Source organism: Lissotriton helveticus, chromosome 6, assembly GCF_964261635.1.
Source record: "Lissotriton helveticus chromosome 6, aLisHel1.1, whole genome shotgun sequence".
In the NCBI taxonomy this organism is placed as follows: domain Eukaryota; kingdom Metazoa; phylum Chordata; class Amphibia; order Caudata; family Salamandridae; genus Lissotriton; species Lissotriton helveticus.
Window position 1 is genome coordinate 711,857,236 of NC_136067.1, and position 72,089 is coordinate 711,929,324.

The 72,089-nt window shown below is 43.7% G+C and overlaps 1 protein-coding gene across 1 annotated transcript; it reads right to left on the reverse strand.

Annotated features, from left to right (window-relative positions):
- Positions 1-325: 325 nt before the first annotated feature.
- Positions 326-29,806, reverse strand: LOC144762903 (trypsin-like). Its single transcript, XM_078648200.1, has 5 exons — positions 29,652-29,806; positions 27,237-27,423; positions 21,946-22,205; positions 7,959-8,095; positions 326-1,264 (listed from the first exon to the last, which is right to left on the reverse strand). The coding sequence occupies exons 1-5, from the start codon at positions 29,695-29,697 to the stop codon at positions 1,115-1,117; spliced, it is 780 nt and encodes a 259-aa protein (XP_078504326.1). The 5' UTR covers positions 29,698-29,806; the 3' UTR covers positions 326-1,114.
- Positions 29,807-72,089: the final 42,283 nt, after the last annotated feature.

Consider the following 72,089-nt stretch of genomic DNA (forward strand, 5'->3'; position numbering starts at 1 on the left):
ACCACTCATATATAACAGAGTGAAGGCATGAGCTGAGCTGAACTCTGACATCACAAGACACCAGTCAATAAAGAAGTGTATCTTCTGGCTTTCCTTTGTTTACTTCTCTCTTTTCCTCTGGGACCTGCCCCAGTGAGCCCTAGAGAGCTCTAGGGGAAGACTTCGTCAGAAGGGTGTGGTCTTCCTGACCCAATACTCACCAGTGTTAGCTAGTTATGACAGATCTTTCAGACACTCATAACTGCAGTTCCAGCCACACTCTCGCAGACAGCACCTTCAACACACTCAAACATGCATGCCTGCATCAGAAGTGAATACACTGGGGTGCTTGCAGAAATACCTTTAACGGGGAAGTACAAAGGCACATTTAATTTGCACACAATATGTAATTTACTGCTTAACTGTAGAGATAGGGTTACATATTCTGTACGATGTGCATGACCGGAAATGTCACATATGTTTTAGTGATATCATAAATGTGCACGCAGACAGTATGTTATGTGCATAAAGGCTGTGTTTCTCTTTCATATTTGGTTTGAAGTGCAGTACCCACCACCATGATGACCTGAGACAAATGGTGCCATCTTGACAGCCATAAAGCACGTATCAACATCTAATTTCTGATAGTGCCCCCTGAGGTATAAAATGTTGAATTATACATTGATATTATTCAGTGCTTAATTTGAGCCAATGGTTTCCGGTGCTTGGCACCTGCACTAAATTGTCAACAAGGGCACTTATTACACTCTGCAACATGGTGGCACTGTGTATCTAATTTAGAGATGAGCAGAACAACAGCTGTTTATAATTTAAACACACTTTAAAACAACTAAAACTGCCTCCCATGCCATTCTTATAGCTTTTGGGGCCTGAAATAGTTTGATTTGTCCCACTGGAAGGATTGTGATGGTTAGTGTTTGCGTAGGTACTGTCATTGGCAGCTCTAGCAGGGGCAAACCTGCAGTGGACTCCAGACGAGGGCCCGGCACTTCCGAATTTTCAAATTAGGCACAGGTTTTATGGAGGGTATTGGGCGTTTGTTAATAAGTGTGTACTTCCTCATAACATTTTTACATGGAACCGCCTTCAATATTGCCTGTACACTTTCCATGTATTAGTTTTCAGACATGACCTGATAGATCCATGAATTATAGTTGCAGACTTTGGTGAATACGGTTGGGTGGCCTGTCTGGGCACAATTATAGGCCCAAGAGACAATTCCCTGAAGCTCGCCGTTGCACACCAGTGGTCCTCCAGAATCTCCCTGCAATGGAATCAGAGAGATTGTGCATTAGTAAATGTAATATATTTATCTTGAACATAAACTGGGCTGCTGGGTAGACCGATTGATCTAGAATTATCGAAATATTTACATTTTCAGTGATTTCATGTAAAAAATGCGAGATACCATATTTATCGGTTAGTTAATTTATTAGCTACTCGATGTAGACTTCAGTCAGGCTCTTTCTAGCTTGTTACCAACAGTTCATACCAGGTAAAGTCGAATTGTGACCGCACTAGTCACCTGTAAAAAGGAAACCACATCACTTCTCGAATGTAATAAACTACACTGTGTCAAAGACATGTCACGTAGAAGAATTATAACTGCTATTTAACCAGTGAAAATGATGGCCAGCGTTTCAGACCCCTCTCAACTATTCTTCTCTAGAAAATTAACAACCATTAGTGTAGCAGGAAACATTTATGGCAATATTTTAAGCAGGAATCTTTCTCCTGTTCCCACACTTTCTGAACTACAGGCATTTTTGTAAGAAGCATATTAAACTGCTAAAATTGTGTTTTGTAAGAAATTATAGGTTGTATTCAAGCATGTGTATTATTCCTCATTTATCATCCAGTTCTCCAACCATACTAATTATTTCACATGATGAGAAAGAGACCAAGTAGTGGTTCGGGGAAAGAAGTATGGTATGACCATGAATTGCAAGGAATAAAATTACATTTGTCGTACATTAAAATATTTTGCAAGTCACTGCTGCACGACACTTCTATATATATGGCCCAGAACATCTCTGGCACTGTGGCATCCTTATAATATATGGCTGGGACATAACAGAGGGGGCCCCTTTACCCTCTAAGCCCTGGCATTGAATGCCTGTCAGAATGCGTGCAATGGCATGGAATAAGAAATAGTTAAACGCTCTGCTTTATAGAGCAGGCTCCTACAGTTTAGGAGGCGCCCAAACATTCAGGGTGCCCCCATTGAGCACATTCTGCAGGGAGGTCCCACCATTTTGCATTAGGCCACTGTGTATACTTTATGCGTTAGCACTGAATCAGTGATCATATTTTTAGCGTCGACCAAAAGAAAAAATGAAATGTATCATATTGTAAATACACAGCTTACAATTGTAGCACAAAACCAAACCCATATTCTCTATTGTGTCGTGTATGCAGTGTTTGCAGATGTTGAAGGCCTGCATTAACACTCTGACCTGACAAGTTGGGATGGGACAAGCGTCACTCCTCCCTCTGATCCTGTTTCAGAATGACCCATCAACATGCAGATGGCAACTCAGTCACATCTACCTTTCCTTTGCATGTGGCTGTCTAGTGGGAATGCAGGATGCCAGCTTTCACCCACTCCAGGCGTGTATTCCAGAGACAGGCAGAAGGCACCAAATGGTTTAAGTAAGAAAATGCTAACTTTCTAAAAGTGTCATTTTCAGAACTTCAATTTAAAAACCAACTTCACAATAAGTTGTGATTTTGAATTGTGAGTCAAGAGACACCAAATGTTGTTTTCCTATCTTTTACCAATTGTAAACTACAATGTAATAAGGCAGTCCCAGTGTTATCTTATGGGTGAGATAGGCCTTGCAGTAGTGAAAAACAAATTTAAGAGTATTTCACTACCTGGACATGTAACACTTAAAAGTACATGCCCTACTTTTAAAATACATTGCACTTTTTCCATGGGTCTACCTTAGGGATGACCTACATGTGATAAAAATGATGGTTTGGGACTGCCAAGTAGGTTAACTTGCCAGGTCAACAGAGCAGTTTGCACACACAGACTTTGCGGTGGCAGGTATGAGGCAAGTCTAAAGGACTACTTAAGCGGGTGGCACAATCAGTGCTGCAGGCCCACTAGTAGCATTTGATTTCTAGGCCTTGGGCACATGAAGTGCACTTTACTAGGGACTTCTAAGTAAATCAGATATGCCAAATATGCATAAGCCAAGGCTACCATGTTTTAGTTAAAGAGCACAATCACTTCATCACTGGCTAGCCGTGAAATAGTGCACAGATTCATACAGCCAGCAAAAAGAAGTCAGCAAAAACAGTAAAAAACAGGAGGTCAGAAGGCAAAGAGTTAGGGGAAACTATGCCAAGGATGCCAGGTCTAACAGACCCCTTGAAAGGGAGCTCACACTGATGGGGCCCGGGTAGACATGACCCCACACCACCGGGGCACGGCTTAAAGGGACCTCATACTGACCGTCCATTTGTGCCAGGCCTTTTCAAGAAATGTATGTGCATTGTCAGCATTGTCCTCAGACAATTTCTTTGATCTCTGTTACTCATGCTGCAGCCTTAGTTGTAGGTGCTCTCGGCCTGTGTATTTATAATTCTGTTCTGATCATTCAACATCAGTTTGGCAGGCAGAAGTCTGTTATGTCACACAGGATTATTGATGGAAGGGTGCCAGTTTCTGATTGAGTGTAATAGCTGGAAGGTGAATGGGGAATCAGAAAGATGTATAGGGCTCTTGCGTCCCTCTCAAGTATATTGAAGTGCAGCCCCAACCTGCGGAAGTTCATGGGGTAATGTTTGCTTAAACCCAACTGACCGCTTTACACCACTCATGAGAGAAAACCCACTGTCCTATATTCAAGGGCTAAGGTGGCAGAGCCCGTGTATCTCAGTTAGGAAGTACTGGACTAGAAATGCACCCCAGGATTATAGAATCCTGGATGAACTGATCTAATAAATAAACCCTGGATGACCTTTTGAGAGTCCCATTGGTAAAAAGAAAAGTAAGGTTGTTGTAATGGGAAGATACGACCATGAAATGCCTGCTCCCAATTTGAAGTGGGTGTTTGCCAAAGGCACCAACTGTTAGACAAGGTGGTGGCTCTTGGTGTGGGTATTTAACTCATCAGAGATATGCTGGTTTCGAAAGATAGTGCCGTGCCCAATCGTTAAAGTCTGTTTCTGTTTCCCTGTACCTGACACAAGAAAAAGTGTAAAATGTCATCAGCATGAACTGTTATTTGAAGAACGAAATCTGATTTCACAGCCTTAGGGTTACATTAAATGAAAGACACAAGCAATTTTGTGAATGTTGGCAACTCCCCAAAGACATGAAGTCTTATGTTTTGCTCTGGGTTCCAACCAGAAGGATTGTGAAGTACATTTTATGTATTGAACTGAAAAGCCAGCACAACAGAACAATGCTTCAAGCCATCGGTTCTTAACCTGGTGTCCAAGGACCCCGAAGGGACCTTTAGGCCTTCTCAGGGGGTCTGCAAATCTTTAGAACATTAAATAGTATTAGAAGAATAATAAAATATGTAAACATAAAAAAGCAACATTGAAAACTGAACATTCTAAAACACTCTGTAAACGTGAAGGAATGTGAAACGAAAGGCTAAACAATAAGGGGTTGATTTAGAGCTTGGCAGACAAGGTACTCCTTCCCTTATGAGACAGAGGACCCTCTCTGCCGAACTGACTATCCATCCCATTTAGAGATAGGTGAACTGTCAGCTTCCCATTGGCGGTGCCCACATTGGCTCTGTTGACGGAAAGCTACCTCCAAAGGACTTGACGTAGTAGGGCAATCAGAAGAAAGCAATCACACCACCATTTAGAGTGGGTGGCCTAATGGTGTTTTTTAGTGTCTGTCGCCCTAGGAGAAACCTGGCAGTGCGGGTCAGAACCCAGGGAGAAAACTCTTTAATTGTGAAGTTTAACATGTTACTGCTGTGGAAGTGATGTGAGCTTTCTTGTGCAGTCTTCTCTCTTTACGATGGGACACCTGCAGTGAGAACTTGTAAAAAGAGTTGCGTTTTGGAAAGACTTTCACATTCAGCAAAATAGTGAAATTGCAGTGAAAATCAAATAGAATCTTATTGTTACTTTCATGTTATTGTATTTACACCAAACAGTTAGTTTTCACTTATCTTATTCAGTGAACTGGCAACAGTGCACATCGTTTTTAAACCTAGCTCCTTTCCGTTCATTGGAAGAGTATACGAGGAGCAGCGTCCCACAGGAGTTCCTGCCGGTCTACAAAGGCAGATAACTTGTTTTGAAAATCCTACCTATGTTGCACTCTTTTTTGTAGAGGTTGTGTGCATTGAAGTCAGTGCACTGGACTCTGGTCCTTGTCTTTTGGGAACCGGTTGAGTGGGATCTATTGTTCCTGGACTCTTTGGTCAAAAATGTCTCTTTCACATTCTGCCATTTAAGGTTGCTTCATGCCTTTTCTGCATTTTTAGTGTGTGGTACCCCAGTCCCCTTCCACCTTTGTGCAGTCCCTATCAGTCCTTGTTCTGTTGTATCTCATGTGATTTGTGAGGGTCTCCTTCGATTTGTTTCAACTCAGCTCTCTGCTTGCTCCTTGTTTGCTGAAAAAATCTGTTTCTTCATTTGAAGTTGTTTTCTCTGTTTAGTAAGTGAAAATGTTGCATTTGTGGATAATGTTCCTAGGGTCCATTTTGGAACTGGACATTCTTTTTGTGGCTTTGGTATCTTGTACTCCTGTCTTTCTCTGTCTCTTCTATGCCACAGGGACCTCACTTTCTTGTTCTTTCATCCTTCATTGCTGGTTTCAGAGTATTCCTTGTTCCCCGGTGTCCTGCCATCCTCTCCAGTGCTGACTGGCCATGGTCGCCATTTTGTGAGGTGTGGGACTGTTACCGCTGTGCTGCTGGTTGTTCTGGGGATGGGATCTATGTCAACATAGACTCTACAATGGGACTCAATTCCTCTAGGTATTCTGTCTGAGGCTGCCTTGCTTGTTGAGTTGTCTCTTCTTCCAGCTTCTATTGGTGCCCGCTTTGTATATTGAGACTGTCTTCACATGTTATTGGGGTTTAATCCTTCCGTGTTGTTTCCCAGGTCCATCAGTTGTTTTAATGGTGTGGCTTTGTATTGGTTTTGGGAGTGCATTCCTAGTAGCTGTGGTCTTTGCTTTCAATCCCTTGGGTTGCATTTGGTAGTCCCAGTGGGTTATCACCTTTCGCTGGTCCCTCTTTGTTGACTGGTCCTTTTGGTGAAGACCGTCGGTTGGTTCTTTTGGCCAGCATAATGATTGGTCAACTGGACTACATTTGGAACTTCTGTGGCTCAGTTGCTATATTGTCCTGGCTTTTTCTGCTTGGGTTCTCCCTTGCAAACCCTCTAGGATTGATTATTGCAATGTTTTGTATTTAGGTACAAGGAAAGGCTCATTAGCTAAATTTCAATCATTGCAAAATGCTGCAGTTCGACTGCTCTTGAAAGTGCCAAAATTGTGTTCCAATACTAAGGAAATACGGGACGTTCAGTGGTTACCGGTAATGGACAGGGTTAGATTCAAATGCTCTGCATTATTCACAACGCTCTGTATGAAAAGGGTCCTCACTATCTTTGAAAAACCTTCTTTTGGTACAGTCCCCAACAAGCCTTACGGTCTTCGTCAGCCTATCTGATAAAATTCCCTAAGATAAAGAAATCTAGATGATAGGGCACAAGTTTGCACTACCTTAGCTGTAAACTTTGCAATTCTCCTCCATTTTCCTAGCGATCTCAATCCAGTCGGCCCTGTTTTAGGAAATTGCTCAAAACTTGGCTTTTTGTAAAGCACTTAAAGTAAGATGAGCACATGATACTAGCTGGTCCTGAGGTACGGGGTAAGCGGTAAGACACCTGGTATTTCCACGCTTAATAAACGTTTTACTTACTTACTTGCGCTCCTTCTGGAAGCTTTCTCTTGAACCACTACTTTACATGGTTAGTTCTGATTGGCCTCTTCCGGGTTCTTTTGTCTTATGTGGTCCCTCTTGTTGTGTGATGAGTTTTGTTTTGCATTGGCTATTTTGAGTAGTGTATCTCTGACTGCTCAGACATATGCTCTTTCTTTTCAGTCTTTTGTTGTGCAGGATAGCATGCAGGCTCTTCTGGAAGGGGTTTTTACTGCCTTTGTTTTCCAATGAGTGCTTCATTGTTGGTTGGCTGCCTCTTGTGTTTTTGGTCCTTGGGACTAAACTTAGTTGGCTTAGTTTTCTTTGTTGTTTCTGCAGTGTAATACACATCTGACTCCTTGCTATGTCCAGATAGATAAGGAGTTCAATGAGAAAGAGGGAGTATATGGCAATGCTCAGTCACTTGTGGTGTTCTTCAATAACTGGATCTACTGTACATCATCCCAGTCCTGCTTCCTCTCCAACTGTGACTGTGGTTGCATTCATCTGTTGATTTCTGTGTATTATCTTACAAACTTCTTGTAAGAGTTTGACCCTTTTCTTTTCCCATAGAGGTAGGTTTAGCTCATTTAAAAAATGCATTGAAACATTATGGTTACAAGCTGGCTATCTCAGGGGTTGAGTTACCATCACGGATAGGACTAACGTGAGGAAGAGTAGGAGCGAGTGTATAGAAGATTATCAGTAAGTGATTGGGGCATTATTTTTCCTTCATGTCCGCTCTATGATGCCTCTTGATGGTTTAACATGGTGGAGCATAAATACCCATCACGAATGGCTCTCAGCAAGTGGTTATGGGCTCAACTTCATATGCAAAAGCTAGAAATGATTTTTCTGCATATGCGAAAAATTGAAAAATGAGGGATATTTTCCAATAATGTGGTAAAATGACATTGATTCTGCAGCGGCACTCATGAAATATTCCAGTACAGTCGAGGTGTCCCAAGCATGTTCCAGGCACCGTGGTCTGTAACGTGGAACATGACCTAATGTATTGTAACCACAAGCAGCCGCCCCTCTTACCTGGCAAGTGCTCCATCCGCCCTGCATGTAGCCAGAGCACATCATGTTGTTTGTGTATTCCTTTGGATAGGCCTGCTGGCACTGCGCACTGGAGATGGTCGGCTGATTCAGGCACTGAAGAGCGTTTGGAATATTAACTGGAAGAAGGAAAAGACACAACTGTTAATGTATCATTTATTTGGGACAGGAGCATTTCTCACAGAAACACTGGACAAACTGAAACAGTGGGATCTAAGGATGGAAGCTGAGAAATGGCAGCATAGGCAGATGACTATAAATGAATAATAATAACGTATTTTACATTGTGCTCCATACCTCAGTTTGTTCCTGTTTCCAAGCAGTGGAAATAATAGACTATTACAGGATATAACAGACCTCAATTTTTCATCCTCCAAATCACTAAAGGCCGAGTTGTCCCTGTTACTCATAACCTACAGAACACACCGGATTACAGCACTAAGTACTACACTAACTGGGCCTGATTCACCAAGGTAAACTTACACTTTTGTGCAAGTTTACTATTTTTGGCATTCACAAACTACAAGATTTTAATTTTACTAATAGTAATGTTATGACTGCGGAGATTCCTCAGTCAGGGTGGAGAACTCCACACAAACAAAGATAAGACAGCCCTATCTTTGTATGTGTGGAATCTCCACCACAAGTGCTTCCGCACTAGTAAAATAACTATTAGTTAAACTAAACAAGTAGTTTGTGAATAGAAAAAAAATAGTAATTGCACACAAAAGTGTAAGTTTACCTTTGTGAACCATGAATGCTAAGCCATTCATACATCACTTTTATGAGGTGGATCACATATTTACACTATATACACTATTACACATTGCAATTTTAAGGATTGTACTACTGAATATTGACCCCAAATATCGTGGTACAAGAATATCCAGGTAAGAATATTGAAGAACCAAACATCGAGAGGTAAGTGCATATAGGAAAGTCTAGGTTTAATATTCTTAGCTCTACATCTACATACCTTGAAGATATAAGTGGAGTTACGTAAAGAAACTCTAGATTACTAACTTGACCATATTGTTTCTTGATGTTTTGTCCGATCGGTATTCTGGGGTCGATACTCGGGGTACACACCTATTTTAGGGGAGTCAACAGGTTCATAGAATGGACAGGGCTCAGCAGTGGGGCTGCTGTTAGAAGTAGGATCTGAGGGCAGACTTGGGTCAAAAGAGAGCGTTGGGATGAACGTTTCTGGGGAGGGAGGGAGGCCCACTGGAGGACCCAAGAATCTGAAAGGACCAGGTCTTCCCTGAGGCTCTGCATGGCCTGGGGACACACACGTGACTGAAGGTATCGAATCACAGTGAGACGTGTTTGAAGTTTAGAGAGTATTAGAGACGATTGGAAGAGTATGTTCAACCCACTGCCTGTGGATATTATAAATAAATTAAAACATGGGCGGGTTCTGTATTGCACACACGAGTAGTCTCGTTTGTAAAACTGTGGTCTTGAGATGTGTTTATAATAGTTTATGGTTTTTGGTGGGGCGATGCTCGAAATAGAAATGTAATGTCTTCCTAAACAACTCATTTTCTCCTTTGATACTCCACGTCCGTCTCCTGCCAATCTCATCATCCCTGAGAAATTGTCAGTGGGTAAGGGCTGTTTTTGCCACCATCCTCTTTAAGGAGTAAAAATCTGTTCCTGGGGTTTTGAACTTTGAAGATGCTCCAGTACTCATTGGCAGTGGACTGGTGATCACCTGCTGAAAACCAGACATAGGAGATGGAGCCCTCTTCCAGCAACGAGAAGACCTACATTTACAAAGAAGTGCGAGCACCGTTTAAAGTGCTTCATAGATATGGAGCTACATGCTGCCTGTTTCTTCAAGGCTAGAACTGAGCTCCCCAAGGCTCGGACTAAGCTTGATGCCCTGATACAATTACGCCGACCCGCCTTGTATTGCTCATCATACCTGCATTTTTTTGTTTAGAGTTTTATACAGATCGAACTTGACCCGAAGGTATCAGTATCAAAGCGCTTTACATGAGCATCAATTGCGTTACACAAGGACATATTCATCTTTGTTATGCAGGAGGAGATTAAGTTATCTGCCCAGAATCACAGGATGTTGCGCTCCATTTTAGAGACCCGAACCCGGTTCCCCAGATTTGAGGTCGACCACCCTAGCCATTAGGCCACATCCTCTCCACATTAAAGTCCGATGCAAAGCCTTCAGAAAAGGAAGGCTATTGCGGCTACTTGCCATGGGCCCCTCAGTTTTTTGGGCCCTGTACTCTTGTTACAATATGTGTTTTAACTAAAAGAAATGCAGGCCTGACTTGTTTCTTCATAATGCAGCTAACAGCCGCGGCCCGTGGAGGGAGTTCCGTGGGGCAGGCATGCAGGGCGGGGGAGGGGCAGGGTGGGAGTGGTAAACACCGGAATATGGATGCTTGCAGGTAAGTAAACAATTAAATTAATACAACAAATTTCATTCCTGTTGTGTCTTGAGCTGAGCCACGCGTACTCCTCGTGAACAGCTCGAGTACAAGACTAGGTTGGTATGTTTTGAATGTATGTTAGGTTCTAGAGTTTTCTGCTGAACTTTCGTGTAGTAAGATTCCTGCGGTGAATGGTGATTTGGGTGCGTGTTCTGATTCTGCTGTTTTGCCATTTAATGGTGCACACAATGGTGAAACCACTATTTCTAAACACATTAGTGTCAGACCTAAGAAGTTTGAAGATTATGTAACGCACATTTGTGACTCTTAGTTTACTTGTTGTATTTTCATTACATCTTTATACTTTGTTTCTTTTTGTTGTGAGTATTGTAGGGAAGGGAAAGTGTTGTGTCTCGAGCTGAGCCACGCGTACTCCTCGTGGACAGCTCGAGTACAAGACTAGGTTGGTATGTTTTGAATGTATGTTAGGTTCTAGAGTTATGTCGTGGTGGTTGTGAGGTGGAGTGTTGTGAGAGAAGACTGACCGGCGGCTGCGTCCGCAACTCCTGGATGCTGTGAGGTTTCAAGCTAATAAATGGATCTTATCTTTTAAATGATTGCGAGTAATTCTTCACAACAGTTCCGTGCCCTGCATCGCAAAATGCGAGACAGGGCACGCTACGAAATTCGTTTTATTAATTTAATTGTTTACTTACCTGCAATCATCCATATTCCGGTGTTTTTCACCCTCCACGTTGCCCCTCTCCCGCCCTGCCTGCCTGCCCCACGGAACTCCCTCCATGGGCCCCGGCTGGCAGCTAACATGGCCACACCACTTGGTGGTGCCAAATACTGTGTTGACTCTTTCCCCTGAAATTTTTTTCCTACGTCTGAGGTGTTCCTTAGATTTCAAACCCGGGCAGGGCTCGTCAATGTTTTTGCCCAGGGCCCTACAAAAGCTTCTGACGGCAGTCCAGAGATGGAGGCAAAGAGGACCACAAAACCCTCCTCATAGGTCTTCAAAGTGGGGGGCGCGGCCCCTTGAGGGGAGGGGGGCGCAGCTTCACCTCAGGGGGGGCGCGCACTCCACTTCACCATTTAACCTTCTATTGCTGCTTCCCACGTTGGTAGTACGTTTCCTGTCTGTGTTGCAGGCCCCCCATCTCGAGTTAGGGCTCTCTCTGATTGGAGCATTCAGAACAGCCAATCAGCATGTAGTTCCTGCAACACTGACGTCAACACTTACGTTTCTCCATAGAAATGGACAGCAGTGCAGATGCCAGGGAGTGCCGCGTATTTTGCATACAAAAGCTGCAAAATACTTCAGCTTTGCTGATAAAGCAGCGCTTCACCACTGCTGCCTTTTGCCTCCCGAGTGCTTAACTTCATATCGGGTTGCTGACCTGCTCCTCGCTTTTGAGGCCTTCCCCCGCGAGGTTATCATGGTTTGTAATCTCGCTGCTACTGCCTTTCGCTCCAAGGATTTGAAAACGGGTGAATTTTTCCTGAGGATTCTTCCTGAGGATTACATTCACCAGCACATAAGTCTGAAGAGTTTTTTAATTTTTTAAAGTCTACTTCATTTCTGTCTCAACCTCACATCCCTTTCACTCTGTCATCTTTACCTCCCTTCTCCAGCTACTTCAGTTCTCTCGCTTTACCAATTTTACCAATAACTTAACCAGACTCCTGTCTTCACCCTCCTCTCGTTTCTTCCACACAACACAGTCAGAAGTCATTGTCTAGCTAGAAAAGTGTATACATAGAAAGAGGGGCTGAGGGAAAAGGCAGAAAGCATCAGAATTCATCCGATGGCATGGTAAAAATCTTGGGAGCAGTGCTTTGATTTCCATTGTTGCAGAGTTGTGTATTGTTGCTAATTGTGAAAGGGGATCTATTTGTGATTTTGAATGTCCACCAATCAAAGCTACAATTTCAAGGAATATGTGCATATGTCTTATTTTTATGTTATGCACTAAACCCCTAAACATCCACTGGAACTACATCACCTTCCTGGATTTCTTACAGAGGAAATAAGAGGTTGATTAGACACTGAAATCCAGAATAATATTGTTATTCCAAGACAAAAAATATCTATATCAAGAAATAAACTAAAATGGCTTGATCAATGCCCGCTCAACTTTTACTTTGGTGCAGAGTGGCTAGCAGACACAAGTAGCTGGAGGTTTCTGCTGGTTTTGCCTGCCCCCATTTCTGAAAGTGTAGCATTTAATTCAATATTATTTGACCTCAGAGGGGCTTGAATTAGCTGACAATGGGTACTAAATTCAAAGGTGTTGCGGACAGTGGACCTTAAAATACATTTTGCCCAGGGTCCCAAAAATCCTCAACGTGGCACCACTGACTAAACCTGCTATTAAAATTCTCTGCTGTTGCACTTACCTCCAAGTTGGAGAATTTATGTCTAATCTTTCCAAATTTGTTTGTAAGGACCACAAGAATGTTGTGTGTTGAACAGATCCTGTGTTCACTTTTAATCATTTACCCTGTGATCATGCAGTTAGTAGTTGCACCTTAACTTTTAGAAGTGAAGTTATACTGAGAGCCTCGGAATAGATAACATCTGACTGGTAGTTGACTAGCAAGAAGTATCTCCTCTAACATGGAATTTTAAGGCATCACATCTTTTACACATTGTGGCAGTAGTAGACACTGGAGAAGTTTAATCAATTTGATTGCCCACACTTTCCTCGGGAAGCAGTGGTCAATTGAAGGGTGTGCTTATCTCTGAGACAAGAAATTCAGCCCACAAGGAGTGAAATGGGATTCATGGGACTTGCAAACTCAAGTTAGTTGAAAATATCAGTATTTTTCAGACCTGGTATGCTACACAACATTACATTATTTTCAACATTTCAGTTATAGAACAAGTAATTTGGAATACAAACTTTTTTTTTTATTTGCACGTCTTCCTGAAAGGCTATTGTGACTTTATTGTGTGGTACATGCCTAATGTTTGTTTTACCTAACCTGGTGGAAATCATTTATCCTGCTGACATTCAAAACTCTGATGTACAAGTGTTGGAAATTGCCCTTTATGCAGGGTTATCCCCAAACTTTTTGCTTCTTCTTCCCTTATTTTTGCTGATCTGTGGTTGTTGGCAATAGGACTCTGGGCACTTTACCACTGCTGACCAGTGCTAAGGTGCATATGCTCTCTGTATAAATTGTTATTGTGATTGGTTATCCATGATTGGCATATTTGTTTTACCAGTAGGTCCCTAGTTAAGTGCACTGAGTGTGCCAGGGCTGGTGATTCAAATGCTACTAGTGGCCTGCAGCACTGATTGTGCAACCCACATGAGTAGCCCTAAAATGATGTCTCAGGCTTGCCACCGCAGTGCCTGTGTGCAGTTGCTAACTGCCATGCTGACCTGACCAGTGTCCACACTGGCTAGGACTAACCCGTCCCTTTCTGTACACATTGGACACCCCTATAGAAGGCCCAAGGTACCTCCCTGGGTAGGGTGCAGTGTATGTGAAAGGTAGAGCATGTACTAGTGTGGGTGACCTGCTCTGGTAGTGAATTACAGACATTTTCGTTTTTCACTATTGAAAGGCTATCTTGCCCATAGGCTACATTGGGCTACATTGGGGAATGCTGTGTATAATGTTTACCTGCTTATCTTCCCATAGGAGCAAGATGGAAAATTGAAGACTGGTATCCCTGAACTCAGAATTTAATAACACATCTTTTAGGAAGGATGTTTTTTAAATCCTGTGTTTTAAAGCAGCGCTTTTAGAAAGTGGCTGCTTTCTTGTCTGAACTTTCTGTGTGCCTTTGCCTGTTTGTGAATTGACTCTCTGGTTTGTGAGTGACAGGAGCTGGGGTGGCTCCAAGAGGCTGGATGAGTCAGCACAGGGCTGAATAGCTCCATCTACATCTTGAGTGGTGGGAGGGGATAGCACTTGGGCCTGAGTAGGGATGTGCCTGCCTTCCACAATGCTGGCTCCACCTCCTGCTGGGCGGCTGATGACCCTGATGAGACAAGTAAACAGAGTGCTCCAGCACTGGCCAGAACTGGTTTGGACTAGGCAAAGGCCTCTCTGCCTTCAGAGAACAAAGGAAACATTGGTATAAAAAGGGATACCCAAACCCCAGAACTTTAGATCATCCTGGAATCAAGAAGGAACCTCTGCCAAGGAGAAAGCTGGAAGACTGAAGAAGAAGGACTGACCTGCTGAAAGGCTGACCTGCAGTTGCTTTGCTGCCAAGGAGAGGGGAAGGACTTTGCTGTTGATGTGTCCCCTTGCTTGAAGAGATCTCCATGGGCCTGAGGAGAGCTGGCCTCCTGTTAAGAAGTCCCAGGAACAAAAGGACTTCACCCCCAGCTTCCCCCCTGAACTGTGCTGTGTGAGTTCTGACCTGCCTAGAGTGCTTGATCCCTTTGTTGGGCCTTTGGAGGTTGTTCCTGCTGTTTGGGGAGCTGGACAAGAAGAAAAGAAGAAGATCTACAATTTTGCATGCTTCGCTCGCTTCCGGAGCGCATCGTCGACAGTGCGAGAGAATTCCCGCCGCCGCGAAGATCATCGCAGTACAAAAGGGGGTGGTGATGGGCGGAGCATCTGAACCAATCAAACACTTACACCCAGTCAACAGATCTGGTTTTAATCCATCACCGTTCTTTAGCCCACTCTGCCACCCCAGTTCAGACATGGCCATATGCAAATCAGTCTGACCCTGTGCCTCATGGGAACAGTCCAGCCTGAACTGCCAAGGCATGCCTTCCCAGGACCGGAAACAAGCTTCCTAGGACCGGTTTCTGGCATTTTAGCCGTCTTCAGCCAGGCTTGCTTGAATCCAGTGGCAAAGTGAGCAAGGGACTCACGTCTGAGCATACCCTGCCAAAGAAAATCATCGCAGCGCCTGTTGCTGCTGCAAGAACCGACGTATCATTCGCTTGCGGAGCATTGCCCCAGTGCGGGAAGACACCTGTTGCTGCAAATATCGTCGCAGAGCCTGTCGCCGCTGTGAGAATCGTCGTACCGCTTGCTTGCGGACCGCATACCGTCGCTGCGAACATCGTCGCAGAGTCCAACGCAATCGCATTGTGGGGCCGCGACAGAAGAGGATCAATGCTGAGCCGCGCATCGCCGCCGCACCGAATATCTTCGGCGTCCCGAAGATCGTCTTATCGTGCCTTTGCGAGATGCTTCTGACCAGAGAACTTGCACCCCGGAATCCCTACAAAGTATCGCATCGCTCCCCATACAGACTGAATTCGTCGCAACACGCCCGCTGCGTACAGTGGGGTTGTCGCATCGCCTCCCCAGGGTCTCAGGAGTGATGCATTGCTTGTTTTCTGACGCTGCAGCTGCCGCTTGGAACTTTTGTCACATCTAAAGGTACTTTGGGCTAAAAGTGACGTAACTGTGGATTATTTTGACGCAAACCCTTGAACTCTTTTTAAAATCATATTCTTGAACTGTGTATGTTGGATTTTTGCGTTATGGTCTTGTGTAGTTTAGATTAAATACTTTATTTTTCTAAACTGGTGTAGAATCCATTTGTGGTGTTTTCACTGTGTTACTGTGAGTGTTGGTACAAATACTTTACACATTGCTTTTGATAAGCCTGTCTGCTCGTGCCAAGCTACCAAGGGGGTGAGGAAGGGTTATTTAAAGAGTGTACCCCCTTGCCCTGACTAGAAGCAAGGGTCCCTATTTGGACATTGCTACCTACCTCTGCCAACTAGAGACCCAGAGATCTAACAACAAGTCACACAGATATCTCAGTAGCAGGGATACTAACCCAATGAGTTATTTTAGCAGCTTAGAAAGTAAGGGATTACTTGTTCCATTACAAGTACTGTAGGGATACCACACACGTACTACAGTAAAGTATGATATTAGAGCACCGGTGTCATTTTTATATCTCATGTGGGTAGTGAAATCACACTTAGACTGCTATTAGAAATGCAATAAATATTTTTATATGAGAATTGCAGACGTGTGGGGCGTACAGCTGTATGTGAGACAGATCAGCTTGGTGACAATCAGGGTTGGATCCTCTTGGGATGGGGAACAGCGTTTACAACGCAACTTTTACAACGCAGTACCTTTACCATGCAACTTTTACAATGCAAGTCGTTACAACGACTTGCGCTGGGGGGGCGCTCTAGGATAGGGAATAGTTAATTTACTATCCAAAACCTTCCCTACTATCCACGGGGACTGGAGTTGGAATAGTAAATTAAACTATTCACTATCCGGCACCCCCCAACGCAAGTCGTTGTAACAACTTGCGTTGTGAAAGTTGCGTAGTAAAGGCATGCGTTGTAAAAGCATGCGTGGTAATGACATACATCCTCTTGGGATATCAGAGGTTAAATATAGCCCAAGCTGGTACCCATGCTCACATATCAAGGTAAGACCAGCAAAGATGGCCGACATTTATGTGATGGAACAATGGGGACATTACCAGAATATAGCTATTTTGTAGCTCATTAGAAACATTGGTTACATCTCTTGTGAAGGCATTCGCACAAAACATGGTTTTGAGTATGTAACTAACAAAAACAGTTTACTAGGAAATGAAGATGCCTTGACCCTAGCTTCAGCTTGGCATGGAATAAAACTTTCAAATTCCCTCAAAGAGCCAAATGCTTTCCTTTGATGACTGTCAGGACCCTCAGATCATAGGTTGGAATGTCAGAAAAGGCAGCTCACCTTTCCATGCTTTTCAGGTTGGTAAATGGATTACCTTTGAATTGGGTACTAGTAATCAGTGGGCGGGATCGGAAGGGCAAGGCGTGCCCCTACTTTTATAAATGCTTCCAGTCCGATCCCCTACTTCTTTGTATAAATAAACCGTACCGGGACTGCAGGAAAAGCCCTACTTTAAAATTACAACTTTATCTTTCAGCCTCTGCAGTGCCCCCGACCTCCTCCCCTTCCCCCTGTATCTAGGGACCTGCAAAGCAACACTGAAAGTGCCATCAGTCTTAGGATAGCTCGAAAACAGCTAACTCTGATGGCCCTGCTGATGGCCCTGCTGTTGCCCTGAGCCCGTGATTCACACCTCATTTAGTTAGGAGGCTACTTCAGAAATGGAGTAACACTGCTGCTGGCTTTATCGACTTTCATTAGAATTCTTGCGAATTATTCAAATGCTTTAATGATGTAAGAGAAAGCAATCCAACTGGCTTCCGTCCTATTACATTCTAAGATGCAGTCATTATTATGCTGAAAGGTATGTGCCAGTTACTGATATCGCTGAAATATAAACTCAGAAAGCATGACAGTAATATATGGCCTCTTTTAAACTTGGCCTGTCATCCAAGACAGAGGAGCATGAAAGCGCTATTGGAAAATTCTGCTAGTCAGTCATGTGTTTGTCGCAGCACCCGTGTAATGCTGGAGCGGTTTCAGTTGATAAAAGTCTTATTCCTATTTAAACATGTCACAAAAAAGCAGATAAAGGGAGAAAGATGGTAGGGAGTGCCTAAAAGATATATTATCACTTATTGGTAGTCCGGTAAGGAAAGATTAGTGGTTTCTCGGATCCACTTTAAAGTGAAGGATCGATAAAGAATTGCAACCAATTTTCTTAATCTGAGTGCTATGCCAATGGAACAGTACAATGTATAAACTATTTAACTGTGTAGGTTTTACACAATACCCTTTCTCAACGTGGCCGGTGATGCTTGAGAGTAGTGTAGTGTAACGCTAGAGCTGAACTAGAGCATACAAAGCGAGTAGGCGTGTCTTTTTTAGGAGGATTTGCAGCCTGGGTGCTGCAACTCCTAAGAACATTTTGAAAAAACCTATAGGGTCAAATACTGCATTTTATTTTTAACACCTCATTTTTACACAAATTCTCTCAAAAGCCATTATTGTGCCAAGCCAACATAGCCTGATGCTCCCCAGGAGTTGACCACATTTATTTTCAAGAGGCACAATATGTTCCTTCCATAAGTAAATATTTACCTTCACTTTGCCAAGTACAGTATTTTGTCATGCTTCCTCACACGTTCTCACTCAGGTTCACTACCCCCATTATTAATTCTTATTCATTTCCCTTTTACTTAAAATTGCTCACTTGCACTCACTCTTAAACATTCGGTTTCACATTCTCACTCTTGCTCAGTCTCACTTTCTCCTACACTGATTACCAAATTCTAACTTACAGTTTCACTTACTCTATGTGGCTCATTCTCACTCACTTTCTTCCACATACACTCGTTCACTCATGCTATGTTACATTCAGGCACTTCAATTATTTACTTACTTGCACTCATTCTTCTTTGCAAGACACTTGAATACATATGTACTATACTATGTTTGAGTAGCTGGCTGACATGAATATGAAGGAGCACTTGTGGGTTACCATGAGTCATATCAGATTCTCTTGAAGAGTCCCTTTCTCTTCTGAGCCCTACTTAACCCATGTGTACAGGAGGAGCCATGTATTCATGTCCTTAATGTTTGAGACAAAAAATACTCCTTGATTTCTGAACAATGAGAGTAAAAGCTTTAAGGTAAAATGTTGTTCCTGCTTATATTTCGCATGCTTTACATAATCCTGCATTCCCTATGAGTGTTTGCTTTTTCCAAAATGCTGTTACTTTTTTTCAGGCAGTACATATTTTGAATTGAGTCACATCCAGATGTTTATAATGAGGAAGAATTGGTTTGTAGCTGCGCTGCAGGCAGTGCGAGTTTCACTCAAAGGGGCAGAAGGGTGTTCGTAGGGGATAGGATATGGTACTATGGCCAGAGCTACCAATTTGGAACTGGGTAACCTGGTTCAGGCTCTATGACATGTCCATCAGACCACTATCCAGAGGGAGCACATTCCTCTACTAGACCTTAGAAGGCCCTACCAGACCCTAGAAGCCCTGGTCTCTTAACACCAGCAGGTGAACCCTGCCGGTGGCTAGTGTTGGTTAACCTTGAAGCCCAGTCCACCACAATCCATACTCAAGTTTACCTCCAGTCGTGCGGGCAGGCCCACAAAGCAGCACACCCTAGAGCAGCAGTGACTTTGTCACTGAGGTCACAGGACCCTAGAGGCCAGTCCTCCTCACCCATTGGTGCCTCCATTGGCCTTGTTCCAATAGTACCAATGCAACTCACCAGGGATTGGCAGTGCCGGATTTGCATGCACACCAGACTAAGGGGCATGTTTACAAGGGCCTTGTGTCATGCTTGCACCTTGCAACGTGGTACATGTGCAACGCAAAGCTCCAAGTCATATTTTAAAAGCCAAAGTAAAGCCACTTTGCATGTCTTCGAATTGCTTCATAGATATGGAATAATGCAACACAGCACAAACTGCTGCATTGCCTTACTGTGTGCAAGGAAGGTGTTGCGGTAGGTGTTGCATGGGAGACTGGTTTTATAACTGGGGACTGTTTTTGCAGCAATGCTTCAAAATCGCCCCCCAGTAAAAAAAACAGCAGAACTGTGCAGCATAATGACTCGCTCTTAAAAATGCATATATCACTGCAGAGTTCCTTGTAAACCCAGTAGTTTTCCTGCAACAATAAAAGTCTCCCATGCAACTCCCACAGTTTTTGATGCGTTCACAGATTTACAAGGACTTGTAATCCTGAGAATGCGCCAAAATCTTGCGCCTCCCTAGGGGAGGCATAACTAGGAGAAATATCTTTATCTTTTTTTTACCTCTTTCAAAGTGTGCTTTATTCTTCAGCAGACATAGAAAGAGGAAAAAGCCTCTCAAGATTGTTTTTGTACAGGAATGGACCCCTTCCTGCACAAAAACAATCCTGCCTGCAACGGAGGCACCCTTGCACCATGGGGCAAGTGTGCCTGCATTGGCGCTAGGCTGTCGAAATGGCGCCTGCGCAAGGGGAAAAGACAGGAATACACCATTTTGGATAAATCCCGTGCATTTCTGCCCTTTCCCTGTGATACAGGGCATTGCAGCAAAGCAACTTGCTGCGCTGCCCTGTGCCACCATTTCCATAAATATGCCCCTAAGCTCACAAACTTCATTGTCTCTCTGCTTCATACACAAGCACTTTCAGCATGTGCTGCCTGCTTTGGGGCGCCTGCAAGTATGCAGCAATGGAGGACAAAATTATTTTGCAGTGTTGATTAAATTATCCAGCAATAAAGTCAGCAGTGTTATACAGTACATTTTCTGATACTTTATTATTTTGACATTTTTACACATACTAACAGTCTCTGCAAAGGGTTTGCCTCATTAATGCCAGTGTAACATGCAAATGCAGTGGTGGGAAAGGTGACCAGTCAACCTCTGCACACAGCCTTCCACTTCACAGCAACATAAGTCACATTATTTAGTAACTTTTGATCTGTTGGAGCTACACACAATTTTTGTGTTAAAACCTTCAGATTATAAAGGCAGCTGTATCACGTGGAGAATACGGCAGATCAATAATTATGTGGAAAACATCTGCAAACTAGGATATTTTACCATTCATGTTTGAACTTATCTCATGCAGTCTCTGTTGGGTGGTATTTCTGGACACCCTGTGTGCTCGCGGTGAGACAAAGGATGAATGTGTCTAATAGTGACTGAAGAGGATAGTAGTTTGAAGGGGAGAAAATAACTGATTGAGATAATCCGAGGACCACTACCTATGTCTGACCCTTCCAATGTTTGAGTCTCATTATTTCAGAATTGATACATTTGTATCTTATATGGTGAGGGAGAATTACAAAACCATTGTAGCAGGTTGCATGTATTTGATATTAGGCAGTATATCCTTGGTTTCAGAGAGTACAAACTAAATAGAAACTGCATCCCTGAAAGCCTGAAACCATTAGTGCCCATTATAGACACCTTTACCTCCACTGCTGAGCGTGAACGGGGCTTTAGTGTAATGAATGATGTGCTCACACCACGGTGGAACAGAATATCAATCAATTGTCTGTCTTCTATAATGTTCATAAAAATCATAGAATTTAAACCTGAATTTTATGGTCAGAAATGGTTAGAAAAAGGGAGAAGTGCCGATGAAAGAAACTGCTTGGCTTGGAGACAAATGGCTTATGATTCCACTTATAAGTGTATTTGGAACATTCTGTGATTGGCAACATGTCCCACATTGTAAATGTATTAAATGTAAACAACTTTTATATTAAACCTCAAATAAACATGTTTATGCATTATTTGAATTAAATACCGTTAGAAGCTGTAAATGGTCAGTGAAATGCCAAACGTACTAAAAATTGGTATGTTTTGCTATTTCTAGCCACACCTCTGACTCCTCCCACTGATCTAATCCTCTATTTATTCCCGCCCCTGATTCTCCGCCCACATTAACCCTACTTTTTTTCCCCACTTCGACCACTGCTAGTAATACTAGCTTTATGGAGCACCTAGAAAATATAGATGTGTGGCATGAAGCAATATATGAAAAACAAATAAATATTAAGATTTGATCCCATTAAATATTAACTTCTGTACTTGAATTTTATACCGAAGAACAAACTCATACAAATGAGCAGCAATGTGCACAGAAACAAGCACATCAGCTAAAATGATACACAAATACAAAACAGGCGTCATGCAGTTCTTTACACAGACATGAACATATAGAATTGCTTCATTTTACCTCCATTGGTGACCGTATTTCCCCATCCAGATACAGTGCACCAGGTGCCGGCGGGCACACAGCTGGATGGAAGTGGAATCGGATGGACGTACTGGTTGTACTGTGCCGCCTGGGCTAGCTTGACCAGCATGATGTCATTATCGAAAACTATTGGGTTGTAGTTTGGGTGCGGAATTTGCTTAGCAGCATTAATAAATTGTTCAGTGCCTTCATTCGTAGATATGATATGTTCACCAAGGCGGGCAACCATTGTACCAGGTCTACCAAAGAAAAAACATTGGTAAAAATAAAAGAGAGAAATGCATAGAGTGAGCGAGAGAACAAGATGTAGGGAGTGATAGAGGCATAGGGGTGAGAGGCAGTATTGAGAAAATACACTGTGGACCTAGAGAAATAAAGAAGACAGTAGCAAGCAACAACTTTTAAGAGGCAGAGATGTTCACTGGGTGAGGACAGGACTCATGATAGAAACAGATGGTACAAAGTTACATTTCAGAGTCAGAGGTAGGCATATAGAAGAAAGGTTGTGAGAAGAGGTAGAGATTGATGTAATGCATGCACACGGAGTTGCAAGAAAAGTAGGTAGTAATGTAGTGTATGTGGAGTCAAAAGAAAAGGAGGTAATAGTAGAGCATGTACAGTTTGGGATGACATTGTTTGAGAGTCTCTATAGGCCACCGTAAAATGTAGAACAATTATCAGAAACGCATCATTGCCCCAGTCCCGTTGACATTTTTCCACATATTTGTGGTATTAGTGAGAGTAAACTCCTGTTTTTAGCAGAAGCTGGATTCCATGTATCTAAGTTTCACCACACCTACATTTGCAGCAAAATGTAAATACCAGTGGAAATCATTCCCTCTATAGGCTTTCATATACAGATCATCTTCCCCCCACCCTGCTCTAAAATCTACGATCTGGGCTGATTTACAGGGATCTTGAGAGGTAGGTTCCCTGTTTGTGGTCTCTATTTGTTTTGAAGTCTACTGTTTTCATGGCCGCTTGGCTTTGACAACAATTCTACTGAACAGAGAATAGTCTGATGAATACTGTTTTCAGAGTAGAGTCAGTGTTCTTTGTGCTCAGAAATTCTGGCTCTACTTAAAGTTCAGAGTCCTAGAGAGAGGGGGGTCGTTACTGTGACCTTCTCCAACACCCATGTATGTGCAGTCAGTAGACTGAGACTTCAGTACATACAGATTTACAGGCAGTTTAGCCTCAAAAGGGGCTTTGGTTATTTGCCCTTCCCTACCACATATGTCTGGGACATGAATTAATATTTATGTATTTCCATACTGTGAAATACATAGGGGATTAAGAGCTTCCTGAGTATTTCTGCATATGTGGACAATGGGTCATGTGTTCAGGGGGTATGCATTTTTCCTCAGTGTCGACCCACAGAGTGTTGCATCTTATAGCCTTTGCCAACATCTGTTTGATCACGAAACACTTACAAGATCCATGGGAATAAATCACTTCATTGACAAGTTCTTATGTGAGGAAGTCAGACCATAAATGGCAGCCTTTGAGAAGTAGCGCACAGAAGGATACAAAGTTCCCCGGGGGTAGAGGGGAAGGGGTTTTACTTAGGTGGAGAGAGTATCAAAGAGAGTGTCTCAACAAGGAACTAAGGGGTTCCTATATCGGAATTAGAGAGCCTCACACACCCAGGGCGTTTAGGTGTGTAATGCACCTTGACCGTAGGGTGTCCAGTGTCATCATTGGCTCACTGCTCCTCGTCAGACCGGCAGCCTTTGAGAAGTCTCATGCTTTTTCAACTGCTAATTTGTAGATGTGTAGCTGTCAGCAATTTGTAGATGTTATGAGAGTGTGCTAAATTGAACCAGTCGGGGAGGAGAAGGGTGGTGGGGAAGTAGTCCTATTTTTCCAAATCTACCAGGTAAGGGCATGCCATCGCAGGGCAGTGTGGCCTGGATTTAGTTGTTTTACGCCCAAGAGGCATAAGTGTTAGAGAGCACAGTGAACCCAATTTGGGGGCTCGGGGGAGGGGTTGTAGCCCCGCATATAGGAGAGCATTAGAAATAAATGACTGCCTGCGCCAGTGTCAAACATTCACTCATCGCTGTCCAACCGCCTCCTCTTGTCTGGCCACAATGTGCATGAGAGAAAACAGAACATTATGGGATTGAGGAAGGGAAAGGAGAAGAGGATAGCCAGTAAGGAATCCTTATCCGCATAGTTGTTTACCCCAAAAAAGTAAATGATTAACTTAAAATAAAATGTACTGGTTGGTGTAGGTTTGATGCTTATAGTCACCCCCTCTTGCCTATGGACATTCTAGTCTGTTTATTATTATGTACTTTTAATTATTTGTGTTTTTAAACAGAATAGACAAGACCCAACAGTGTTTTGCATAATGACAGTTAATATACGTAGGCATAGGATGGATGAGCGACTGGATGCATAAATGTAGAGTTGACTGATTATATATATGAATGGGTGATTGCGTCAATGGGTGAATGGGTACGTGAATACAAGGACAGATGGCTGGATGACTATAAGGATGAATGATTCAATAAGGCAATTTGTGAATGCATAGATGGCTACACTGATGTTGGTGGCAGCAGACTATTCTCCACTCCTGCTGCTGCTGGTCATTTACCCACCGACTCACCTAGTCGTACATCCATTTAATTGGACTCATACAATTTGAAACATGAGTCTTTACTGTTCTCGCAGCCTGCATTTCTAGCACTTTTTCCCGTCACTATCCCTGCTAAAGACAGAAATAAACTGACCAGGAGAGCATCTGCAATAGAGACAGATTACCACCACATGATCAAAGAAAAGATACTAAACATCGGCCTATGCTAAAAATATGTGAACTACGCAACTGTGCCCAGCCATATATAACAACTGATCTCACGATTAGCATATGCATAACATAAAAACCTATTCATCACATGCTGAGGAAAGAAACACTAATCAAGAGAGCATGCTCGGAGAGAACCATATGTACTTGACATGAGCAGGCCTTCAATATTTGCAGGTATTTCTATGTTATTTTGAGGCCAAGCTCTTCCATGAGGAGCCCTTTCATGATCAGTGTCTGCGTCCAGTTCATTCATTTCTGACATGACTCAATGGCTACAAAGACCCTCCATAGATGGACTCATACAACATCTGCCAGTGATCACTACAAGTTCATGTAATACACCTATATAGCATATTCAAGAGAAACAGCTCCTTACGACATGATCACAGTATAAATGCTAATCACAAGCCTGCGCTCAAACTCAAGCAAGGCAAAAATAGAAGCACACCACAAGATAGAGAACTCACGGCAGAAGAAAAGGTGACTACGTGCTCAGAGCTAACACACTCATCATGAGTGCACACTCAGAGAAAACTCACAGGCACTCGATATAAACAGCTCCTGGGCATTTGCTGCTAATTTTAATGAGTGAAGGGGGTGTCCCATGCGTGGTACATGGGCATTCCCAAGCAACCACCCATGGAATTTGATACAAAGACTTCTAAAAAAGGCAGACAGGACTTTGCACCACAAATGTACACCTGCTCGAGGCAGGGATACCGTTTGAGAAAGGTTTACTTTTCCCAAAACCTTTACAACTTTGCACGTGTGCTGTAATGTTTTAAACTATGTCAAAGCAAAGTATTTTCTACTGGAAGGGTATACCATCTGTACAAAACCTATGCTAGACATCATGCAGATATCATACTAGTTGAAATAGTGGAGTGAGGATTAGCTACAGCAGAGAAACTATGGGCCATATGTATCAAGCAAAATTGCGAGCACAAATGCCGAAATTCACAGAATTTCGGCGTTTGCGATCGCAATTTTGCTCAGTGGTATTAATGAGGCAAATCTGCGTGCAAAATATGGAATCGCAAAAATTTGCGATTCCTTATTTTGCGATTGCATTTAACGCCTTAACCGCGGCTGTTTTTCCGCCGCGGTGCGGGCGTTCTAAAGGGTGGGCGGGGCTGCGTCGGCCGTTGGCCGACGGCAGCACTGGGGAGGTAGTGCTGGCCGACGGGAGCACGGAAGGGGTTAAGGAATCGCAAATTTTGCGATTCCTTAAATGCAATGTAAGAAGCACCAAAAAAGTGCAATTTGGCCTTAAGGAATCGTAAATTACCACCAACTTCAAGTTGATGGTAATTTACGATTTCTCACTTTTTTGCATTTTTCAAAGTGCAATGTGAAGCACATACATGCCCTTAGGGCATGTATGTGTGCCACATGTGCACCCACGCTTATTTCAGGGGTGCAACAGGGTGTCCTTTTGACACCCTTGCACCCTTGAAATTGCATTCTCATTTTGCGATTCTCTAATTGCTAATCGCAAATTGAGAATGTCTTCCCATTCATTCCCATTCATTCCTATGGGCCTCTAGGCCGATAGGAATGAATGGGGAGGTATTCCTTAATTGTGAATCGCAATTTGAAAATCGCAATTAAGGAATATGTAGGATTCGCAAAATGTTTCGAAAATCCTACAAACATAGCATTCTGCGATTCTCAAATAGCGATTCGCAAAAATTCGCTATTGATACATATGGCCCTAAAAGTCTTATGGGGTGTTGCACTAAAGCTGGATCGAATAGAAGTCACGTACATTCTGTTATCAAGGCGGAGATTTGTAAAAATCTTTGTAGCTCCATCCAGAAGGCTGAATCTGTGCAAGAGAGCAGAAGTGTTGAAGTCCAGGTTTGACTACATATCTATTTTGTTGATACTCTATAGTCATTGCTGATTTTCTGTAGGTGATCTTCTTCAATACCTACATTTAATTTGTGTTTTGTTATGTGTGCAGCCTCGCTATCCTAAAGAACTACCCTTTCCTCTCTCCCACAAAAAGCATTTTGTTTCATGACCTTTGCCCATTAGGAAACCTTACTGCCGACTCAACTCTAATGTATCTGCCTGAAAAAACATCTTTGCTTAGAGGCTTTCATCAAGACCTTGCATTACCATGTTCATCTTCACAAATGTTTGAAGATACAGGTGTGTCTCACAGACAATCATTGCTCTCCAAGGCAGGGTACATTCTGGGAAATATCATATGTATAATCATAAAATAATCATTCCAATAACCGAGCAGTGCTACTGGTTCAGGCACTGGTTCTTTTTGCCTTTATCAGACCAACCAAGAGCTTTAATAAATGCTACCTATCAGGAAGACACAAGAAAATGTCTCAGGGAAAAATGTGTGATATAGCGCGGATCTTGTCATTTTTATAGAGCACATTAAAACATATATATTTCAATGACACTTATCATGAACCGAGTTAAAGACACTCACATGCCCTGACAATGTGCAGCTGATACGATCCACCATTGATTGATCAAGGATCCTCCACAAAAGTGATCTCCTTTGTCTGTCTTGTATGTCAGAAGTACCTGCCAGGGGATGCTCCCATAGGCACAGGCATATCCATTGATAATATCATTGATATTTTCGACCTTTTGGACCTTTGTTGGGTAGGCAGCTGTAAGACAAGAGAAATTTCAAAGGACATGGGGAAGCAGTTTTCAAGGTGCTTAATTCTTTTTCTACACTTAAATTCAGATTAGATCAGTGCTATATGAAGGCGTAAGCGGCAGATCACGATGAAGCAATCATCATTTGCAAACATCTACAAATTAAAGTTACTACTAGGGATATACGCAAGTATGGTGGATATTGTGCAGTGGTAGGTTTAGGCGCTATATGGGTTTGGATTGAGGGGAATATGGTAAGCTAGGCCTCGGTGAAATTTTGGTTACAGCAGTATAATCTTGTGTAATTTTCAGCATATCGCATTACGATTGTTGCAAAACGTGTGATATTGTGCTATTACACAATGTTGCGTAATTAAGATTGCATTTATATAGTTATTGCTATCAAAGGAGGTCTGGACAAACAAGAATGAACCAAACGGCAGCGGCTTTTGTTCCCATTGCACATGGTTTTGCACTTTTGCTTTTGCCACAAAATGTCTTTATATTCAAAGTGGACACAAGGATGCAGTTCGTGCTATTGAGCAAAATGCTAGACCCACATCTCAATTTTTGGGGCATTTCGTGTAATTTCCTCAAGAAAATTAGTCACATTTGGCCCAATCCTATTATAAACCCATCCACAATTCGAGCTCTGGGGTTGTTTACAATGGTTTAGCTCATCTTTTGGGGCAATAAATGTTAATTCCGAAAAAGGACGGAGTTGATCATATTTACTGTGAAAAACCCCTAAACACCTCCATATCTACCGGGGTGTATAGAAAGACACAACTCCACACTGATAAACATCTCAGTTGGAAGAAAAAGTGAAAAAAAATGAATGGATATTTTTGACTTTACCCCATAATTAGGGGATTTTCCTTCTGCAAAAAATCCACTGATTTATGGTTAGACGTTCAAATACAAGAGTACAATTTAGGTGGGGACACCTAGGGATATTAGATATCCCTAAAATATGGTAACTTCGTGAAAATCGTAGACATAATTTCAAGACTGACAACGTTGCTACTTTGTGAATCCGTCCTGTGGCATTTTAAAACAAATGATTGATTTGTTCGGCTCTTGTCCTGTAAACTACCATATTTACCTTCCTTTAGAGCCACGGCAATCGGTGGAAAGTCCAGCTCCCCTTAACACAATCAAAGGCTGTGGGGCGTGCCTAAGGAGAGTGACTACATGCGAAGTGATCCTGACTTTAACACTGGGACTGCTAGGAAGGACTGTCTCATGGGATTCAATTCATTCATACAATAAATGCTGGAGATGCAATATCGGAACGGAACCACTCGTCCTTCTCAAACATCTTTGGAAAATAATTTCAAAGAATGAGCACAGACATCTCTGGAGTGTATCCCGATGGCTACCTCTGGCACCTGACGTCATTTCCTGCTGAGTGAGGATCTTTCTTCCAAAAACTTAGTAGTGGTGGGTGGGGGAAAGCTGTTTCTTTAAATTTAAACCCCTTTAAAAATACATTTCGTGGGCTTCACTCACCTGGTATGGATTATTAATCTTGCTCTTTTTGGTTATTGATAATGTTGTAACAGACTTTGTGTAGGCCTTACAGCTGTCATGCCGGCATAAGTAACAGCACCTTGGCACCTGCACTAGAAACCATTTCATCTAAATCCGGTGCTGTCTTTCAGGGCAAAAGTCTGTGTTGAAGTACTCTCACCTCACCAAAACCTCTGACTGCCCGTGAAAACAAGGCCAAAGACTTACTATCAATGCTTGCCCCACAGAGTGATTGACAGAAAGCATGCTGCCTGCCTGGGGCAAACCTGCTCAGATCCCTGTGTTCTGATGGGCATTGAGTTTCGCTACTTATTCAAACTCACAGACCCTCACCTCGCCAATGCTGATGCTGTTGCAAACAAAGACATTTTGCTATTCTTGAAAAATCCTCAAAGCCTCTTGTTGTTCACACAGTGCCTGCTAGCCATGACACCCCTCCGAGTCACACCTGCCCAAGTAGAAAAGGGACCCACCAGGATTCATTCAGATGCTCAATATTAGCTCATTTACGACTGTGTAGGAAGATGATAGGTACATTTTCTAGAAGCTGCAGAGTGTAAATATAAATCTTGAGTAAAAGTTCTAAATAAGACCCTGGATTCTTACAGCTCTCAGCTATTGATGTCCTGGTTGTCATGCTAGTGGTATGTTCCTAAGCCTTCTTATAAATGGCGCATCGCATGGACAGTCTTCATCAGCTTACCTGCATGATGCCAGGCTGCCAAGACCAGCAGGAGAAAGAGCTTCATCTTGACGCTACTGGAGTCAGCGAAGTTGTACAACTACTACAACTGGAAGAAAACCTTTATATACGTTTCCTTATCAGATCCTGTGCGTCAGAGGTGCTTAGAATGTGTACAGTGCAGGCTATTTATGCCATATCTTTGTCACCTGCCCATTGAAAATATGACCTGGCAAAGTGAATTCCCACCAATATATACCTCTTGGGTGATAATGGTCCCATTAACACTAGACATCAATGGAGCACAATCACTTAAAGGATCTATATATCAATTACTTCGCAGTGCATACATTGACAGTAAATAATCTCAGCTGAGGGTGACATTGGCAGCAGGCTATCACGATCCGGTGCATTAAAAGTCAAGGGGTTCTCACTTGGTGAAAAGATTGAAAGATTACACAAGGAGGCCATTTTGCGAAAACTAAGTGCTTTGTGTTTATTTAACAGGTGAATTTGGGGTCAGCTTTCGAGAAACATAAAATGTAGAATATTAAACAAACCTAAATCTTAATCTATACAAATGATATATTTGGGCTGATTCTACATAGAGCCTTATAGTATTACTAATGATTCTTTCAAAATTATCAAAATTAACCACTAATACCTCATGATACTAGTGCAGTGCACCAGGCCCTGGGATCCAAAGCCTTAATAACATGTATGGAACGTTAACCATGTATTTGACCATAGACTTGACCATGTATTTGATTTCTTTGTTATACACACTTGAATGCCTATTTTCATTGTGAGATGTGAGGATGCCCCTCTTGATCCACAAAACTCAAAAATAAATGAATGACAGTAGAGAATCCATGAAGCAATATAAACACTGCACATGTTTTTATGTTTTTCTTGTGGTGTGATGTAGGGCACCTTTTTTACTCGTGGTAATGTTGGGCAGTACATAATTGATAAGAATCTCCAAATAATCAACAACAGACCCTAGTCACAATAAATAACACTAACCATGAAATATATATTGTGTATGCCTTAACATGTGAAACCAATATTGGCAATACAATTCCTAATTTTCATTTAATTTACTACCATAAGTGACCAGGCATATGCCCTGCAAACAAGGCTCGTGACGTAATTAAAAACAAACAAAAAGTGTTGTAGAGAAAGCATACAATGCTGGTCATTGGAAGACAAGATTAATCATAAAATCCAGATTTTGTTGTCTGGATTTCTCATTTAGGAGATTACAAGATATATCTAAGATAGTTTATGATGTAACTGTCATTTGTGCAAGATCCCATAGCATTGTTCTTTGAGGTGAAATACCGATACTGGATGAGCCAGAAAGCAGTGTTCAGACAGAAGACAAGATACCAGAGACAGGCCAAAGTTCTAAATCAGACTCATAACAACGCTACAGGAGGAGAATGGAGTTTTAGATTGTATATCACGAATGCAAGAATCGTAACAATGTTAGATTTTTAAAATAATAATTAGTAATTTCATTTTGTAAAAATAATTTTTATTTGAAAAAAGTGTGCTGTTGAATTTTGTCCTGATGTTAGGTTAACACAGACACAACCTGTAGACATAAAATGATTCATTTTCATGTTCTTGCGATACTTCTTGCACTCTTATCAATGTCAACATCATGATTTTGCTTGGTAAAAAGTGAATTAATGTATGTTCAAGTCCTATATTTCAGAATTTTAAAGCACTGTTGCATTGGCTAGGTACATTATTTCAAGGACGTCTGAATGGAAACAATACCTCATTGTCATACTTTATGATGTTCATCAATTCAAATGATCACATGCTTTTCAAAATCAATATCGACATATTGTTCACTGTCCAAATTATGTCAAACATGTCAGGAATATTGAAATTGTTGATTATCTTTGATTATTATCCTAGAAAAGCCATGCTTACTTTCTTCTGAAGCAAATATGCTATGTTAGCAACTGTCGGTGTTGCTTTTGTGGTGAAGATGTCAATTAGTTATACACTTCGAAATATTACCCTTTGATATTTGTGTATACCAGGTAAGTAGTTCAACTTTCTGTGTTGCTGACTTCGATTTTGCTGGATTTAGGAATCTACGCACTTTACCACTGCTAACCAGTGCTAAAGTGCTTGTGCGCTCTCCTTAAAACCTGGTAGAATTTGCTTATACCCAACTAGCATATATATTTCTTTTATATTTCTTTTATTAAACAGTTCAACCAAATCACATCAAGCTCACTCTTTCTCACTGACTTTCACTCTCTCTCCCTGACTGGCTCACTCTCTCTCACTGACTCTCTCTCACTGACTCAGCACCACCACAGCATCACTCAGCAACACCACAGCATCCCTCAGCAACAACACAGTATCAATCAAGGACAACACAGCATCACTCACGGCCAACACAGCATCACTCACAGCCAACACAGCATCACTCAGCGCCACCACACCATCACTCAGCACCACCACAACATCACTCAACATCGTCTTTGCAATAGTACACCACCACATCATCATCACTCAGCAAGACCTAAGTATCATTCAGCATCGTCTCAGCACAAGTCACCACCACCACTACCACCTCAACATCCCTCAACACCACCTCAGCCTGCTCTCAGTATCTGCCATCTGTTGATTCTCCCCTAGCGTCTGGCCACTGCTATTGTTATAATACAGGTACTAGTTCACAACCTCCCATTGTTTATGCCCCCTCAAAAAAACCTTTAACAAGCATTGCAAGAACAAAAGAAAAATGAGGACATTTTTTATTGTACATAAAGTTTTTAATATGGTCGTTCTGTTGGACATAATGCCTTCTTGGTCATATATAAGGTAACAAAAATGCTTCTGGCACTTTTTTATTCCAACTTTTCAGCATGTAGCACAGCAGCCACACTTCTCTACAGCACAGCTTAAACACATTGGCAAAGTCAATAGCTCTGCCTAAACACGTATAAGGCCCCAAAGGCGAGACCTATTGGCCATGCCAATGCTTGTTTGTTTTGTGTTTGATACCACTTTGTTAGACCTGACAGCCTTAGGGTGGTCTTCTCCAAACATTTTGCCTACTTACCTCCACTGTTTGCTGTAATCTTTTAGTTGGCCTTAGAACTCTGTGCACTTTACCACTGCTAACGGATACTAAATCCCTTGTGCTTCTCCCCTAAAACATGGTTTGATTGACATCCACAACTGGCATATTTAATGTACCTATACGTCCCAAATACAGTGCACTACCTGTGCCTAGGGCCTACAAATTAAATGCTACTAGTGAGCCTGTAGGACTGATTGTGCAACCCACACAAGTAGCATTTAAACATGCCTCAGGCCTGCCACTGCAGAGCCTGCATGTACAGTTTACGCTGTCATGTCGACTTGGCATTTAAAACCCCTTGACAAGCCTTAAACTCCCCCTTCTTTTACATATGTCATCCCTACGGTAGGCCCTATGTAGACCATAGGGCAGGGTGCTGTATAATTAAAACACAGAACATGTACTTTTAGGTTCTGCATGTACTGGTAGTGAAAAACACCCACATTCATTTCTCACTCCTGTGAAGCCTACCCCTCTTATAAGTTCACATTGGAAATTCCTTATTACTCTTATAAGCTGTAATTCCTGATTGAGAAGGAGTAGCTCTGTCATCTTTCATATAATTGTAATTGTAATGATAAGTCCTCTTTACTGGCAAAGTTGGATTTAACTTTATTATTTTAGAAATGGCACTTTCCGAAAGATGTTTCAACCAGATAATGGAAACCCAAGGATACCTAGGAACCTAGGATATTATTAAAGATATAAGGAAACAACAGTAGCCCCGAACTGAACCTTCTCATTTGACGGGCTTCCAAGTCAAAGTTCCAATAAATTACAGGAAGCCCAACACCTAACTATCCATGGCAGTCACCAACTAGCTCCAATATTAAGAAAACAGGACAATAACTGTTGCCAGGAATCATTAGCTAAGGACATGTGTATTCTAATAAATGAAGGGAAACTGAAAACATAAATGTCAAACACAATGGAAATAGACATTATTGAGGAACGCTGGTACCATACAGGAAATCCGGGTTTGTGCATGGTGCACCAAGGAAAGTCCTCCTATTACGCCTGCCATGCTCAAGACTTAGTACTAGATGTATATTTCCATTGTGTTTGAACTTATGTTTTGGATTTTCCTTAATTTATTAGAGTCCACATGGGCTACTGTTAGTTGGACAATTGTAACCCCTTCGTCCCGCAGAGAAGCCCTCAATTGAGAGGTTCATTCTTTGCTTAGTTGGAATATCAGCCCCTGAAACCTTTCCCCTTGGTTGGGAACGGGGCTGTAATTCATATTACTTTAGGTTGTAACTTGTATATACCGATTTGTTGTACATGAATTATGTAGCCACACAAACAGTGTATTGCACTGATGATAATCCCTGAAGTTTAGGGGATCGAAACGCCAGTGACTAAATCACTCTAACGGGCATGAATATGAAAAATTGCTCTTTGGGTGCATTTCTTTAATAAGAAATGTGACTTCTTTTTGATTCTATATAATTCTTGATGTCACAAACCTGTCCTTTTGCCTGTTTGTTTGTGCAGTACCTGTTGTGGTGCGCCTCGTAGAGGATTCATACCCCTAAACGAACCAATTATAACTTTTTATACAGATAAACTACTGATTGATCCTAATTCTCTCTGTACATTATTATTGTGCACTTTGGGTATTACTCCATTACATATGTACACTTAGAGATCCTTGTTTCTTATAACCTTTCAAAAGATGACATTTCTTTGCTCTTAAGCTCTGTGATCCTGCAGCATGTCTCCAATACATGTCTGGGGTGGGTGACAGCTGGACCTTATGCATTCCCTCTAGACAGTCACACAAAAAGGAAGGTTAAGTGTGACTGTGTGTCCATTTGCATTCTGATGGGTCATCCTGGGCAGGATGGGAGGGAGGAACTGACACTTACACCTGAATGGGAAGTACACTGTCACCACACAAAGGGTTGCATACCCTCCTGTAGTTAGTCCGGAGCCAGGGCTGGGAAGGGAGGTCCTCTGTGCACTTCAAAGTCCCACTTTGAAGTCACATCCACTTCAAAGGCACAACTGAGTGCAAATACTGTGCACCCCCTCCTGGGTGCACAGGTGATTCCAGGGGCCCCTGGGGAGCAACCCCCACACTAAGGCGGCTCGTGGGCCCCTCCTGTGCCTGTCTACGTCCGGTAACTCTCGTTGTTGACTCTCTTCATTTTTGAAACCATTCATTTTTATTTTTTAAATTTATTTATTAATTTAGTGCCTGAATCACCCCCTGAGGGGTATCTCTGCGCTTATGAACAGACATGTAGGTGCTGATACTGCGTGAGGAGTCTAGAACAAAAATATTTTCAGGGACTTTCTAAAGTGAAGATTGGCCTAGCACTGCCTCAATGTCATAGGGAGTGAATCCTAGTTCCAGGGGGCAAGATACGAGAAGGCTTTCCCCCCAGTCCTAGATTTATTAATCCAGGCAACTTTGAGAAGGGATTTGGAGCTAGATCGAAGGTCTCTGAGAGGAGTATATTGGCAAGTTTCTCTGCGAGATATGTTGGACCATTGTCAAACACCGCCTTGTGGATGATGCAACACACCTTGAATTTGATTTGTTTACGCACCAGAAGCCAATGAAGCTGCCGCAGCAGCGTACTCATGGATGATCTGTAAGGGGTGTTCAGTACCAAAGCGCAGCTGTATTTTGGACTACCTGTAAGTGGTCTAACGAGGCCTTGTTAGCCAAAATCAATGGAGCATTACAGTAGTCTGATCGACTCAGAACTAACGTCTGAATAAGAGTCTTCCGTGTATGGTCTGGGAGGAAAAAAATTCTCGTCTCAACAGACTGAGCACATGAAAACATGAGCTCACCGTATGGGTCACCTGCTCCTTCATGTTCAGATTCTGCTAAATGCGACCCCCAAGTTTGTTACTGATGCCTTAGGGGCGGGAGAGACACCCAGCTCCCTTGCCCACCTCTCTTGTGCCCACACAATGCGGCCTCTCCGAAGAGCATAATCTCTGTCTTCCTGGCATTTAATTGGAGAAAGTTGCTACACGTCTACTGGGATATTGCTAGCATGAGGGAAGAGAAGGTGGTCTGGGCTGTTGTGGAGGATTTGTCAAAAGAGAAGGTAAGCTGGGTATCATCCGCGTATGATATTGGCACAAACCGATATGCCCTTAGAAGATCGGCTAAGGGAGCAACATATATATATTGAATAGGGTAGGGCTTAGACAAGATCCCTGGGGTACTCCCTTGGTCAGCTTCTTGGTCTTGGAACTGTAAGGTCTGAGGTTAACTGTCTGAGAGCGATCAGAATGGAAGCTAGTCATCCACCGCAAGGCCTCTCCCTTTATACCGGATTCCTCTAGTCTCCCGCGCAGAATCTGGTGGTCGACCGTGTAGAAGGCTGCAGAGACATCTAACAACACCAGTAGAGGTGATTGCCTCTGTCTAGTGCTAGTCTGATGTTGTCTGTGACAGCCACTAGGGCTGTCTCTGTACTATGTTTAGGCCTGAAGCCTGTTTGTGACACATCCAGTGTACCTGACACTTCGACATGAGCTGGAAGTTGTTGGTTAGTGTGCTTTTCAAAGATTTTGCTCAGGAGCGGGAGGAGGGATATTGGTCGCGAATTTGACAGATCTTTCATAGAGGCCTTGGTGTTTTTGCGTAGTGGGATGACCTGTGCTGCCTTCCATTCAGATGGTAAATGACCTTCCTTTAACGACACATTCAAGAGGGAACAAATGGGAGCAGACAGTTGTTTTGCAAGGCCCGCAGATATTTTGGCCGATATAACATCGAGTGGGGAACCTGATTTTACAGTATGTAATAAGATTTCTACCTCTTCACAAGTCAGGGGGGGAAAGCTCATCAAGGATTTACGCCACTCATAGGTCATGACCGACTTTGTGTTACCAGCTGTAGTGATCTTATTGTAAATCAAATTGATTTTCTGCTCAAAGTATTCTGCAATAGTGTTGCATAAAGCTTGAGATGGAGATTCTTCCAGATCACACGCTTTGGAGTTTGTGAAAGATTTAAGAATCTGGTACAATGCTTTAGTAGCATTTCTTGCCTGAGTTATCTGCTGAGCAATACAAGTTTTCTGGGTTATTTTTATGATATTGGGCAAGAGATATCCTATATTTTTCTCTGTCCCTTGTAAAATGGGTCTGTTTACACCGCCTTTCAAGATTTTTGCAATTGCCTTTCCCAGTTCACAATTCAGTGGTAAACCAAGCTGCTTGGACCTGTCTTGGCTTGCCCGTAGAGGTTTTTAAAGGTGCAAGTTGGTCAATCGCAGCTTTTGCCAAGTCAATGAAGCGGACTAACCCCTCCTCTATCTTTTCATGCTCTCTATCTCCCATAACGCTGGAAAGGTGGCTGAAAAAGCCTCAGGAGTGATTTTATGTCACTGTCTAAACAAATGTTTGGAAACAGAGCTAACATTTTCCCGGCCTCCGGGTCCCTGAATCTTAAAATCAACTACCGAGGCCTACTTCAGGCCTAAGCTTCCACTGTCCCTCATTCATCTGGGGCCTCCAGCTCAGGATCTGAGCCATTTTTAAGCTGCGTTGGGGGAGCAGGCTGCTGCCACATCCTCACCTCCACCCGCGATGTTCTGGTGCGGCAGCGCTGTAGCCTACTCTGTTGCTGCGGAGGTCTTCTCAGGCTTTTCGGGCCCTCAGCACCACCACCACAGCTGCCTCGGGGTACGGGCGCCAGCACGACGCCGAGCACAGCACCAGGACCTCCCTGGCCTACAACCGCCTCGCAGCAAATAGTTCAGGTGGCTGCCGACCCCCCTCAGCGCAGCCACCACTCAGCTATACGACTGACAGGCCGCAACTCCGGTTCACACGTCTAGGCATCGGTGAGCACATGCAGGCCTTCACAGCAGTGGGTGACTCTCCCCATTCTATGGTGCTTCTCCCTGGCTCTAGGTGTCGGCAGAATGGTGCTACCTACTGCTATTGTTTGGCGGAGTCTGAGAGACCCAAAGGCACATATCATCCAACTGCAATCTTGGCCACACCTGCCCCTCTTTTTTTGCAGAAAGACTGACTTGAAGATCAATTTTTAAAATAAGACTTTTACGTCTCTCCTCCGAAACAGTGTTATCGTTATCCAACATGCAAATAGCCCTTTGAGCTCAGTTAGATAAAACATCAGGGCCAGCCTGCGAACCCTCCATTTTAGCTTCTTCTGCTAAATCCATAATTCTTGTTAATCGACCAACTCAGTCTAAGACTCTATCCTGGCAGTTAAACCAGCTCTGTCCACTCTTTTTTGGGATCTTTAACAACATTGAAATAAACAGAATAATGTTCGGGTTAAACACAGGAGTGGCAGTAACATTGCTGGGAAGGGAAGGATGTGGACACTCAGAACATAATTTATTCCTGATAGTTTATTCTAGTGGGTGTCTTAGATTGAACAAGACATAGTCTGAGACATGCTCAGATGGGAACCATTCAGAGTGAGGATGATGAATTAGGGTAGGGTCGAACATTGGTTCCCCAAAATGGTCCACCAAGTCCTAAGACCCTGGGTGAAAAGTGTCACCCCCAATAGGAAGAGACATTTTATGCCTGTTCTCTGGAGGCTCGTGCATAGATAAATCGGAATGTTTGTCCAAATCAAAAATTTCATCAGAGACATTATCATCCTCATTATCAGTGTCTCGTAGATGGGTAATATTAAGAGGAGTAGAAGGAAGTAACCCCAAAATTATCACCTTTAGGGTGGGAGGACCAGGTTTGAGAGAAACACCTTTAGAAAAAATAGCTGAGATACTGCACGTTTCGTTCCCTTTTTAGAGGTAACCTCAATTGATTTAAACAATATTTTTGCCATAGAGGCTTTGAAACATAGAGACTGAAACAGCATGTTGGAGAGAGTTTTTAATAAAAGACTAAAACTTATTCTTAAACAACTGAGACTCCTCCTACTCAGTCATAATTAAATCTGAGAGGAGTTATAACCCAAGAAGAGTAAATGTAAGAAGACAAAAGTTCCTCAGAAGGTTTCAAAAATACGTAAAGGCTGAAAGCAACAAAGAAAATCCCAAGAATACCCAACAAAGGCTTAATGTACTTCAGAAAATAGAGCAGGCTCTTTTAGCAGGAGGGTTGAATAAATGAAGGGTGTGCTAAAGGTAAAACAGAGATGAAGGGCGTGGTAAAGGTCAACAAGAGATGATCAAAGTGTTGGAGAATCCTGAAGCCGGAGGAAGTCTTCCGGAGCTGGAGATGGAGGCCGCAATAAAATATTCTGCCAAAGCGTCGAAGCGTGCAAGTGTCCAGCAGGCGTCCACGGACCTGAGTGGTGACAGCTGCAGTGACAATGCTGCTGAAGTGCAGAGAGAAAAGAGAGAGCACACTCTGGAAAGCAGAGCACGACAGAGGAGTGCGCGGGAAGCTGATTTGCAACTAACAGGAGACCCGCTACTGAAAGCAGGTAACGAAGTAAATAAACACTGTAAATACTAATAGTAAATATACACTAAACACCTCAAAATAAGAATTATAAAAATTTAGCAACAGTGAAAGATACTTATCTTGACTGCTAGTAGCAAGAAAAGAGGGTTTGTTGCTCTCAGTTATGATAATTATCTGTATACTCGACGTCCTATTGATTAAGCTATTGTAATGTTCTGTTGGTAGTTCTTTTCCCAGGTTTTTCTGGGTAATGTGGTTCATTCTTTTTCTTGACTGCTGTTCAATAAAATGGAATAAAAGAAACACAATAGTAGCCTCTGGTCGTGTAATAAAATTAGGCTTATTAGTTGCAAAACTCTCATTTCCGTTCTAATTTAAGCTTGTATCTACTTGAACAGCATTAACTTGGATTAAGGAACCCCAAGATGATCATGTTTACAGCAAAGTGCTGCAGGAGAAGCACTTAAATTACATTTATATTTTTCTTGTTTTTGTTTGAAGGACACAAGTGTAATCCTGGGATGGTTTGTTTGCTTACTTACTGAATGATCACTTCTAATTGCTCAGTTCATCCTTGCATCTGGATTGTCCTTGACTTGTTGCCATCTGTCTACCATCGGAAATTAGTAAACCTGTATGTTTTTTTAATGGCATGTTGTAAATATTGGCTTAATAGTTGGAGAAAGGGTGACCTCTACCAACTTCATAAACACAATCTGGGATGGTCAAAGCACTGTTCTTTAATAAACACAATATGGTTAGGTCAAAGCACTGTTCTGAACAAATCTTGGTAGCTATAGTACAAGCAGCTGTCAATCCCGAGAGAAACGTGTTACCTTCCAGAGGTAAAACAACTTTTACAGTGTAGAAAACATCACAATAAAATTCCACATCCAATTTAGAGGAACATAGAAAAATAATGAATGATCAAAACGACAACAAGATCATCAAAACTGGATAAAGGGAACAAAGATATCACTTTTTAAAGCTGTAAAAAAAAGCGCCATTGACAAACAACAGTTTGCGGTTGACCAGGTGCTACTTGAGTTTCTGGCTGACTGCGATGGAGCGGAGGTCAGATTTATCAAGCAGGTTGTTCCGGTCAATGATTTTACTATCAGACTCTGAAATGGAAGTCAAAATCCCTTAGCAGGGTAAATCTCAATGCTGAGATCACAAAGGATTACTCAAAGTCAGATACACTGTGTTGGAGCACTAGCTGAAGCCATTCATTGTTGTGCCGAAAACTCAGAGTAGGACAAAGCTGGATTTGTAGCAACCTACATCACTTCACATTTCAAACAGACTTAACCTTTGGATTGAGTAACTTTTTTGGTTCTCACAATCACCAGGGCAAGGGCAAGAGCAGAGCAAGGCTGGAAGCTGTAACTAGGCAAGGCTCAACAAAAGGCTCTGCGAGTTCCTGCTGTACCAGTTTTCAGTGTGGCATTAAGCTCCATGCAAGACCAATCTGTTTTTTTGCACACCTTATATGCATCTTCCCTGGGCAAGCTTTAGCACCATGCCCTGGTCCTCAAAAAGTGGAACAAAGACTAAATACCAGTTTTCTTCAACTGCTGAGAAAGATCTTTCCGGTCTGTCTTTCAGCCAATAGCTCCTCTGAGCAGGCTATTAGTCACCTGGTCTCTCACCAGCCAGGTCTCCTGTGATGTCTAGTCCACTGTGGTCATCTGGGTTCCCTCGTAATCAGGAGTCCTTCTGCTTTTTGTTTCCCTGAAGCACTCAAACAGGAAGCCAAACCCCTTGGTCCTTGAAAGGCTGTTCCAGTACCTGTGTCTCATCAGGTGCCAGGAGTGGTTGAGTCCTTTTCTTCCAGAAAGAGATAGGGAGTTTTATTTATTGCAGCAGGGCCTTATTTTTCTGGTGTAGACTACCCTGGTCCAGCAGTCATTTGAGGAGGTTGTGGTGAAGTGCCTCTCTTATCCTGTGCACTAACCAGTGATTGTAGATTTTCCCTCCAATACTTGCTACTCTCTCTCCCTCTACCCACTTCCTTTTGTAGAACGTCCTTGTCACCTTACTATAATATTAACCAGGAAGCTCTGTTTAAAAAATGGCAGAACCTTTTTGCAACAGGGGGGACTCCTGTTTGCCTTCTTATCCACTCCCCTATTTAACCCCTTCGCCGCGGGGGTAATTTCCCCACGGTGCGGGGGGGGGGGAGTGGCCGCGAGCAGCGCCGCTGTGCTGATGACGAGCCCAGCTCGTCATGAGGCACAGTTGAGCTGTGCTCATGATGAGCTGGGCACGTTATGTCTCCGCCCACTCCCGTAGAACGTCCGCACAGGTGTGTAAATAGCCGTGCGGGGGAGTGGCGCGGCCGTTATGACGAGCCCAGCTCGTCATGAGCACAGCTTTACTGTGCCTCATGACGAGCTGGGCTCGTCATGAGCACGCAAGGGGTTAGCACGCAAGGGGTTAATGAGCTATCTCTCCATTTTAACAAGGTCACAATGGGTCCTTCCTTCTGCTGAGATTGGTGCCAAATGATTTAGCAGGGCTTTGGAAATGAATGGGAGCCGATACTATCAGCTGCCGTTGAGATCAGCAAAGTAAAAGAATAACTTTAAGGTTGCCCATTGTTCTCACACTTGTCCTACACCCCTTCCACATGTCTAGTCCATGCGAAGTGGCTAGTAGTTTACCCCAATCAGTTATTCTTGGCACTAGTGGCAGACTATTGTCATCTGATTCAGAGCCACTAACTCTTCCAACCAAGGATGTGTATTCAAGTTCTGGAGGTGTGACAATTCACACAACTGTTTTTAAAGCAGCAGTGGCTGAGGTAGCCTAAAGTACATTTATAAAAAGTTACATTTGCAATAAAGTTATTGAACACATGATTTCCATTTTTCACCTGCGGAAACTGATTTTGAAGGACTTTCTAACTTTTCCTCAGGCAAGCATGAGAAATAAATATTTTCATCACAGCTAAGTCGGTCTTCTTGAAAATGTACAATAACCCACACAATGGAAATGAGGTTTAGGTCATTAGTCATTGTGCGGGAACAATTTTTAAATATATATTGTGCCACTTTTATATATTTTATACATTTGATATCATATATATTGTGGGCTTACAAGGCACTTTTTTGGGGTGATGCATTAAAATATAAAATAGGTCTTCCTGGATGGCACCTTTTCTTGCCATGTGGTACTGCAGTACCTTTAAACTTTGAACTTAAACTTAAGCCACAGTGGTGCTCCTGGCAGCCATATATATTTCTTATATATTTTGGTGGTGTAGAGACTGCAGTTCATGTACTAGGCTTATGCGAGATTTAAATTGCGCTGAGACACAAATCCCTTTTGGAATGTACTAAACCCAATTAACAATTCGGAAAAAGCTTTCTAAATTGTAAAATGGGATAAGCAAACAATAAAGAAGTGTTATTTGGATGGGGAGTATTTAGGACGTCCGTTCCAAATATCAATTCCTGATAGAATGTATGATTAGGTATTTTGTAAACTGATCTATTACATAGTTCAGTTAACAACATTTCAATGCATTCAGTAGATGTTGGTGCAGAAATTACCACTCTTTTACTGAATCAATTTTATTACATTCTAAATAAGAAACTGCAAATTGTGACTTATTATTAGTCACAATTTACGATTTCGTATTTTGAATCTTTCTACATTTGTTTCCTGTTCATTATGTGCCATATGTAGGTAATTGCCAAATACCTAATTCTGAATACCAAATTTTACCGATTCGGTATTAAGAATTTGGTATTTGTGATGTAGGTAAGTAGTCGGTAAAAAATACCGAATCATTAATATCCCTTATTACCGATTCAGTAATACGGATCCTACCCATTCATTCCTATAGGCTTGGAGGCCCATAGGAATGAATGTGAAGACATTCGGTATTACCGATTCGGAATACTCGGAGGTATTTCAAGGGTGCCAGGGTGTCCAAAGGCGCAGTGGTGCTCCTGGCAGCCATATATATTTCTTATATATTTTGGTGGTGTAGAGACTGCAGTTCAAGTACTAGGCTTATGCGAGATTTAAATTGCGCTGAGACACAAATCCCTTTTGTAATGTGCTAAACTCAATTAACAATTCGGAAAAAGCTTTCTAAATTGTAAAATGGGATAAGCAAACAATAAAGAAGTGTTATTTGGATGGGGAGTATTTAGGACGTCCGTACCAAATATCAATTCCTGATAGAATGTATGATTAGGTATTTTGTAAACTGATCTATTACATAGTTCAGTTAACAACATTTCAATGCATTCAGTAGATGTTGGTGCAGAAATTACCACTCTTTTACTGAATCAATTTTATTACATTCTAAATAAGAAACTGCAAATTGTGATTTATTATTAGTAACAATTTACGATTTCATATTTTGAATCTTTCTACATTTGTTTCCTGTTCATTATGGGCCATATGTAGGTAATTGCCAAATACCTAATTCTGAATACCAAATTTTACCGATTCGGTATTAAGAATTTGGTATTTGTGATGTAGGTAAGTATTCGGTAAAAAATACCGAATCATTAATATCCCTTATTACCGATTCAGTAATACCCATTCTACCCATTCATTTCTATAGGCTTGGAGGCCCATAGGAATGAATGTGAAGACATTCGGTATTACCGATTCGGAATACTGGGAGGTATTTCAAGGGTGCCAGGGTGTCCAAAGGACACCCTGTTTCGCCCCTGAAATGTGCATGTGTGCATAGAAGGTTCCTATGTCCTCTTGTCATGCATCAGAGGGTCTAGTTCATCAAGCAGGTCATTTGTGCAATGAGCTGCACAGATATTGAAACTTGGTTTGAGCAGATGGAAGGAAGGCTGTTTATAGCCATGAGAACAATATCCACATTTTGAGTACAAAATCAATGGAAGAGGTAGCCAGGCTATAGGAGATGCTAACAGGATACTGAGGACCTATATCATATAGCTTGGACAGTTTAGAGGTTGGATGCCAAACAACAATTTTCCCCCGGAGACCTATATTAGCTGGAATAGGTGGACCCACTGAGAGACTTTCACAATATGTGAAAGTTTTTCTTAGACCGTATGTGAAGAACCTTCCATCCTATATTCAGGATTCCAAACATATTCTCAACCTACTGAATGATGTTACATGGGAAGTAGGAATGACAATGGTGACCATGGATGTGGTGTCACTATATATTAATATCTCACATGAATTTGGTGTTGAATACTCGAGCTATTGATTACACAAATTAGGTAGAACATGTCATATCATGTCAAATACAAAGGGGACCCTTTAATGAATGTTCGAAATTAGTTTTCAAAATGTATTTTGCCTTGTAGTACCATAAAGGGTGGTTTTTAAAATTATGTGTTATAGATTCACCAATTTCTGAGAGTATTAGAAATTGGGTTTCCGGTTGGCAGTGCTATGCACCCTCTCCAAGCAGAACCACAATCCTAGCCAGGGTAAACCAGACACTCACTTTAAATTAACCCATGCTCACCCTCGGGTAGCTTGGCAAAGAACAGACAGACATAACTTAAGAGGAAATGTGCAAAATATTTGTGCAACACTTCAAACAATAACACAGGGAAAATACCACAAAAGACTCTACATCAGTTTAGAAAAATAGATGATGATTTTATAAATAAAACAAGATCAAAACGTCAAAAATCCGATGAGTGGAAGTTCAAACATACATTTTTAAAGAATGAAAGTGTTTATAATGCTTAGAAGCAATAAGCGCCTTTGGGGGTTATCTGGTTGTGCTGGACCTGGGCAAAGTCAAGAGTTCCAGCCGACCTTGATGGCGCACAGGCCTGGTACAGGAGCCACACAAGGCCCACTGAACAAAGCACTTTGATCCTGCTCGCAACAGCGAGATGCGGGTTACAGTCGAGAGAAGCGTCGGTGTCGATCGCGCAGTTCAGGTGATGCATCGATTTTCTTCATTCAATGATGGCGATGAGCGAGTTCCGTAGATGAAGCGCCGGAGCTGAAAGGCATTGGTTCTAAAGCCTATGAGCCTATTTTCTCCACGCAGTCGAGGGGATGAGTCAATCGTCTCTCACTGCAGCAGTGGTCCTTCTTTCTGGTGGAGTTTCTTTACAGGTCCAGCAGTGTCTGACTTGGTGGGGTCAGAGACCAAGTAATTAACTCAGTTGTGCCTGTAAAGTGAAGGTGACTTCAAAGAGGGGCTTTGAAGTGCGCAGAGGTCCTCCCTTTTCAGCCCTGTCTCCAGACTAACTACAGGGAGTGACAGGACACTTCCCATTCAGGCTTAAGTGTCAGCTCCTCCCTGCCCAGGAGGATCCATCAGGATGCAGAAGGCCACTCAGCCACACCTAACCTTCCTTTTTGCGTGACTGTCTAGAGGAAATGCATAAAGTCCAGCTGTCGGGCACCCCACACATGTATTGGAGACAGGCTGTAGGAGCACAGAGCTCAAGAGAAGAGAAATGCCATCTTTTGATAAGTTATAAGGAATAAGGGTCCCTAATTGCAAATGTAACTGAGTAATACCCAAAGTACACAATAATAATGCACAGGGAGAATTTGATCAATCATTAGTTTATTTGTATAAAAAGTTATAATCGATTCTTTTAGGGGTATGTACCCCTACGGGTGCGCTACAACAGGTATTGCATAAACAAACAGGCAAAAGGACAGGTTTGTGACATCAAGAATTATATAGAATCAAAAAGTCAAATTTTTTATTAAAGGAAACACTATTGCATCCAAAGAGCAATTTTTCATAATTACGCAGGTCAGAGTGATTTAGTGAAGGCGTTTTGATCCCCTAAACATCTGGAATTGTCATCAGTACAATACAATGTTTGCCTGGCTACATAATTCATATACAGCAAATCCGTAAATACATGTTGCAACCTAATGTAAGATGAAGTGCAGCCATGTTCTCAACCAAGGAAAAAGGATGCTAAGGGTCTAATATTCAGATTAAGCGAAGAATGAACCTCTCAATTGAGGGCTTCACTGAGGGGTGAAGGGTTACAATTATCCAACCACCAGTAGCCCATGTGAACTCTAATAAATTAAGGGAAATCCAAAACATAATTATCAAACACGATGGAAATAGACGTCTAGTACCGAGTCTTGAGCATGGTGGGAGTAATAGGAGCACTGCCCATGATGCGAGAACTAGGACTGCCTGCTAGCCTAGTTCCCTCATGGTACTAGTTCTGTGCACATACCTCAGTGATGTCTATTTCCATGGTGTTTGATACTTATGTTTTGGGTTTCCATTAATTTATTAGAATCCACATGTCCTTAGCTAATGATTCCTGGCAACAGTTATTATCCTGGTTTCTTAATACTGCGGCTGGTTGGTGAATGCACTGAATATTTAGGTGTTGGGCGTCCTGGAACTTTGACTTGAAAGCCCTTCAACTGAGTAGGTCGAGTTCCAAGCTACTGTTGGTTCCTTATAACTTTATACCTTAGGTTCCTAGGTATCCTTGGGTTTCCATTGTCTGGTTGAAACATCTTTTTAAAAGTGGCATTTCTAAAATAGTAAAGGTAAATTCAACTTTGCCAGTAAAGAGGATCTATCATTACCATTCCAATGATATTAAACATGACATAGCTACTCCTTCTCAATCAGAAATACCAGCTTATAAGTGTAATAAGGAATTTCCGATGTTAAACTATGAGAGTGGTAGGCTTCACAGTAGTGAGAAATGAATTTAGGTGTTTTTCACTACAAGTGTATGCAGAACTTAAAAGGATATGCTCTACCTTTTACTTACACATCACCCTACCCTATGGGCTACCTAGGGCCTGCCTTGGGGATGACTAATGTCTAATAAAAAGGGATTTAAGGCTTCACAAGGGGTTTTAAATTGAATATAAAGTAGCAGAATGCACACCGTTTATAATCAACTTTCTTCAAGCTTTCCATTTTTATTCCACTTTAGTGTGCAGACTGGAATAGTGTCTCACCTCAAAGCACCTATGAGAAACTCTTCAACAACTGCAGCGACAAGGCGCTCCATTTCCAATCGCACAGCATGTACAACAAAGTCATAAACTTCTCTTGTTCAAAAAAGTTCATGTTTATTCCATGATGTCAGAGATTATGGAAATATTTTATTAATGTTCTTATTTCAACTGATCGTTTCTAAGGGCGACAATAGTCCCAATTTTTTCAAATGACACAGTTATGCCTACCCGGGCCGTTTACTGCATCACATGGGCAATACTAGTCATTTTAGGCAGCTATAATTTCCCTGCCAAGATTACCCCATTCCACCATGCAAGCCTTAGTCATTTCACTACCCAAACCGGGACAAGACGGAATCGACTTATCTAGTTGCCGGCCCCTGTCTCTGTTAGCGACCGAATTCAAGATCCTAAGTAAGGTCCTAGCTAACCAACTCCTACCCTACCTCACTACCCTAATTCACAAAGACCAAAGCGGGTTTCTCCCTACACGCAGCATCTCCCTGAATCTCAGACTCTTACATTATATCACGCTGGCTACCCCAGCGGACTATGACAATGCTGGATGCATCGCATTAGACCTGCGCCAAGCTTTCAACTCCATTACATGGAAATATATTTTTGCAGCCCTGCGGCGCTTCGGTCTCCCGCCACAATATCTTAATTGGGTGCGTGTGCTGTACACTGGCCCCATTGCAAGAGCTCGCACCGGAAATCATATTTCACGAGAATACACTACACACAGAGGCACGCGACAGGGGTGTCCCCTTTCTCCTCTGCTCTTTGTCCTTGCCTTGGAGCCATTTGCAATAGTATTGAGACAGGATGCTGGACACCTGGGGATACCAATAACCGGCACCACACCTTTAATCTCAATCTATGCTGACGGCATAATCCTCTACCTAAATGACCTCTCTGCCTGGGCGGATCCTCTACCCGCCATTTTTTCGGCCTTTGAACGTATCTCTGGGCTTGCAATTAACTAAGGGAAATCGAACACCTTCTATCTCAGAGACGGTCCTCACCCTAACAAGCTCCATTTTGGCACATACACCCTACCAGAAAAAAAGTAAGAACCTAGGAATACAGATATACAGATCACAGGCGGACCAATGTATTCTTGGTTTTAACCTAGTCTCTTTTTCTTATTTCTTCACTGGAGGAAAGGAAGGGACCCTTCACTTTTCAAGCACTTCACGGGTTCAGGATCGATTCTGCACTTTCACTTAAGATAAGAGACTTTTTGGTACACTAGAGCACTCTTTAATTTTTATGATTCAAAGTTTTCTGTTTGTTGTAACTATTGTTATGTACCATTGGTTGAGGACCCTTCCTACTGCCACTGGGTTTTTCATACAACTGATATCCCATCCTTTTCCTGCAACCACAATTTTGAGCTATCATGTAATTCATTGGGGCACTAGACTGTTCGATAGCTGTAACATGTGGTTCTCTGGGGCACTAGACCTCCAGCATCTTTTTATTGTGCAGGGAAACCTTAACACAGAACCTTGAATGCGGTTTACATTGCCTTTCTATTATGATTTGGTTTGTAACCCTTGTAGGGTAGCTCTCCGCGACATGTTCTTACAGCGGAAAGCCGCCTTCAAACTACACCTATTATGCCTCTGTGTGGGATTTTAAACATATCGAATTCCGTTTATCAATTTGTGCTTGAATTATTTAATTGTGAGCATTGTTTGGTTTTCTGTCATGTTCATTTTCATGATATTATTTTTGCAGTCTCTGTGCTTGAATCTATACCTTGCGCACAACAGAATCTTGTTAGGAGAAAGATATGTAACTTTAGCTTCTCCAATATGTCTGCCAAGTATGACGTCAGAAGGGGTTGAGAATTGGTGCCTCTTCTATGTTTATTTATTATTTATGCACGTCCGTGTAGAGCTGTTAAACTTGTGTGATCAAGACACATCTGTGTGTCGAAACGTGTAGCGGTTTGAAGAATTAAAACGTATTTTCAGCATCCAAACGTCTAAGTGTGCATTTTACCTTGTCGACTATTAATTAAAATTTTTGAACCAGCATTGGGTACTGCCGGCTAACGCACCACCTGACAACGGGACTGACCCGGAAGGACCCTCTCTGTTTGGCTTCAAATAAATATATATATCTATATAAGTAAAAATGTAACTGTTCGTTTGTTCAAAATCTCAAATCTCAGATTGTTCTTCACCAATTGCTTTGAAATTTTGACACAACGTTGCATTCGATTACGCGCGTGTTTTTATATACACACCATTGGATTCGAATACACGCATGTCGAATACACGCGTGTTTTTAATCAAAAGCACAAACAGACACATAAAAATGTCAATGTGCGTTTGATAAAAATCTTTAATCTATGAAAGTTCTTCACCGATAGATTTGAAATTTTGACACAACGTTGAATTCGAATAAGCGCGTGCCTATATATACACACCGTTGGATACAAAAACGCACGTGTCAAATACGCGCGTGTTTTAAATCTAAAGTCGAACAGTCCCTATTGATTAGGTTGCTGCGCAACAACTACAATAGACGCATAGAGACAATAGTCTACATATATTAGGATGGACAGTTGGTGTCAGGATGGCAGACCGGGAAGTTGGTGGAGGGAGGGGGGAGGAGTTGGTTCACTTGGCAACATTAAGAAAGGCCGCATAGAGACAATAGTCTACATATATTAGAGTGGACAGTTGGTGTCAGGATGGCAGACCGGGAAGTGGGTGGAGGGAGGGGAGAGGAGTTGGTTCACTTTGCAACATTAGCGCGTGTTTATATATACACAACCTTGGTTTCGAAAACGTGCGTGTCCAATATGCGCGTGTTTTTAATCAAAAGGCCGAACAGACCCTATCGATTTGGTTGCTGCGCAACAAATATAAGGGACGCATATAGATAATAGTCTACATATATTAGGATGGACAGTTGGTGTCAGGATGGCAGACCGGGAAGTGGGTGGAGGGAGGTGGGAGGAGTTGGGAGGAGTTGGTTCACTTTGCAACATTAGCGCGTCAGACCGGGAAGTGGGTGGAGGGAAGAGGAGTTGGTTCACTTGGCAACATTAAGAAAGGACGCATTAAGACAATAGTCTACATATATTAGGATGGACAGTTGGTGTCAGGATGGCAGACCGGGAAGTGGGTGGAGGGAGGGGGGAAAATTAAACATATTAGAAACGTGCGCTTACTCTTTTCTTTGTCTACCAATTAACCAGACTGAGCCACAGCAACGCGTGGCCGGGTACAGCTAGTATATATATATATATATATATATATATATATATATATATATATATATATATTCCACACTCCTCCGAATTCACGAAAGTAATGGGCGCACACGCGCTGCCTTTCCACAATTAAATTTATTAAATTATTCCAGCTTGGAAACAAACAAAACGATCAACGCGTTTCAGTGCTCCTGGCACCTTGCTCACGATCGTGAGCAAGGTGCCAGGAGCACTGAAACGCGTTGATCGTTTTGTTTGTTTCCAAGCTGGAATAATTTAATAAATTTAATTGTGGAAAGGCAGCGCGTGTGCGCCCATTACTTTCGTGAATTCGGAGGAGTGTGGAATATTGAACGGCGAGGTTCCGCCGTAGGGAAACGCACCCACATTGAGCGCTCGCAGTGGCTGGGAAAACAGGAACCGGCGTGTGAAGATATATATATATATATATATATATATATATATATATATATATATATATATATATATATATATATATATATATATATCTGACGCACAGCAATCTTCTTCAAAGAAGGACTCGCGCTCAGAAAGAAAGAAAGGTTACACTTTTCAACAGCAAGCTGTCTTGATCCCACCAAATGATACTAGTTGCAGGAAGACTTTACTTAGGTGCTGACACAAAGGATGGACTATTGATTGACAAGTGGTGGTAAAAACCACGGCGGCCATTACTGAGTGTTGCATGAACAGTGAGATACATACATACGCTTTCAATGGATATCCACTCAACATGTTATGGTACATCACATACTAATAGAAATGATATTCAATACACAGTGTCATGAGTAGTAATGTGGTGTACACTAGGAATAGCAAACGTGATAATTCAAATCGCATTGCCATTAATCCAAACACTCTACCTACACGCGCTGATGTCAGCGCTGCCTTGGCAAGATGAATGCTTGGACAACTAAACAAACATGAACGGCCATAGTGCCTAAAATATGCAAAGTGGGAAAGGAAGCAATTTTAAAAAACATGCCATAGGGTAGCATATGTGGTGCTACCCATAATAACGCAACTGCGATAAAACAGCATAGTGCCATACCACATAGACTACATGTGACATAGCGCCCTTATTAAAGATACCCAAATTGCATGTCATAATGTTACAATGCATGTGATTTACTCCCACAATAGCGTGTATGTGATGAACGCGTCTTAGTGCCATAACGCCCAACTAATTTGCGGCATAATGCCCTAATAATTTTCTACGCATACCATTCAACGGAATAGCACAAGGCAACCAATTTATGAACAGGCAATGCACCAATATTGTATATGGACATGTGACATTGAGATTTCCAGGCAGTACTTGTAGACCGACTACATCGAGTCAAGATTCATAGAATCATACCAAACAGCAATCTACACAAGATTGCTAAAACAAAGAAAGTGCCCAAAGATTAAAACTATGTGAGGACAGAAAATCTTATTTGAGATGGACCCATAGGACTGGGGAAGAAAATGGTAGGGTGTCTGGAACGGATGAGACAGTCAGCAACTGAGGCAACCCTTCCTTTCCGCCTGTGTAAAGAGAAAAAATGAAAAGTGATAATAAAATCTAGTAGTTCAAAACTATTACGTCATAGTTAAGTACCAATAATGTAAAACATTACTAACAGTTGAATACATGCCATGGCAATCATAACAAATCAGTGTCAATCACAGCGTAGATGTGCACCTAGTTCCTCGTCAAGAATATGGCCCTTCGGGTATTTGGTCTCGAGTTCAATTATCCACCTGGATTCTCGTTTACGTAGGAGAAAAGTTCTATTTCCTCCTCTGGGACCAGTATGGACTTCTTTCAATGTGAAGTAACTAAGCAGGGAACTGTTAGACAAATGGAACAACTCGAAATGTCTGACAATAGGGTAATGAATGTCTTTTTTGTTTATAGCACGCATGTACTCAAATACTCTTTTCTTTGCCATTAATGTGGTGCTGCCCACATACCACATTTGACATGGGCACACTGGAATGAACACACAATAGGTAGAACTACACTTTAGAAATTGATTTATGGTTTTGGGTGAACTATAACCTGGGATGGGAACTGTTTTTACCATGCAACTGTTATGGCGGGCTTTACAATGCCCGCAGGGATAAAAACCTTTTAGGTTGTGTTCACTGATAGGTTTGCTGGGTGTTATGTCATTGTGGACAAGAATATCCCTAATGCTGCGGCCTTTTCTGTAGGTTATTTTGGGTCTCCGTGGGAAAGTTTGTCCAATAATGGAATCACTTGTGAGTATGTCCCATTTTTCAGCAAGTATTTTGCGTATCTGCCCAGAATTCCCATCGTAAGTGAGAATAACTCTATTTGTCTCCTCTGGAGTATTGGTGTTTTCAGTGTTCTCTTTATTTTTAGGGATCAACGTTTGAGCACAATCAACTTGGTTTACTCGGTTGATGCCTTTTTGTAACACCCATTCGGGGTATCCCCTATCTCGAAATCTCTTAGTCATGGTTTCTTGCTCCTGTTAAAATGCTGCAGTGCTACTACAATTTCTTCTAGCTCTCAGCAACTCCCCATAGGGTATGCTCCATTTAAGGGTATCTTGGTGGCTGCTGAGAGCGTGGAGAAGTGTGTTGCGAGCTGTTGTATTGCGAAAGAGACTGGTTTGACGAGTATTTTCTTCAGGTGTTATGAGAAGATCTAGGAATTCAATGGAGTGCCTGCTCATATTACTAGTCAGGGTAATGTTGCTGGTGTTAGCATTGGGTTTCTTGATAAACTCTATGGCCAACTCCTCGGTATCTGTCCAAATGAGAAAAAGGTTGTCTATGTACCGAAGCCAAAGCTTAACTTTGGCGAAATATGAATGTAGTGTGCAATTATGTCTGATGTCCTCCTCCCACTTGCCCAGGAAGAGATTGGCAAAACTTGGGGCAAAACAAGTGCCCATAGCTGTGCCAAGGGTCTGTTTATATATGGTGCCATTAAACATATAAATTTTTATTAGTAAGGCGCAGTGACATCATCTCTAATAACATGTTCGTGTGTTCCAGATATTCAATGGGTCTATTTTGCTAATAATGTTAACATGCCTCAATGCCTTCAGTGTGGTTTCTGATAGTATGAAGCGAATTAACATCAAGGGTGATCATTAGCTCATTACGTTCCCAATTAATGCCTTGAAGTGTCATAAGGAAATCTGTGCTGTCTTTTTTTTTTTTTTTTAAATCTGTTTATTGGTTTTTCAAGACAGGAAACATAAAAAGAAAAAACATACATACATGGGATTGGATCATTGAGGCATTGAAGTCACATAGGCAAATAATAACAGTGATAGTATACTGCAGTTCACCATCATAAAGAATACTAACATTCTGTTGTTAGGGTGAGTACAATGCATGATGATATGGAACAGTGTCAAAGGAGAAATATGCATACAATGGATAGAACTCTAGAGACCTACAGGATGTGGGGGCATAACGTGAGCAGCACCAAGTATAGTATGACCTGGCAGACGGTATTAGCAGGCTGTGCTATCCAGCGGGATACAGACTAAAGCATGGGGCGGGAGAGACAAGTAAGGATGATGTTAGTGGTGAATGCTTTGGCGGGCGAAGCCGCCTACCCATCAAATGTCAGTAGGAGTGCCGACGCCATCTCCCTCCGGGCTGTCTTCCCCATCTGTCTGTGCTAGCAGGTACCTGACCAATGGTCCCCAAATGTCTTTAGGCCGACTCTTAATAGGCAGTAGTTCAGCGAAGGTTATGTGTTGCTCCTGGCTATAAGTCATGTCTGCTAACCATTCCTTGAATTTAGGGGCTCTGCCACGGCCCCAGCGACACGCCACTCGCCGCTTCGCCAAGAGCAGTGCAATATCTAAAAATTTCCTGCAGGTTTTAGGGATGTGCAGCGTGTGCCCAAGGAGCATAAGTAACGGATCGAGAAGTATGGATTCACCTGTCATAGATACGAGGGCGTCGCGCACCTGTTGCCAGTAAAGGTGAACAGGGGGGCATTCCCAAGCGAGATGTAGGAACCCCGCATGTTCCGCGCGGCAGCACTCGCATCTGTCATCAGCAGTCAGTCGGAACCTATGTTTCTTAACTGGGGTGTAGTACAGACGTTGTAGGAACTTGTAGTGTATGAGCTTAAGTCAGCAGCTACCCGACATTTGGGCCGTGAGGGTGCAACAATACTGCCATTGCTCATCACTGAGTTTGACAGCTAGGTCTACGTTCCAGTGCAGTCGAGCCCCGGCCACAGGTAGTGGACCGTTCGCCCTGAGATGACGGTACAGACCTGACACCAGATGTGAGCCATCCTGTGAACATAACATGAAATGTAGTGGACTTGAATTTTCAGGTTCCCTGGGGAAATCAGGCAGGATTACCCTCATTCCTTGGCGCAGGCACAGATAGTAAAATACATCGAGTGGAGTACGGGCGTGAGAGGCGAAGAACACCTCCGCGGTCTTGAACTGACCATCTGTAAGTAGGTCACCCCAGCAGGTGACGCGCACGCGTTCACAGAGCAATCAGAAGCCGCGTTCCTGCAGAAGTGCAAGGTTAGGGTGATATGACAATGGTAGTCGAGAGGAGTACAGTAGCCTGCAAGACAATCTTTTTGCAATGCGACGCCAGGCGTCCAAAGTACATGAGACGGAGGTAAGCGGAGTCATTATAGATGTTTCCGGACAATGGAGGAGCCCATTGAGCGGGAGAGGATGAACAATCCAGTCCTCCACCGCCAATTGTGGCATGAAGGGAGTAGGGGCCATCCAATGGTAAGCATAATGTGCCTGCGCACACAGATGCGCACACAGATAATAACCCTCGAAGTCGGGGACATCGAAACCGCCTTTGTCGTATGGCTGTATCAGTGTAGCCCATTTCAGCCGTGGGCCTTTTCCCCCCCAGAACAGACGGCATAGTTCCGTCTTTAGCGTTTTAAAGAAAAAGGCACCTGGATAATAAGGGATATTAAGGAAGAGGTAGAGAAACTGAGGCAGGACTATCATTTTGATAAGGGATGATCTACCCGCCATGGAGAGCGGCAGGGCGATCCAGCGGTCTACCGATGCAGTGAGTTTTGTGATTGCCACTCCGTAGTTGGAGCGCAGCGTTTCATCTTTGTCTCGCGAGATCTGTATCCCGAGGTACCGCAGGTCCGACCTACACCACTCAAGGGGGTAATCAAGGGGAAAGTCAGCAACAGCACCCGTGAGTGGAAAGAACTGCGACTTGGCCCAGTTTATATGCACACCAGACATCCTGCCAAATAGAACAAATTCTCTCAGTAATGGGTTGAGGTTCAAGGCTGGGTGTTTAACAAAAAGCGTCATGTCATCAGCGTATAGGGACACGTCAATCTGGCGCTGAAAACACCGTATCGCGCCGTCGCGATGCAGCTGCCGGAGTCTACAGGCAAGGGGCTCGACAGCAATCGTGAATAAAAATGGGGACAACGGGCACCCATGGTGGGTACCTCTGGTGATGGCGATGGAGTGAGAGAGGCGACCGTTGATGAGGACCCTTGCCGTCGGTTGGGTATAGAGCAGTTGGACCCAGGAAATGAATAACTTGGGGAATCCCATGCGTGACAGGACAGTAAACAGGTACGGCCATTCGACCGAGTCGAAGGCTTTGGTGGCATCGAGGAAAACCGCAGCCACTGGGAGGTCAGGGTGCACCGTGCGAAGTAGGGAAAATAAAGTGCGCAGGTTATGAGAGGTGGACCGACCCGAGACAAAGCCAGATTGGTCAGGTAAGACAATTCTGGTCATCAAGAGGGACAATCTAGTCGCCGATACCTTCGCAAGTATTTTAACGTCGCAATTCAGAAGGGAAAGGGGGCGATAGGAGTCGCAGGAGCCAGGATCTTTACCAGGTTTCAGGAGCGAGGTGATAACGACCTCACGCATGGAACAGGGGAGAACACCGTCAGCGAGCGACTCCTCGAAGATCTCTCGAAGAACAGGGGCCATGATGTCGATGAATGTTTTATAGAATTCGGCCGGGATCCCATCTAGCCCGGCTGCCTTCCCGTTTCTGAGAGACATGATGGCTTCACGGATTTCGTCTATTTCAAAAGGGGCTTCCTCTTCGAACTTTGTCAGCTTATCTCTAAATTCCGCGTGGATGGCAGCACTGCCCTCCACCACCATTCGGACCTCTAAGGCCTTTAGTTCACCTTCAAGTGTGTGGATAGTGCGTTGAATGTCGCGCAGGACCCCGAAACTTTTGGAAATGCAATATCCCCTGATCGTTACTTTGAATGCCTCCCAGATGTATTCAACCGAATCAACAGACCCCTTGTTCCTAGGAGAGAAAGCAGTAATTTCCTCTCCGAGTTCAGTGCAAAACAGAGTGTCCAGCAGGGCTGTAGGCTGTAATCTCCATCGTGATCTAGGGGCGTCCCAGCCAGGTATTCGCATGTGTAGCAAGACAGGGCTGTGGTCAGAATATGTTCTCGGTAAGTGTTGTGCCTTCTCCACCCCAGTAGATGTCCCCCTGGTCATAAAGAAATAATCTAGCCGTGCCCATGTGCCCGTCTGTGAGGTGAAATGCGTACCTTCTCTTCGGGAGGGATGTAAACATCTCCATACGTCTACCAATCCACCCTCTAAGATCACATCCCCTAGTGTCTCCCTGGATCTGGGCTTGTAATGCATTACTCCATCTGCTCTATCGAGGTACGGCTGCAGGGCCAAGTTAAAGTCCCCCCCCAAATAATATGTCGTGACCCTACGTCCACAATTTTACCCCAGAGCATAGCGAAAAAAGAGGGCATATCGATGTTAGGTGCATAGCAATTAACTAGGGTGACAGTGTCATGACCCAATCGCCCCCACAATAGGGTGAAGCGTCCCTCCTTATCTGTTAGTTCGCCGCACATTTGAAATGGTACAGTGCGTCTAATGAGGATAGCAACCCCCCTTGCATACGTAGAGTAGGAGGAAAAGACTCGGGTACCAGCCCATTTACCAGCAAAGACAGCTCTTGTATGCGAAGGCAAGTGGGTTTCCTGTAACATGGCAATGTGGACCTGGTGACGGTCTAGATAGGCAATCACATTCCGACATTTCTTTGCATTATTAAGCCCTCTAATATTCCACGACATGCAGTTCAATTGTGCATCTGTTCTTATATCAGCCATAGATTGCGACACATCATACCTTTGAAACTCACCCCTACGAATGCAGTAATACCTTTCCCGTTCAAGCGATATGTATAGTTATGACATTCTGTCGCTCTGCTGTCCATTCCATGTAATAAACTTCCCTCCCAAAAAGAACTCAGCCCCCCACCCACTACTGCATCCCAATCATGCCAGCAGCCGCCCATCCCCCCTCTACCCCTCCCCCCACAACTCAGTATCAGGAATGGGGTATACCCGTGAGGGAAACAACATCAAGGGCGCACAGCCTCTTCTCCCCCCCGTTAGCCTCCAGTACTGAACCACCCTCGGTGGAGGCCAGGGTAGGGATCGTGGTCCCTGGACTACGTTACCACTGGAGGGGATATGTAGTCCCATTCTGTAACATGGTGTCCGAACAGTCCGGGATCGCGTACCAAGGACAGAGCCCAATAGTGCAATATGACAGCAGTTCCGATCATGTGGAGTGTGTCCGGTCAATGGTCATCAGCAGCCGCAGAAGGGTCATCCTCGGGGTTTGCCTCAGCACCCCGGCCATTTCTCTGCGTCTTGCGAATCGACTTCAAATAGTCTTCTGCCTTTTGTGGATTCGTAAAAAAGCGATGTTTACCCTGGTGAGTCACCCGTAGCTTTGCCGGGTAGAGCAAGGCGTATTCTAGTTGGGCTTCCCGTAATTTCTTTTTGACTGCCAGGAATTTGCGTCTTTCCTCCTGAACCATAGGAGTGAAGTCAGGGTAGATGGAAAATGGAACTCCATTGTAGTGCAGGTTTTGTTGAGTCCGCGCCGCTCTCAATGCCACATCTCGGTCGCGATAATTCAGTAGTCGAGCGATAATTGGCCTAGGCGGCATGCCAGGCTTGGGGATGGGGGCCAGTGATCTATGTGCCCTATCGACGATAAATTGGGGTGAGAATGCATCGTCTCCCACCGATCCCCTGAGGAGCTTCTCCACGTACAGTTCCATCCTGCCCGTGTCTGTGGACTCCGGAATTCCCTATTTATTTCTATTTTCTATTTAGGGAGTTTTGTAAAGCGCTTGATGACGCACAACGGCGTGTCTCCGCGCTAAGGAGAGAAATGTACTGGGATCTACTGAGCGGCCTACCTTACTGAGCGAATAGTATAGTTTTAAGCTTGGCTCTGATAATTAGCTCAGATGGTTCTAATCGCAGTGCCATCTGTAGTTTGTTCCATCTGGAGGCTGCAAGGTACCTAAAGGACCTTCCACCCATCCGCACTCTAGACACCTTGGGAACAACCAGGAGTCCAGAGCCGGCGGATCTCAGAGTCCGGGACGGCTCATAAGACGTTAGTAGTCCCTGCAAAGGGAGAGGAGACCGCCCGTTGATGATCCGGTGGCACGTGCATAGTGCTTTGAATTCTACCCTACTTCTGACCGGGAGCCAGTGCAGCGACCGGAGGGCAGCAGCGGAAGCGGCTCTTCTGGGTAGTTTAAGCACCAATTGTGCGGCGGCATTCTGCTGAACCTGTAGGCGGCTGAGATTCTTCTCCAAGGTCCCTAAATAGAGGAGATTGCCTTGGTCCATCTTTGATGTAACTAATGCATGCACCAAAGTTTGTCGGGCTTTTAAGGGTAAAAACTTCAGAGTCTTCCTAAGACTTTTAAGGGTCCCAAAACAGGATCCGACCACCTGGTTAATCTGGGGGCCAAAAGTGAGGCCAGCATCAAACCAGATGCCCAGGTTCTTAGCTTTCTGGCACGGGATGGGTGTTGGACCAAGGCAGGATGGCCACCATGCCGACGTCCACGCTGAATGGCATCCCCCCACGACCAGCACCTCGGTCTTGCCCCCGTTGAGCTTGAGACAATTGGCGGACATCCAGGCTGCAAGATCTTGCATGCAAGCTCTGAAGATGTCCGCTGAAAGACCGGGTGCACGCGTCAGGGAGATACCCAACTGCGTGTCGTCGGCATACGATACTAGTCGGAGGCCGTAGCTCTCTACTAAGGTGGCGATCGGGGCAACATAAAGATTAAAAAGTGTTGGACTCAGGGACGAACCCTGCGGCACTCCCTGGTCCAGAGAGATCCGTCCAGAGTAGTAATCACCCTGCCTCACTTGAAAACCTCGGCCAGTAAGAAATGAGTATATCCATTTCAACGCTGCCCCTCTCACCCCACCTTTGCTCAGACACTGTAGCAAGATGGAATGTGCTACAGTGTCGAACGCAGCACTGAGGTCTAATAGAATAAGAGCCATGGTTTGTCCCTCATCTGCACCCTGCCTGAGGGACTCGGTAGCCCTGAGAAGGGCAGACTCCGTGGAATGACGGGGCCGAAACCCAAATTGGGTAGGGTGAAAGAGATTGCTTTCCTCCATATACTTCATTAGTTGTTTATTTACCACTTTCTCTGCTACCTTAGAAAAATAAGGCAGCAGCGATATGGGGCGTAAGTTGTCCAATTTCTCGAAGCTAATGTTCGGCTTTTTGCGGAGGGGGAGCACCACAGCCTGTTTCCACTCCTCGGGAATTAAACTGGATCGGAAGGAAACATCTAGCAAGTGCCTGATATAAGGTTCAAGGGTCTCCAAACTGTCACTTAGCCTTTTTGGTGATACGGCATCTCGGGGGGAGCCAGATTTAACTGACCTGCAAATTTTGACTAAATTTTCCGGTGAGGGGATAGTAAAATTAAGTAGCAAATTTAGATCATCTTCCTCTGCTACTATATCTGCAGGTTCTTCCGCTGCGGCTGGAATTTCGGGAAAGGCCAAGTAAATCCTAGACACTTTTTCGCCAAAGTAGTTAGCAATGCGATTGCATGCAGCTACTGAATGGTCTTCACCTTGAGTGGTGGTTTTTAGAGTGGCTAAAGATTTGTATATGCAGAACAGTTCCCTGGCTGAATTCTCTGCTCCGTGGATTTTGTCTGCATAGTAAGTTGCTTTCTCTATCCGAATTTTATTATGATAGGAGCGCCTCTTAATGAGATAAGCCTCTCTCATCCGGATATCATATGCCACTCTCCACAATCTCTCTGCACGTTTGCAATCCCTTTTTGCACAGCGCAGCGTCTCGCTGAACCATGGAGCAGTTCTTTGTCTGTGGACGCTTTTAGTTGGCTGGCCTAGAGGGGCCGTGCAGTCTAGAGCAGCCATGATGCGGTCATTGAGCAATTTGTTTGCCATTGACACGTCATTGCCACCTGGGGGTCCTTCCGCGGTGAGAGCCTTATTAAACTCTTGCAGAGAAAATTCCGCCCACCTGCGTTGGGGGTAATTGAGAGGGGTTGGATTAGTAGCCTTATACTTGGACAATTGAATCACGAAAGGGACGAAGAAATGATCTGTCCAGGGCAGGGGTACCGGGGAAGCAACTGAAACATCCTCCCAATTAGCGAATATGGGGTCCAATAGATGCCCATGATTGTGTGTAGGGAGTTGCCCCTTAAGCTCTAACTGTAGGGTGTGAAGTTCTTTCCGGAACTCCACCGCTCCTTTGTCTTGAGGGTCTTCCAAATGTATGTTTAAATCCCCCAACATCAGAAACTTGTCTCTTCTTATAACTGTTTCTGTAACACATTCTAGAAGGTTGCCTTTAAACCTGGACATAGGTCCTGGTTGGCGGTAGACTAGCAGCCCATTAATAGTCATGCTTCCATCAATTGTTATAGTAAAGATGCCCGCCTCACATCCTGCCAGAGTGGTTGATTCTAGTTTGCAGGCCCATTGTTGTTTAAAGGCGATTGCAATTCCGCCTCCTCTGCCTACCGGTCTATCCAGGCGTACCATCTGATAGTCATCTGGCAGAGCCTGAATAATATCGGGGTCAGAGTTGGCATCTAGCCAAGTTTCTGTGATGAACAACAGATCGGGGTGTTTATCAATAAGAAGGTCATACACATCGTGTTTATGACAGCTTAGCGATCTCACATTAACAAGGCCGCAGGATAATAAAGAGTAGCGAGGCTTGATATCTGCAGTCGCTGTACAAAATCGAAATTGGCAATAGCGACATCCCTCATTCTCTCCTACTATAATGCTGTGGTGCCCAGGGATACACCCTATAGAGGATAGACTTACTAAATCACTCCTGCTCCAAGTGCGTCTTAGAGCTGGGCCAGGGGTTGGGGCCCTGGGCCGTATCCGGTCGCGGACGGGCGCAGACGGGCTTGGCTTAGGCGCGGCTTCGGCGCACATCCGGCGCGCCCGCTGCGCCAGCCCGCTGCGCCGTCTGGCCGGAATACACATTTTATAGTGTATGAGGAGGGTGGGAGGGCGGCGCGACTAGAGCGCAGCCCCAGCCCTACCTAAGATGGCGCCCACCGCCGCAAACAGCAATTCCCAAAAGACGGCTGGGCGAGGCAGGGCAAAGGAAATACAGCGTGAGAGAAGGTGTCAGTGTACCTGTTTCAATTCCCCAGCTAAAATCACTATTTAGAGCCCCCCAATTTAAAATTCATAAAAACGCTATTTTTGCCGTTTTACACACAAATTCACCAGTACATATGCCAAAGAGTAAAAGCCAGTAAAATCGCTCGCAGCCCTAGTGTCTCTCGCTAGGGAGAGCTCTAAAAAGGCAGCGAGGGCTTGGAAGACCGGCTCTAAATAGCCTGGGAGGGCGGGAGGGCGGCGCGACTAGTGCGCAGCCCCAGCCCTACCTAAGATGGCGCCCACCGCCGCAAACAGCAATTCCCAAAAGACGGCTGGGCGAGGCAGGGCAAAGGAAATACAGCGTGAGAGAAGGTGTCAGTGTACCTGTTTCAATTCCCCAGCTAAAATCACTATTTAGAGCCCCCCAATTTAAAATTCATAAAAACGCTATTTTTGCCGTTTTACACACAAATTCACCAGTACATATGCCAAAGAGTAAAAGCCAGTAAAATCGCTCGCAGCCCTAGTGTCTCTCGCTAGGGAGAGCTCTAAAAAGGCGTATGTTATTACGTCTACTACGGGCTTCCAAGTCCTCGTTCTTGGCTGCTATAATGCGTAGAAGATTATCCATGCGGGCAAGCTGTGAAGTATGGGATGCGGTGATGTCATCATTATCGGAAATCCGTTGTTCCGTGGTCGTGATTCGCTCCTCATGCTGGTCTACCCTATGTACCAGGGCGTCCATCCTGGAGGACATCCTGTCCACCTTTTCCACCACTGTTGCAAAGCCCTGCCTCATTTCCTGAAACAATTGCTGCAAGTCTAGGTCATGGGCGGATCTAGCGGATCTCGCGTACGCGAACTTGCGGATTTACGGATTCGCAATCCGCGAAGATCCGCGAACTCTAGCGGATTTGCGGATTTTCCCGTTTTTTGTGTTTGCGCGCGTTCGCGCCGATTTTGGGACAAGTTCGCAATTGCGAACTTACTTTTCGGCTCGCAACGGCCGCGACTATGTTGTTTCTACGTCTGGTTTATCATCACAGGTTCACAGCACCCTCTGTTTCACCACTGCCACCCTCTGGGACACCCATGCCACCCTCTGGTACATCCTCACTGCCACCCATTAGGTTTATTTATCACTGTAGATTATGGTGGTTGAAAAAAGCAAGCACACCTGCCCTTCTTCAACTGCCATCAATTAATTTGTGTTTCATTAATGTGTCAGTAATTTTGAAAGTTCCAGTCTGGCTGGCACCTGCTTCCTTCCTTATCTGTAATTTGCTTTTTGTTGCAGTGAAAATTTTTTTTCACAGGACCTTTATGGTCTACTTGTAGCTATTCTATGAGCCTGCTGTTTGGGTCATAGCAGGGTCATAGAATAGTTGCAAACTCTGGAGGGGCCCATCAGGAAGCACTACCTTGAATGTTACTAATGTTAAGTTTGAACTTTTGCACCCGCTCATTGCTTTCAGTTTAGCTAAAATCGTTTTTTTCTGCAATTTCGCGCGTTTTTTGGGGCGCGAATCCGTGCGAGATCGATTTCGGAAGCCGCGAATACGTGCGAATACAAAATTGTTTTTTTTGCGACGTGTATGTTCGCGTGATCTTGCGCGTGTTCGCGAGGCGCTTCTAGCTATACGTTTGCCAAGTTACCCTATCGGTCGTACACGGGCGCGGCCATCTTGTTTGCGTGACGTATTCCGTTTCCGGCCGCTATGTGTAATCTCGCAAAGTGTGCTGCTCGCTAGTACAATTTCGCGCGTACTCGCGAGGAAAATCTCGCGCGAACTTACCCACGCGGTCGTGAACGGGCGCGGCCATCTTGTTTCTCATTCATTGCTATGGTTCTGGGCATGCTTTCTCTATCCTCTCTCAATCTCTGCCATCCTTTGCTTGTTTGAAGTTTTTTTGATCTAATTTTACTTATTATCTATCCCTCTATTTTTCTAGCTCTATATTTTTGTGTTTTCTGCAGCTTTTAGTTACTTTTAAACTACTTTTTTAAACTCTTTTCTTTTCTTCTTCACTATTCTATTTCTTGTTTATCATTTAACTCTAATTCTGCCCAGACCATGGTAAAGGGAGCCGGGAAGCACCCTGAGAAGGGGAAGGGTCCCGCACCCCGTGCCCGGCTCCCGTGCGGGCGTTTAAGGGGGGAGCAAGTGGTCCCGCGGGAGATCTTCAGCGCGGAGGAAGTGGCGGCACTGATCTTCCACGTCCAGCGCCGCCTCCCCAAGACGATCCTGGGAGGCGGCAAGATCGCGACTGGCTATGGCATCCGGGAGCGTCGCAAGCGGTGGGAGAAGGTGTGCCGGGCCATGTACAAGATCTCTGGGGTCCGGCGCACATATAACCAGGCCACCCACCGCTGGACCGATGTCATGGACCGGGAGCGGGACTTGCTGGACGCGCTCGGCGTAGAGGTCCCCGGGCTTGGTGAGTAGTAGTAGTAGTACATTTACTACTCTGTTTTATCCTGCTCTGTTATTTGCAAATCTTTGTTCTTTACCAAGAGCAATAATGCTGCCGATTACATTGAGGTAAATTATATTTCAAAATCTTCTATGCATTTCAGGTGCACTGCTCTCCTTCTCAGTAGCCTTGCTTGCTACTATGCTTCTTTGTTTTGTATGTTGTGTTCAGAAGCATTTCATTGGCCTGAGAAATTATGTATGAGTGTAGTGTAAAGATAAGAACTGCGTAATGCTAGACAGTAAGGGTCATATTTTCAATTACCGGCGCATCCCTGCAAAGTAGCAGGGATGCGGCAGTAATTGTGTGCCATGCCACCACCACCCATTGGCCCAAAACGTCACAGAAGCCTTACGCATCTGTGCCGTAAAGGCAGCGCATTGCTGGAGTTGCGTGCCAACGATGGCGCAGCTCCAGCAATGCTCTGGGGTACCCTATCTCCCCAATGCTGCATCAAGCCGTACGTCGGCTTCAAGCGTGCAGGGTTTGAGTCATGCATCATTGTCCTAAAAGTGACTGATTGACATCTTGTAGATTTCCCTCTGCCACTTTTAGGATTCGTTCCTGCGCAGGTACGTCCTCCCTTGCGCCGGAACGCCCCCTGATGGCGCAGGGCTTTACAACGTGATGCATCGCCCATATGCCCATATGTGTTTTTTTTTTAATATATACGCCGCACCAACACCATGGCGAGTCTTTTGTTCTGCCGCTGCGTCACAAAAGGCACGCAACAATGGAGGAAAATGAGCCGCAACTTCCGCAAGGGACTTCTAAATAAGCCCCAACAGACTGAAGTCCAGTCCTTCCTTTAGACACATGGCTATAAGAAGAAATAGTGGCGGTGGTGGCGGGTGGATTGATAGTTTGAGTATTCACTGATCTGCAAGCAGGATGGACTTTGTCGGTCACTTCGCGTGCTGCGCACTGCTGCCTGCAGTGCCAGGCCTAGGCAAAACTCTTTAGTAGTCTGTTTATTGAGTTACATAGGAACTTTCTAAGTCAACGTTCCGCAAATCAGGCAATACGAATAACGTAGTATACCACATGAGATAGATCCCGTGGAATAGTTGTCTATCTATTTGCTATTTTTCCAAAATATTTTGTTATTGTTCTTTTGAAATGTTTGATTTGGTTGAAAAATCTCATCCATGTTTTCTGGTTTTTCTTTCTTTCATGTTGTACATCAGCTCCCCCCAAGGGCAAGAGGACACAGGAGGAGGGTGCTGAGGATGCAGGCCAGGATCGGGCAGGCGAGGGCTCCTTTGCTGGCCCCAGTAAGTTTACATTTTAATAAACAGTACCTATTTTTTCCTAGCGTTCCTCATTCGATTTTTTCTAAATCGTCTTTGATCTTCTTGTAGACTGGATATAAATTCTTATCCTGCCTCGAATATGACTCCCTGTGGTATTACTAGACTATTCTTATTAGTCTGTCTGTGTAGCTAACTAAGATTGGACATTTGGCAATTCCATTGGACTCCCATTCTATTCAGCAATACCTCTATGCACTGTCTCCTTACTGACTAGATAGTGTGGCAGAGTCATTCAGCTCCCGAAGTCACCGATTATAGATCCCCAATGATCTCTAGATTATCGTACGCAGGACAAGAGAGTAGTACGGAGTCACAGCACAGTCAAGAAGTGTCAGAGGCACTCATGCTTGCAAAAATTCCAAAACCTTTAGCTCATCCCCTCTAGTCTGGAGGAACAAAAACCACAGAGTCTATTTAAGTTTAAAAGCTTTATTAAAAGTAAACACATTTATTAAAATCTACTTTGTCATAAAACTATTTAACTGAAAACGGAAAAGTGGTTAGTGCTGACGATTAATTGGACACATTTCTTGTGGTCGAGCCGAGCTCTCACCTGGTTTGAACTTGATCCTGGTCGTGTTCTTAGGAGTCAAGCTTCTGTCTGTTAGGAGAAAAAGTGGTGCGTGTTAAAAATCAAAAGCAAGCATTCATCAGTTGTGCATAAAAGTGCAGCAAGACAACAGCCTTCCCTGGAAAATGGGACATTTTTACTATGGAGTAGACAGTCACAAATTATTAATTGTATTCAGTTTTTTTAACATTTCTCCTAGACCAAATATTATATAGTAGTGAGTGGTGTATTCTAACATTCTTAAATGTACTTTGTAGGTGTAACATCTGGTGACGGGGCCAGCGCGGAGGTGGCTGTGTTGGGCGAGGACTCGGAGGACTCTGGGGAGGAGGCGGTGCAAGAGCCGGCGGACGGTCCTGTGGGGGTTCAAACGGTGGTGGCGGAAACAGGTAAGCTATATATTCCTTACTTATTGAGATTGAAGACTGCATAGTGTGCTTTCTGCACGGGTGTATTACAATTACAAATCAACCAGGTAGTAGCCTCCTCGAAATGTACTTCGACTTAGCTGTGAAGTTTTTGGTGAGAAGAATCCCAATAAGTTCTTAGACGAACGTGATGGATGGGATGAACGAAAAGCGAAAGAAGGGTGTAAGTAAGTGGGACGCGAACTTGTATGATGGCTGGCAAAGAAGAACGATATGTGTTTGCTTGGCCCCCGAGGTGGCTGGGAAGGAAAGAATATGGTATGGTGCATGGCTGGGTCAATGATGAAGCAAGGATGGGTGGAAGGACAGCAGCCTGGGTGGGTGAAACAGAAACTGTATGTGTGCGTATACTTTGACTGAATGGATGCCTGGAGCATGGTATTCTCTGACTCTTAGATAGCACATGTGTATCTAGAGAGAGTAGATGGTCGCCAGGTGAAGTAAGTGTTACCTTGAAGAGCATGTACCACCACACCCGCACGTCCGTTCCAGTGCAGGGAAGGCAAGGAAAAGAAATTGTAAATGTGTCCAATACTACCATGAATAGTAGCAGTACTTTGTATTGCGTTTGCAATCACAGCATATATCTGGTTATTACGGTGGACACTCCGTACCTCTCTTAATACCTTTAGTTTACTTGTAGTACGTCATTCATGTGTGGGTGTATCACTGTTCACTCAATATTAAGCAAAGCACCTAAAGTCATCTCATATGTCATCAAATACGTCCCATGTGAAGTGATAGATAATCAAATTAGTTAGCTTCTTCATTTTCCTTTTCTAGTACTCATTTGCACTGTAGGGTGAAAGGTAAATTAATTAAGCAGTAGCCCTTGTAACAGAGTATTCTCAGTGCCACCCGTAATAGAAAAGTAATAGCTTCACCACCTGCATGTACTGTACCGGTACAGTAACGCAAGTCTGTCTCACTCATCATGGTGTGCAACTTTTTTTCTCGGGTGCAAGTTCACTGTGCTGTCCATGTCATTCTGCCGGCTTGCATAAGATAACGTACCAATTTCCCTAAACAAGAGAGAAGAAGAAGAATAAGACTGGTGTACTGTCATAGTCGACTGTAATGGAAGTCCATAGTGGTCGTAGAATTTGTTCATTAAACTACCACTAATGTTAGTGCAAGGATGCAGAAGTGGGAGGTTACATAGATACTGTCCTCAATAGTTATGTACTGTGCTTTCAATTTGCTACTTGTACTCTGTGACCCAACTTTCGGCTCAATCACTTTGTGTTATTAATAAGGAGCATTGGTTACAGACTATGTCTTTCTTTCTTCATATAGTTGCTCCTTCCAAATCAGCAACACGGAGGGAGCAGGCTAGATTGGCCCGGCAACGGAGGCTGGAGGCCACTGTCGCCGAATATCGGCGGCTGGTGGCCCTGGAGGAGGAGGAGGACACGCAGTCGAGCGGGGCAACAACGACATCCTCGACTGTGACCACTGCATCCTCCTCCGTGACTAAGCCAGCGGGACCGAGCCGGGCTAAGAAAGACGACCGCCACCGCCAAGCAACCGAAATACCAGCTGCCCCCCACAGTAGCTGCAAGGAACGCCAACGCCGCCTACGAGTCCGCATGTCCAACCTGGAGCAGGAGGTCCTGAAGTATAAGAACTTGGTTAAGGGCCTCCGCTCCGAGCTTGCCACCCTCCGCAAGGAGTATGATGCCCATGCCGCATCATGCACCAGCACCAGCACCCTCCAGTAGTGGAGTGTCCCTTGCCCTTTTTTTATAGACTTTTGGGGGGTGGGATTTGGGAGTTGGGATCGTTTTGGGACGTTTCAAAGACAATCGTTGGGGTTAGGGTGGGTGAGGGAGATTATTTTGTTAGGGCTAAATAAATATATTTTTAAACTTTATCTGACCATACCTGTTTTTTACTGCTTTTCAGTCTGGTGGGTGGGGGGCGGGGGTGTAACAGTAACTTTGTTTTCCTGAACAGTCGTAGGACTTTAGTAGTACAACCGTCAATCTCTTGTCTACTCCGAAATAATACTCCATTATAATACTACCTCCCACCAAACGCTTATCTTACCTGTAATTTGTGTTAGAAATTAGTGCTAGGCCCAGGGCTGGCTCCAGGTGAAATGGGGATTAACGTTGTCAATCCTGGGCGGGTGACATTTCCTCATTGCGGTGGTACTAGTGGTGTGACACAGTGGCAGTTGCATGCCTATGGAAAAAAAGAAAACGAAACCTTGTTTGTCCTCCTTACTGTAGCATTACAACGGTTACGGTACGATCGAGAAAATAGCAGGTGACAGTACACTAGAACAGTGCCATAATGTAGCCTAACAAATGGTAAAGTATTTGCTTGCAAGTATAACTAGTACTTGCGTTGAATTTATTTGACATTGGCTACTACTACTAGAAGATATAGTACTGAAGCTGAGTAAGTCTAGAAGATATCCTCGTATTCCTTCACCAGCCTGTTGCTATGACCTTATCCTCCCCAGCAAGTGTGTGGAATTATTGATGTCATTTTAGTCAGACATCAAGCAAAACAACACAGCCCGGGGGAAGAGGGTTAGGGTTTGTAAAATGGATGGGAATGGGGGTTTCTTTTTGGGTAGGTTTTGTTGAGAGAAGAAAAAAAAAGCAGAGCATGGACAAACAATAATTGAAGATACAGACAATCTTTGGTTACAAACTAAAGGTAAGCACATGCAGTCACACTCATAGAATAAAAGACAACAATGGATACTGTATCTGTATTGCGTATGTTGTTGGAGTTGTCCTGTTGAATTTGGTAAGTAAGTTGCATGCAGCAAACAATTCCTCTTATTGGCGGCACTCCTCCATTCCAGCTGACGCTTCGTCCATCAATGTGGCTGGTGACCACTGACAGAAGACACCCTGTCCACTGCCTGCCTGGCGGATGTTGACTGAAACCCGGCCTGTAATTATTGAACGGAAAACAGGAAGTGCTATTACAATACCACTGATAAATAAATAAAAGGTATGTACGCTGTGTGGTTCAAAAAGTGACACTTTGATTTCCCTAATAGACAGTACAATATTTTTGAAATTGCGTGCTCTGTCTGAGTCACCTTTTTAAGGATCAATAAGTATGGCCAAAATATTATAGCGGATCTTTCCCCTCAAGGTAGGTGTACTGTAAACTGTGTTTTAGAACAAAATTTGACCTTCCCAGCAATGCTCCCACCAAGACCCTTACTAAAGCCAGTCGCAAAAATGTAGAAGAACCCCAATCAGATCTCCAAAAACGATGCCTAGCAGAAAAATGGTTACAAAACGTACTTTGAAAGTAACAGTAGGCCCAAATACAGACCGTGGATTGTATTCAAACCACTTGCAAGCAAGCAAAAGTATCCATAGCCAGCATCGCTCCAACAGTGCTCTACAACAACAGAACTGCGTTGCAATAGAACCCCCCGAAACACATGCAATCCTGCTGCTAGGGCTAACCCTAACGAACCCTAACTTACAAAAAGTGCCAAAACTGGTGTTTCCTTATGGATTTTGTCCAAAACACTTCTATCCGGTATTAGACCTTCCTAGGAATGCCCCAGGCAAGACCCGCCAACCCACCCGCAAAAAAACACCCGACAACACCCCCAAACAGCGAAAAAGCTAAATCTCATACTTACAATGTCTCTCGGCCTTCGGTCCAAACGCGGCGCTGTGCAGCTAGGTCATCATCATCATCAATCATCATAACTCCTGTTTTCCACCACGGATTTCCTGAAAAGCAAATGCAATCAAGATTAGACTGTCGCAGCAGTGCTTCGACAGAGACCCCGGCCGCAACCCACCCACGAACAGCAGGAAGCCCCCCAAAACGCTACATTGAGCAAGATGTCAGAAGAAATAGCAAAAAAAAAGGCTGTTCCTTATGGATTTTGTCCAAAACACTTCTATCCGGTATTAGACCTTCCCAGGAATGCCCCAGGCAAGACCCGCCAACCCACCCGCAAAAAAACACCCGACAACACCCCCAAACAGCGAAAAAGCTAAATCTCATACTTACAATGTCTCTCGGCCTTCGGTCCAAACGCGGCGCTGTGCAGCTAGGTCATCATCATCATCAATCATCATAACTCCTGTTTTCCACCACGGATTTCCTGAAAAGCAAATGCAATCAAGATTAGACTGTCGCAGCAGTGCTTCGACAGAGACCCCGGCCGCAACCCACCCACGAACAGCAGGAAGCCCCCCAAAACGCTACATTGAGCAAGATGTCAGAAGAAATAGCAAAAAAAAAGGCTGTTCCTTATGGATTTTGTCCAAAACACTTCTATCCGGTATTAGACCTTCCCAGGAATGCCCCAGGCAAGACCCGCCAACCCACCCGCAAAAAAACACCCGACAACACCCCCAAACAGCGAAAAAGCTAAATCTCATACTTACAATGTCTCTCGGCCTTCGGTCCAAATGCGGCGCTGTTCAGCTAGGTCATCATCATCAATCATCATAACTCCTGTTTTCCACCACGGATTTCCTGAAAAGCAAATGCAATCAAGATTAGACTGTCGCAGGCTCGCAGCAGTGCTTCGACAGACACCAAAAATTACCCACAAACACCCGGAACCCCGCCAAAGAGCACCTCAAAGGCAAGCAAGTCAGCAAAAACGGCAAGAAATTTCCACCTCATATTTGGTACAAAACACTTTTGTCCATTATTAGAGCTTCACAGCAATGGGCCCAAATCCGTCAACTCACCCGCAAAGAAGTACAACACCCCCACAAGTGCTGAGTCTTTCTTCATTGGGCGTAATCCAGCACTCTGCTTGGAGGGAAATCGCAGTCTGGAGGAGGAGGATAGAGGAGCATGTTCTTCAGAACTTGTGAACCTGAGGAATGTAGACTGCGGCACCTTCAAATCAATAAGCAAACAAGTGAAGACAGTTCTGATGATGGTCTTGTTTTTGGGATTAGGTGATTAAAGTTTGAATTAAATTAACTGTGCAAAACAAAGAAAGAGAGACACAAAGCACACAGGAATAAAAGTGAAAAGGACGAAAAAGAAAGTTCTTGATTGATTGTCTCATTTTCAGGGCTCGGTGTCAGGGAATAAGAACAAGATTTCGTCATCATACTCTGCGAATTCAGGCTGGATGAGGTCAGTGCCACCGAACAGAGAACAAATCCCCTCATCTACGTTGCCGTCCTCCTCGTCTTCATGCGGCGTGCTTTCTCGTACTTTGTAATCTGGTGGTATGAGGTGCTGATTCATCTTGATCATTGTCAGCCGCTCCACATTTTTGGGCGAGAGGCGGCTCCGTTTGGGAGTTACAATGCCACCAGCAGCACTGAAAACACGTTCAGAAGACACACTTGCGAGTGGGCAAGACAAATAGTTTATAGCCAGGTTGAAGAGCTGTGGCCACAATTGTTTTTTGCCATGCCAATACTGCAATGGCTCATCATTAAGAAAGACCTCTGTTGAGTCATTCAGATAGTCCTGCACCATCGACTCAAGGTCATCAACGGTTCCTCCACTTTGCTTACTTTTTGCTGTGGCTGTGACATTTTTTCGAGAACCATAC

Excerpts from the sequence above, each read along its gene's own strand:
- LOC144762903 (XM_078648200.1), bottom strand. The coding sequence starts at position 29,697 with ATGAAGCTCTTTCTCCTGCTGGTCTTGGCAGCCTGGCATCATGCAG. Across the intron at positions 8,096-21,945 it reads AAATACGGTCACCAATGGAG|TTAATATTCCAAACGCTCTT; the intron begins GTAAAATGAAGC and ends TCCTTCTTCCAG. Across the intron at positions 1,265-7,958 it reads GCGGATGGAGCACTTGCCAG|GGAGATTCTGGAGGACCACT; the intron begins GTAAGAGGGGCG and ends ATTCCATTGCAG.